Source organism: Pinus tabuliformis, chromosome 3_1 (genome assembly GCF_031772625.1).
Source record: "Pinus tabuliformis cultivar Carrire ecotype Pingquan chromosome 3_1, CPIR1, whole genome shotgun sequence".
Lineage (NCBI taxonomy): Eukaryota > Viridiplantae > Streptophyta > Pinopsida > Pinales > Pinaceae > Pinus > Pinus tabuliformis.
This window is the reverse complement of record NC_142301.1, coordinates 885,398,211-885,470,299: the sequence shown is the minus strand read 5'-3', so window position 1 is coordinate 885,470,299 and position 72,089 is coordinate 885,398,211.

Genomic DNA, 72,089 nt, shown 5'->3' with positions numbered 1-72,089 from the left:
GGAGAACTTCCACATCACAACTTCACAATAGTGAAATGTTCTAATCTTTCAATTGCTGACCTCCGATGTGATGACCTCCTTCCACTTAGCCCTTTCCGCAATTTTCAGCATGTGATGACCTACCACTTAGCCTTGAGGTGCTAGAGCATTTTTTTATCCTGTTGGGGGCTATTTTTTCTTTGTTAAGTGCTTAACAACCTTGATTCTTTAAGTTCTTCTTGACCATGCGCTAGCCCAATATTAGAGCCCCCTTATCGGAAGTTTCCAATTTCTAATTGTTATAAAGTGTCGACATCCTCAACCTCCGATATGGGATCTTCAATATGACGTCATCACTCCTCATGGCACCTCATGAGTGGTGACATGTGTCACCCATATTTGTCCCCTTAGGCCCCCTCAAAAATCCAAAACTGCCTACCATGTGTCCTTCCATACCGCCACGTCATGCTGACATCAAATGCCATTGTAGCTTTATCAGAACCAATCATATGCAGCCATGTGTGCTGCTAGAGGAGAGAGAAAATGGCTCGCCCACCTTTGGTTTTGTGATGAAATCCTTTATTAATCCTTTATGGGCGTTCCTAACGGTTTTTAACACTATCGGTGCTTTACCCATGTCGCAACTTTTAACATGTTCTCATGTTTAGAAGTTCTGATTCTCCTATAGCTGATATGCCTAGTGCTTCGATGTGCTGATCTACTCTAAGCTCTGATGTTACGACCATCGATCTCCAATGTCTATATACCTCCGATATGTGCTGCACCGATATGCTTGATGCTCTGATGTTGTGATGCGCTGGTATACCAGACCTCTAATATGCGATCGCCGATATGGTTGATGCTCTAATCCTATGATCATTGATATCTTTGGACCTTTGATATACGATCGCTGATATGATGACCTCCGATCGTCGATGCGCTGATGTGTCGATCTTTGATATCTGAGACCTTTGTTATTCAAGTCTTCTTTAGGACTTCAAGTCCCTGATCATTGACAAGGCACAACTTTTGATCCAGGAGTCCATTTTTGGACTTCCACATATCGTTGGAAACCTCTTCCATAGCACTTTCCAATAGAGTGGGTTCAATGTATTCTTTAAGCCCATATGATACCTCTAAGATGGCTCCAATATCTCTGACATTATTCTGCTCCTTGACTCTTCGGACAATTGGAATCACAACCACCAAGGTTATCCTATGCATGAAGCCTGAAGCTACCATGGACTTCCTCCTGCTCCATCACTGTAATTATCAGTTTATGACTTCTCCAATAATCCTTCTACTGTGATGATTCTCTACATGAAGCCTATAGGTATCATGAGATTCCTCTTGGGCCATCACTGTCAACATCTGTTATGACAAGCATCCAATCTAGTTTGGTTTACATTAATGCCAACACTCAAGCTAATAGTTAGGCAATGCTCTTTCCAATGATTAGGCAATGCCAATTTCCCAACACATTTCCCTAGCATGACTGTTGACATCAATGCCAACACACTTGCATATGCCTTCACTAAGCCATTGGCCATCTAGACAATGCCAACTGTCCAACAATCTCGCCCTTTGGCATTGATGGCAACACTCCATCCTTCTCTTCATGTGATGGCCAAACCTCATGTTGCTTCCACACATCTCATTGCATGAGACACCAATGGCCCTCTTTCTTCTGCACAGGCCATCACATCTTCTCCACAACTTCTATCCCCCTTTGACATCAATGACAAGGGGCTACACGCTGCCTTTCTCTCCCCATGCAATCACTTGGCTATCAAGACCATAGTCTAGTTGTTGAGATGTTCATTCTTCTTTGCAGACATCTCTACGAGGACTACTGTTGTTGTTGCTCCATAAACTAGGAATATTTGTTGTGTTCCCCCTGAACATATACTTCCTCTGATTTGAATGCCTCCAATTCTAGACACCTTATGGTTGTTGTCTGAGAACTCTCTCCACTAATGCATCTTTTGTATCAAAAAGATTGATACCAATTAAACTGCTCATGGTATTGCTATTGCTGCAAATACCAATTATTGATGATGCATTTTGGCTTGAAATTCTTCATTGTTGTTGTTTCTTCTGAGACTGTGCTCACATTATTTGAGCATCTCCACTTCTCCCCTTGAGATCATACTCATACAATAGGGAATAATTTTCAATTAATACCAATTGCTCCAAAGGAAATGATACAAATGGAACAATGTACCAGGAAAACTCTAATATTTCTTTCTCAAAAAGAAATGTCCATTTGCATGCAAGATTACTCAACATGAGCCCAACACAACCAATTGACATAGTGATACCAATTGAGGGTTAAGGGACATGAAAAACTTACACCAATTGTGTTTCATGAACACAAGACTACTATGCATAATCAAACTCACAACTTAAATGAAATAAGGGTATTTCACCAAAGATGCAAACCTTTCATTTGCTCAGCAATCTCCCTTTCTGAGGCTACCCATTGTAGCCTGCTACTACTTATCAAAGTAGCTCCCCCTGAGCCAATGCTCCTTGATCTTCCGCAACAAATTTCTTGCCCCTACATGGGGGATTGATCTTGTGGACCTAACTTAACTATGAGCTTCCTGTCATTCCACACTTCCACTGTAGCCCATCTTCTTCCCACAACATAAGATATTGTTGTGCACTCCTCATGTTGGTTGAAATCCTCCTTTTCAATGATGATAGTTTCAAAATAAAACAATTTATTCTTGTAATTAGTAATAAAATACATCCATACCTTCATTAATCAGATACACCTTTCTGTTTGTTATTTTTCGCTTCCTACATCTGACTTATTTGGCCTCCCTTGAGGCCATTCTCTTCCTTTACTGAAGAGAAACATAGGATCTACTCCCCCTGAGCAGATCATCCCCCTTCTTCCTCCAGACCTTCAATGGCCAAGTCCTGACAGAAGAATTTCTCTCTAGATTCTTATTTGTCCCTGTTTGGGCTTCTTCTCGGCTGCACATGGGTAGAGGAAATTTTTCTTTCACCTCCTCTTTCTTCACCCAAATTATTTTGATGTCTTTTTGCCTTACAGAGAGGTCCATCACACGGGTAAGAGGATCATTCTTCTTATTTCTTCCTCCTCTTTTCATCTTTCCCTTTTGACACAGAGCATTGAAGACAAGTCTTTATTTTTCAACTCCATTGTTTGTGATTGTCTTCAAAACATGAGCTGCTACATTCACATGCATACGGTGAGGAGCATGCCATTTCTTCTTATTTCTGCAGCCAACTCTCTTGTGCCCAAGATTTCCACAGTTGTAGCATTCAACATGGCTTAAGACCGGGGCAGAGGAGTTACATTTCTTGACAACATTCTTTCCAAAACTCCTATCATGGCCAACATGCCTTCTCCTAGCTTTTTTGTGCATTCTTGGGTTGCTTCTACCCAACACATCTTGTTTCCTTGCATGCCATCTGGAGTCTATGGATTTATGTCCAGACTTATTGCAAGAAAAAAAATATCCATGAAAAGGATTTTGATGAAATAGGTTACCTTTTCTTTGTAGGCTTTGTTGTTGAGAAGGAGGGGTCCTTTGCTAGCTCTTCATGTGCCTTCTATGACAGCTTCCATCGCTATCATGCAATATTCCTTTCAACTGCCTCGACCTCTTCTGTTACACTATTGGCTATTGCTGCTTAGCCTTCTGCTACACTACCGACTGTTTCTTCTTAGCATTATATTGCTGCCTTTTCTTCTCTCATTTTTACTGCTTTCCATGTTGTTGTTGAGCATGTCCAACAAACTTTCTTTCTTTGTTGTTGTTGGAATATTGAACTCCCTTTACATGGGAAGTTGACCCTTCAACATTCACAATCTTGGAGCTTCATTTTTCCTTGAAACCCACACCAGTGTTGATGAGAGGGGATATTTTCTTGCCAAGCTACTCATCCAAGACTTTCTTGCTCCCTTTAAGCTTTTGATATTGAGACAAATCTATTTTTTTCTTTTCTAAGTCATGTCTCAATGATACTACCTCATTTTGTAGTCTCCCACGGTAAGCTTCCTTCTCACCTAGCTGATTGGTTAACTTTCTATTCAGTCCACTAGCCTCTTCTTGTTGAGCATTTAGATCAACTAATGTTTTTCTCAACCTTTCATTATCAATCTCATAAATTCTCAGTTGCTCCTCTTGCTTGGGATTTGCCTCTGATAGGTCTTTGATCTCTTTTAGAGCTGAGATCAACCTATTTCTAGAAAATATTTTCATCTAGATCCTTTTCTTCGCTACCAGAGGTGCTAGCTAAGTTACCACAGAGATCTAAAGTCATATTTGTGTCCATGGAGTCTTCCATAGGTCTAAGGGTTATCCCTTCATCATCACTACCTGGGGTATTCTCATTTTCTCCTATGGATGAGCACACTGAGAATCTTTCTTATTCCTCTACAGATTCCTCTTTTTCTATTGCTACTAAAGTGGATCTATCTTCATTATAATTACTAGATGCATATTTATCTCTATCTTCTAATGATACACATGTACATCTAGATAATGAAGAACCTATCTCTTTGTACTTATCACACAACAATAGCTTACCTTCTGAGCAACAAGATATCCCTTTTGATGCTTCTTCATGATGCAGGAGCATCCTGCTTCCCAAAATACATGTATATATGATAGACCTAGGGGTCTTGTGTTTTCAAGGGAGTTGGTTCCCTAAGTATTTAATTAATGTAATTTTCAATATTTTGAGTGATTTAGAATAAGATTTAATTAAATATTGTGAGGAATATTTGTAAATGTTCTCGAATGTAGGAGGACATGAGAGATTTAGGCTAGTTGAGATCTCATAAAGATTTTAGGGATCTAGAGGTCTAATATAGGATTTTAGTTGAGTAAAGAATGGAACTGGGAGAAGCTTTAGGAGAGATTGAGATATTGTTGGATATGAACTGAAATTAGTTTAGATTTCTCTTTGTATATATTTGTAAGCTTTTGAATCATTCGGGAGGTTGGCCCAGGGCTGTAAATTGGGCCTTACGAATATGACTATTAGCCTATGTAAATATATTTTGTTATATAATGAAAAACTACAAAAATATAGTGTGTGAGAGAGTGACGAAATGGGCTTTTGATCTCTTTGTGGTGCGAGTAATTCCGTTTTGAAAGGTTCACTCTACCTGTTAATTAGTGAATTCACAATTCATTTCTGAGTGAGTTATAACGGAGTGTAAATGCATCAAAAACCATGAATTGCAGTAGCAAGATGATGGCTCTGTAATTCTAAAGTTTTCCCTTTGCAGAATTAATATTTGGAAGTTTGTTAAGGAATTTGTGTGCAGGGTGCATAGGAGTCGAAATCCTTATTGTAAGAGTGGATGCAATGAAGCCTGGAGTTAATTGCAGTCATATTATTGAGGACAGGTGGAGAACAACTATACTTTCTTGAAGGCAGAAGCCGTGGTTTTCCTAAATTTCTCGAGAGTTCTAAATGGAAGCTGAAGGTGGAATGGACAGATGAGATCAGAGCGCAAAATCACAGTTGCGATGGGAAGCCACAGTCACGTGTAGTGGTCATATAAAGAGGCGAAGGTCAATAAAGGTAAGGTGAAGTGTTTAAATATTTAAAAGCGCTTCTACAAGAATTTCAATTTGGGTTTTGAACCAAAGTTCCTAGGTTTGGCTTTGATGATTAGGATGCGTGGAAATTGAGAATTTCCCTTATAAATCCTGGAATTGAGTAGATACAGTCTTGGGTCTGCAACAATTTTGGTTTTGCAGCCATATGGCTACATCATTTGGTATCAGAGCCTGACATTTGTGAAACTTGTGAGAACATTGCGTGCAGTAATTGTTGAGCAGTGATGCATGCGAAGATGCATGCGTAAAGGCTTGTGTAGAAGGGAAGAGCTGCCTATAGTGCAGACTTGTGGAAGAATTTGGATCCAGTTGTTGCAGTTGAAAGTTGAGTGTGCAATTCAAGAAATTTCGAGGAGCGCATGAGAATTTGATAACAGGCTATTCTTTAAAGTCCTACAAACACCTTCCCACCCATTTTAAAGTGCTAACCAGACTCAAGTCTTATTGAAGTCATTTAAATAAAGCTATGTATCACCCGAAGTGTTATGCAGGGGAGCCTATGGAGCTGAGATTGCGAGGGTGAGATTGGCACTGTGAGAACCGTGAGATAGAGGAAACACAGAGCCAAGTGTTGGGGTGTTGAAGCATGTGCTAGAAACTGTTAGTGGAATTCTTGTTTGTGGTTGTTGTGGAGCATTGAGAACCTCTGAGATCAATGGAAGTGAGAGCAGATCGGTAACAGAAAAGTGAATTCATGTGAAACCCTACCAGAGCCTGTGTTGGAGTTTCTATTCCATTGGAGATTGTCGCATGTATTGATTGCAACAGATAAAATATCACAAATCGCTAATTCACCTCATGGGAAGATCGTTGGAGGCTCGAGGAGAAGCAAAGACTCTGAAACATTGTGTGTTGCTAGTGCAAAACTCACAATAGTGCGTGCTTGCAAGTACGCAATGTAACTAGTGTTTGAATACATATTCATACCTTGAGATCCTTGTGTGATTTTGCTATTGCAACTGATACTACATTAAATAAATTGTGAATGGAGTTTTATGCATGAAGACTTATAGGGACGCTACAAATGGAGTTTGATCGTGGAGATCTTGGCCTGGATCATGTAGCGGGGAGCAGTGAAAGCACAGTGGAAGTCTACGATTCTTTTTAAAGAGTCTAGATCTATTATACATGTGCGTGGAACAACGTAAGAAGTTGATCTATCTCTCCGAGCTCAGTTTATTTCTCTCTGCGGTAATTCTCAGTTTATTTGTCTCTGTCGGTATATTATCCACCCAATTAAATATTTTGTAATAGCATTTGATTACAGTCGTGGTTAATATTGAGAAACAATAGCTGTATATTGAAAGAGTACGTAGTGGAAGCATGGTAGTTCAGAACCTGAGAGATTTGTTGATGTGACAGTGGATCATGGCAGTAAGCTATGACACAAGAGAAGTTTGCAGAAGACAAGCCAGCCAAGAAGTAGATTGATTAAAGAGGTATGAAAGTTTGTTTGATGATTAGCAGCAATTGAATGAGTGAAAAGTTTAGCACAAGACTACAACAGTAAGACTGTGGGAAGAACTTTTGGAAGTTCTTGGAGTGTGGTAAAACCTTGAATAATTCCAACATAGGTTGGATAAGGAGGACAAGTGAATGTTCTCAAAAGAGAGTGAAATACTGCAGAAGCCAGAAGGAGCAAGGTGTTGCTCAGAGAGTGGTTCCAGAGGTAGAGAACCATAAGATACCAAGAGACCAGGCTTAGAGGGAAGCTTGCATTCATATAAAGGTAGGTTTTCAGACTTACAAAGGAGAGACTTGAGTGCAGTTAAGTGGACAAGGGGAGTTCACAAGTGAAGAGGTGAAGATAGGGACTATGGAAAGTCACTACCAAGGTTCATAGAAAAGCCATAACAGAAACAGAGGAAAGGATTTTAAGGAAAATGTCATGATGGAGAAATGGAGTCAAGAGGAGCTTGACAAGGAGATTACTGAGTTAAAAGAACAACTCGATGTGTTAATGATGCTGCTAGAGGAAAACCAAAGACAAGGTTAGGTCTTGAGGAAAAAGATAGTGAAGTGGCCTAAGTTACAGAGAAGGCTACAACAAAGGAAAGTGAAGTGGCTGGTGGAAAAACTCAGAGAAGTTGAGTTAGAAATGGAAGTTTCCATTTGTGAAGCAGAGCAAGGTGAATCTCTGGGTGAAGATGAAGAATGGAGATCTGAGAAAGATCTCATGAACTATTGGGATAGTTCAAGGAAACATGAGGAAATGTGGACAAAGGTAGCAGAAAAGGCTATAAAGCCTTATATTTTTGAATCTAATAATTTTGATATGTTTGTAGGTTTTGCAGAGGATTGGGAATATTTTGGAGCTATCATAAAAATTGATGAAAGTCTGGATGAAAAGGAGGATGAAGAGTACCTCTCAGAAGATAAAAATTCTGAAGAAAAGTATGATGGAGGATGCCTCTTGAATGAGGAAAACATTGACTTGTTGCAGCAGAAAGAACTTATTGATGAACTGATATTTGGAGCTGTTACAAAACAGGGACAATTTCTTGTGGAAGAAGGAGATGAAGTTCAACCTGAATAGTTGATATGTGAAACATCAGTTGGGGCTGTTAAGCCTTATATTTTTCAAACTAATAAATGTTGTATGAATACAGGGATTATAAGTGCCAAGGAAGGACAATTCTCAAATACTGTTACAGAGCATGGAGTTGATGAAGTATTGATTTTTGAAAGCGTAAGGAGAGAACAAAAACTTATTTATGTGGAGATGACTGAAACAAAATTGTCTATGGAGGACAATTAGATTGAAGAACAATCACTGAGCAATAATGACTATATAAAGGATGAAGCTGGAAATGAAGAACATTGTGATAAAGTGCTTGCTAAATGTGAAGAGGAGATTGAATTGCTGGAGAATTTGCTAGGAGAACATGGCAATAGAAAAGAAATGGTTACAACAGTACTTGACAGTAGAAGAGAGTCTCTAAAAGTCATGGAGACAGAAGAGTTTTTTAATTTACAAATCAATAGTTTGTTTGTAGGTACAATGGATAGAATGAATGAGTATGATGTTGTGATCGAAGATATTGAACAGAGGTTGTTTGGAGATGAGATAAAAGTTTAGAAGCAACAAGAAGGTAAGGATGTAAGGGTGGTAGTAAGGATCCAACAACTCCAAAGTGAAGATAACCAACATAAGATTAAAGGAAAACTTGAAGAAGAGACTATGTTAGCTGAAAACATAGTGAAGGATCATCATTCCATCATGATGATAGGCACAGTGGAGATAACCATGGAAGATGTTGAAGCAATCAAGAAAGAAGAAGAAGAACCAAACTCTCATCAAAAGATCAATGAATGGGAGGAAGAATTGGAGCTACTGAAGAAATGGTTGAAAGCACCAATAGAAAAGAAAGAGCTTGATGAAGACAGCAAAGGATCTGCAGCAGAGGAAGAGAAAGAAGTCCAACAAGGAAATGAGTTGGACATAGAATTTGAATTGATGATGGAACCAATGAGAAAGTGTCTCAAAGGGAGAATACAACAGCAAGAAAGAAAAGAAGCAGTAAGTAAGAAAAATACAACAACAGACTGTGAGAGCATAGCTAGTGGGGCAATACAGCATAAAGTATGGAGACCTGGAGAACAACAATAGAACAACAGAAAGGAAGAGAGGTAGTCAAAGATAGACTACAAAACAAATTTTGGGATCTAGGAGGAGTTGAAGACAAAAGTTCATGATCAGGAGATCATGGAAACTTTTTCTACCTTGGGAGTCTGATGCAGGAGCATCCTGCTTCCAAAAATACTTGTATATATGATAGACCTAGGGGTCTTGTGTTTTCAAGGGAGTTGGTTCCCTAAGTATTTAATTAATGTAGTTTTCAATGTTTTCAGTGATTTAGAATAGGATTTAATTAAATATTGTGAGGAATATTTGTAAATGTTCTCGAATGTAGGAGGACATGAGAGATTTAGGCTAGTTGAGATATCATAAGGATTTTAGGGATCTAGAGGTATAATATAGGATTTTGGTTGAGTAAAGAATGGAACTGGGAGAAGCTTTAGGAGAGATTGAGAGATTGTTGGATCTGAACTGAAGTTAGTTCAGATTTCTCTTTGTATATATTTGTAAGCTTTTGAATCATTCGGGAGGTTGGCCCAGGGCTGTAAATTGGGCCCTACAAATATGACTATTAGCCTATGTAAATATACTCTGTTATATAATGAAAAAAATACAAAAATACAGTGTGCGAGAGAGTGACAAGATGGGCTTTTGATCTCCGTGTGGTGTGAGTAATTCTGTTTTGAAAGGTTCGCTCTACTTTTTAATTAGTGAATTCACAATCTCCGAGTGAGTTATAACGGAGTGTAAATGCATCAAAACCTGTGAAATGCAATAGTAAGATGATGGCTCTATAATTATGAAGTTTTCCCTTTGTGGAATCGATATTTGCAAGTTTGTTAAGGAATCTGTGTGTAAAGTGCATAGGAGTCGAAATTATTATTGTAAGAGTGGATGAAATGAAGCCTGGAGTTAATTGTAGTCATATTATTGAGAATTGGTGGAGAACAACTATAATTTCCTGAAGGCGGAAGCCGTGGTTTTCCTAAATTTCCCGAGAGTTCTGAATGGAAGCTGAAGGTGGAATGGACAGATGAGATCAGAGCATAGAATCGCAGCTACGATGGGAAGCTGTGGTCACGTGTAGTCGTCATATAAAGAGGCAAAGATCAATAAAGGTAAGGTGAAGTGTTTAAATATTTAAAAGCGCTTGTAGAAGAATTTCAATTTAGGTTTTGAACCGAAGTTCCTAGGTTTGTCTTTGATGATTAGGATGCGTGGAAATTGATAATTTCCTTTATAAATCCTGGAATTGAGTAGATACAGTCTTGGGTCTGCAACAATTTTGGTTTTACGGCCATATGGCAGCATCACTTCATCACCACCAAGAGTGTGATGAGAAGCAACTTCTCCATGTCCTAGTTCATTGCTAGAGCAACATGGCTCCTCAACCTCTTCTTGAGCCACATGGCTATCTCCACCATACAAACATTGCAGTTTGTCCAACAATTCCTTTATTGACTCACAATGCCTCACTTTATCAGCATCTGACTTAGATATCCCCTTCATGATAATCTTCTGGGATTCTTCATTCTGCTCACTCTTTTCTTCATTCAATACAGAGAGCCACATATCAACATCCAAGGTCATTAAATATGTTACCATTCTAACCTTCTAGATTTCATACCAGAGCTCATGACCCGATCTGTATAAAAATGGAACTCCTTCTGTTGTTAGCCAAGGTCGTTTATACATTATTCCCTTTTTATATACCTTCTAGAGATTAAGCTATTCCTGAAGGAATGTGGCTCTGACACCAATTGTTGGAAACAACGATAATACTGAGAGGGAGGGTGAATTAGTATTAAGGCTAATTTTAAACTTTTCTGCCTATTTAATTTTCTTATTCAAGCTTGGCACCCATCCATATAATCAGCAATCTGTAATATGGCAACAACATGAAATCAACATACAAGCATACACACCATGAGTATCATACACATGAGACATAAGGTTTTTACGTGGAAACCCTTTCGGGAAAAAAAACCACCAAAGCTTGTTGTTGTTAATGATGTAAATAAGAGCACCTACTCTATTACATCAATATGTTTTATGAGCACCCACTCACAGGAAGCACCAACTCCCTTTGATTGTTTTCTAGCACCAATTAACATGAAGCACCAACTGCCTCTTTTTGTAGACACCTGTCTAGCTTACCAGAAGCACCATGTGAAGCACCGACCCCACGGATTTTTTGCAAGCACCATCTTGCAGCTTCTTGGATTTTTGCAAGCCAAATTGCAAAAGGCACCAACCCCCAAGCCTTCTCAAGCACCCACTAGAGATGGAAGCACCAACTTCCTATATGCATGAATCAACTCACACTCAAATAGGAACTGAATGTTCTCTGTAAATGTCAGCCACTCTGCCTGATCTTAGCTTTGTTTGTTGCTGACTTTGCTTACTCTACAACAACCCACTGATATGCTCAATAACAGTCGCTCATCACTGTCCACGCAACTCTCTGATCTCTGATCTTCATCAGGAGTCACTCAGATCTTGGCCTCTTTCTCTCCACAACACAAGCTTTGCTCTTGGTCTTCTTTATTTGCACAGGCACCTTTGGCCTACCTCGCAACACAGGAACTATTGGTCATTCTCACACAACACAAGAAAATTCGGCCTTGCTCACACAACACAAGAAACTTCAACCTTTCTCACAACACACATGCAACTTCTACCTTGCTTACACAACGCATATGAAACTTTCGGCCTTACAAATAGTTGCACAACTCTCTAGGTCTCTTACCTGTGCATAGGCACTCTCAGCCTTTCTATGTAGAACTGGCTCTCACTCAGCCTTACACAACAATGCACAAACACATAGCTTTTCCACTTAGCTCTCTTACAACTATGTTGCTTCCCCTACATTTCTCATCTGAGCTCCTGGGTTTTGTTCCTCTGTTGCGCCGCTGATAGATGTTGCCACTATGTCCTGCATTCAAACTACGCCAGTGTACCTCGGCATGGCCCTTCCATTCTACTGATGCGTCTGAATTGGTCTCTGCACTACATTAACCATGAGAATGGGCACCTGATAGTTTCTCCAAATTGAGAATGAATTCTCAGTCCACCTGCTCACACCAACTAGGCACAATCCTCTCTGTGTGCAATTCTCCCATCACCGAGGCTCTCCATGATTATTCATGGTTTCACATGGCTTGGCTATACTTCGGCATGGATTCTCAACCGTTCTCAGGCATGGCCTTCCTTGTTGATGTTGTATCTCCTGTCTATTTCTTGTCACAGTGAAGAAATAGTGATCGGCCTTGTAGTCCTTTATCACCTAATTGCATGGAGCTCCATGCTGAGAAATTAATTCTCAGATGACCTCAAGGTAGACCCAACACTCTTTCCTAAAGATCATGATCCTTGCTGCCTTGACCCAACAATCTTTAACAACTGCCATTTACTCCTAAGACCAACTCCTCTGCCTTTGCATTCAATCTCACAACTACTAACCCATATGCCTTTACCTCTTTGTACTATGCTATTAGAGAACTTTCGCATCGCAACTTCACAGTGGTGCAATGTTCTAATATTTCGATTGCTGACCTTTGATGTGACGAACTCCTTTCTCTTAGCCCTTCTTGCATTTCTCACCATAGGACCGAGGGTCTTCACATGTTGCTTAGACTTAAGGCGTTAGAGCATTTTTGATCATGTTGGGGGCTATTTTTCCTTTGTTAAATGCTTAACGCCCTTGGTTCTTTAAGTTCTTCTTAACCATGCACCAGCCCAACATCAGAGCCACCTTATTGGAAGTTTCCAATTGCTAACTGTTATAAAGTGTCGACATCCTCAACCTTTGATTTGCGATCTCCGATATGACATCATCACTCCATGTGGCACCTCATGAGTGGTGACACGTGTCACCCAGATTTTCCCCTTAAGCCCCCTCAAAATGCCAAAATAGCCTGCCACATGTCCTTTCGTACCGCCATGTCATGGTGATGCCAAATGTCACTGTAGCTTTATCAGAACCAATCATATGTAGCCATGTGTCCTACTAGGGGAGAGAGAAAAGGGCTCGCCCACCTTTGGTTTTGCGATGAAATACTTTGTTAATCCTTTATGGGCATTCCCAACGGTTTTTAACATTATAGGTGTTTTACCTTTGTCACAACTTTTAAAAGGTTCTCACATTTAGAAGTTCTGATTCTCCAATCGTCAATATGCCTGATGCTCCGATGTGTTGATCTCCTCCAAGCTTCGATGTTGCGACCGCCGATCTCCGATGTCTCTGGACCTCTGATATGTCGCGCTGATATGCTTGATGCTTTGATGTTGTGATGCGCTCGTATGCTCGACCTCCGATATGTGATCACCGATATGGATGATGCTTTGATGTTGCGATCGCCGATATGGCTGATGCTCTGATGTTGCAATCGTTGATATCTCTAGACCTTCGATATGTGATCATTGATATGGTTGATGCTCTGATGTTGCAATCGTCGATATCTCTAGACCTTTGATATGCGATCGAAGATATGCTGACCTCTAATTGCCGATGTGCCGATGTGTTGATCTCTGATATCCAGACCTTCGATGTTCCAGTCTTCTTTAGGATTTCAAGTCCCTGATCATCGACAAGCCATAACTTTTGATCTAAGAGTCCAGTTTTGGACTTTCGCATATTGTTGGGAATCTCTTCCAGAGCACTTTCCAATGGAGAGGGTCCGATATAGCTGTTGAGCCCATCTTCTACCTCTAAGATGGCTCCAAGAGCTTTGAAATCACTTTGCTCCTTGACTCTCCGAACAGCTGGAATCACAACCACCAAGGTGATCCTTTGCATGAAGCCTGCAACTACCATGGACTTCCTCCTGGTCCATCACTGTAATCATCAGTTTATGGCTTCTCTAATAAGCCTGCTACTATGATGATTCTCTACATGAAGCCTGCAGCTACCATGAGATTCCTCCTAAGCCATCACTGCCAACATCTGCTGCAACAAGAATCCAAGCTAGTCTGGTTGACATCAATGCCAACACTCCAGCCAACAGTTAGGCAATGCTCCTGCCAATAATTAGGCAATGCTAACTGCCCAACACATTTCCCCAGCATGGTTGTTGACATCAATGCCAACACACTTGCAAATGCCTTCACGAGGCCACTGGCCATCCAGACAATGCCAACTATCCAACAATATCATTGATGAATCATGCTTGTATGCATAATGTTACAAAATTACAATGCACATGTATGAATCTATGATTTAATTTGTTACTTGTCTCATCATGAGAATTTGTCACACACACACACACACATATCATGTCTTATATGTCTTGTTCCGAGGTTATATTATATATAACATGTCATATGGATCTTGTTCTGAGGGATCTTTGTGACTCGTGTTGGATTCTCATATCTCCATATCTTGTGTGTCTGTGTCAGGTAACTTAACTATGAATTAATCATCGTAGTATTTATAAAATACTTATTCTACCTAATAAAATAATTACAACCATATACTCATTCTAATAATAATAATAAAACAACTTTACTCTATACTAAATACACTCAATCACCAACTTAAAAATTAAGATAAAGAAGCGAAAACAAATCCCATCACAGTATCTCGATGGAATCCGCACCTTATTCTAAAGAAGTGAAGAGAAGTCCCATCTTGAAATACTTTTGAAGATTAACTGAAACTCGTGGAAGTGAGTGAGAATTGGTATCTCCCTATTAAACAAAGATGAGGTTGTTTCATTAGCATGGTCGTGTTAGGAACCCACGCTGCAAAACTTTGAAACGCTAAACATTTTAGCGCGTAAGTCAAGCATTGATTGTGTGAACCAACTAGCTCTCAATTTAACAGAACAAATTGACAGTGTATATCTACTTAGTCATCATCTTTGATGAAATAGGTTTAACAGAAAATCATCATTTTTAAATAATTATCGATTTGATTATAGTATTGAATGGTTGATTTTAATTAGTTAAAAATAATAATCGATTATTAAATTATATGATAATAATATTTTTAATTTTAATTAATTTAAATGGTTATTATTATAATATTATTATTATTTTTATATTAATATTAATGATGATGGTTACATGTTCATTATAAAAACATAGAAAAATATTTGGTTTGTTTTAAATTTTTTATTTGTTTTTTTTACCACGATTGATATATTTTCGAGGGAAGTTTTTATAAACCTTAAATTTTTTATATCACAAAAATGATAATTTTTTGAATTCATTTTTTAGGGATTGTCTAGTGCAATTTTCACGATGAATCTTGTAAGTTTGTTATTATTTTTGCAATGTTGATTTTATTTTTTGTGGTACTTATAATAGAAAGATACTTATGATATACTAGATTGAGGTAAATGACATCTTTGTAGTATCTTAATTTTCTATAAGGGTGAAAACATAAAATTGTTGGACCTTTTACATATAAGACAATATCTATAAAGCATGTTGTGATTTTGAAATTATAGAATTCAAATATGTTTGCACAAGCTAGGTTCAAGTACTAGTAGATCATTTGAGATGCATTCTAGATCAAAGTAATGTCTAGTAATGTCTTGTTGTACTGTACAACAACCCTCCATTTCATAAAATTTTTCTTTAAAAAATCATAATAGGAAATGGGTCTCTTTTAAACTTAGATGTGTGAATAAATTGCTATTAACTCATCATTAGAAAAACTCTCATCAAAAGGTCCAATGGAAATGATATATTTTAAAAATAAACCTTTTTGAATAGAAATAAAGTCGGTCTTGTAAATAATTATAAAGTTCTTTATTATTGCGATAAAGCGATCACAAGATCGCATATCGCAATAATAAGAAAAACATATATAAAAATCCCATTGACTCACTCCGATCCGAAAAGCAAATAACTATCGGATATCAGGAAAGGAGAATCGAAAGTATAATAAAATACCATCCCTTATTTCTTCGATGTGATATCGCTATCGGCAATCGGGGGTAGCAACCCAACGCATGTTTAAGACACATTCAAATCCTTCGATGCAATAAGGCGTATCGCCATCGGTGATCGGCGATTTTGCAATGACATAAGTAATATGACCCGAACCCATCCTCGATTGCGATGCATTAAATCAAGGCGCATGTTTCGAAACATATTAAAAGGCTTGCATGCATTGTATCACCTTTTGGCGATCAAAAGATATTTTGGACTATTATCAAAGCCTTCCCGTTCACGTTACCAATCACCGATTGCAATTTACTTCTGATTATCCGCCAAAAAATCTAAGCCACGCTTGAATGGATCATTCATCATATAAACGATATGATGGGTATTTAAAAACTCCTTTACCATGATTGACAGGTTAAACGGCCAATTAATGAAGCAGTTATGCCGAGATTTTCCTTTAGATTGTATCTGCCGCAGTTTCACTATAATCCTTTATTATCCGCTAATCGATATAATTCTTTTATATTGGCTCATATTAGCTATTCTCCGTATCACGTTGGTTTCATTCATTGTGAAAAACTCCGCCGAAATAACAAATTTGAACAAATGGGAAAGAAATCCAAGAGATCCATAGCAGCAGTGGTTCCTACAGCAACAATGCAGCCAACCAATGATCCAAGACCAAGTAAAAAGGGTTTAATCTCAGACACTACATGTCGTGGCCTTGGAAATATAAGTTGGCAAAGTATCTACAATTTAATTGATGCAGAGGAGCCTGAGGAAGTATCAGAAGAAGCTACTGTTGACTCAACTAATAAATCATAAGCTTCCTTGAAAGATTTAGCCGATTCATATTTGCACAGGATAGCAGCACGGGAGAAAATTCTTCCATACACTGATGTAGTCAGATGGGTGGTAGAAGAAATTCCGGTTTCAAATAGAACGTTTTGCATAGTTGACGGAAGGATTTTTGGTTCATTTTAGCCTGATGACTTAAGGAAGATGTATCACTTGCCCGAACCTGAAAAGAAATACAACAAAGCCTTTCTGGAAAAGTTCACAAATGAGAATGAGACTGAATCGGCCCCAATTAAGCAATGGAGACAGAATCCCGCAAAGCACAAACATGAATCATCGGGTAAGTACTCCGTGGATTCATTATCATCTCCTTACTGTTATGCTAGGGCAATGATGTGTAGAATGTGGGGAATGCATGACTCTGCAAAGTTCACTATTGAAATGGTTCCTTTAATGGAAGCGGCAGTTAATAGTTATGTGATGGATTGGGCAAACATATTGTCTGATAAATTAGCCACTGCAATTCTTGACTTTAGATCAAATTCACGTAAAACCACCAGGACCATTCCCCCTTTTTATTACAGTGCTTATATTATGGATATTCTTTGCTTTAATTCTGAATACCCAGTACTCGGGTGGAGATGGACTTCACAAGACCCTAAGCCAATCCACATTTATCATCAAATGTTATGGAAGGCACACTATAAAGACCACTTGTACCAAATCTGTAATGGTTTCATGTTACCTATCTATTATGCCATTTTTGATAAGCCTGCCTCAAGGATTTCCGAGGAAGCAGGGGTTGACTTGACTGCTGTAGGGAATTGGTTTAGGGAAGACAAGTTCACATATATAAGGATTTATGGTAGCCTTGCAAGACCCCATGTCCTTCCTCTGTATGTACCTGATAAGTTGTTAGCTCGAGAGTTGGCCTACCAAATAACAACAGCAGGAACATCCAAAACTCTTAGGAATTCTAAAAAGTAGGTGTGGCCTACATTTCCTTTGAGATGTGGTGTTTACACCCTACATGCTTATAAACATGTGGAAAAGGAGGCAGGAAAAATAAACATGCTCAATCTTGCAACCATCCCTAATAGGTAATACGATCCAAGGAAAGTTTCCTATAATGTGCTTGAACAAGCCAAAATTACAAAGTTTGGTCATGAAAAAGATGAATTTGACGACCTGTTTTCTTCAGCAGAATCATTATTTTAGGTAAAAACATTGGCCAAAATGAAATATAAAGATGAAGGGCTGGTAGAATTCAATAGGCTCAAAGAACAGAGGTTGCAAACTCTACCTCTGGACTTATTAGCTACTACCCCAACAACCCAGTCAAGCGAGCCTAAACAACAAATTATTGACAAACCTCCTGCTATAGAGAAGATTCCCGAGAAAGGAAAGCAGCCAGAACAGGAGATAGAGAAGGATAAAGAAAAGAAACAGGACAGTGAACATATTGATATAGATACTCAGATTGATCCTAAACTCCTCAAAGAATGGCAACAATTTGACTCCATTATAAGCAATCCTGAGACTTCACAAGGTTTCAACACACCTCAAGTTACAGTCGGTCAAGAGATATCGACAACTACGGTTCCAATTGAAGGGACCAACGACCTACCCACCGGCAAAGATGTAGAAATAATTCATAAGGATCCATCTGATCAAATTGTTTTGCAGATAGAATACATACCACCATTAGATGTCTTTTACAGTCCCAAACACAAGGCTGTAGTGAAAAGACAAAGGAAAAGGAGAAGACTTGGTCAATCTTCCCTTTTACCAGCACAAATAGAGATGGCTAATGTGGTGTGGAAAGAAGAATTTAATCCTTCCGATGACCTTACAAAACTTTCTCAGTATGCCAGAGCCTATTCGGTAGCCACTATGGATAAAGCCTCGGAAGTAAGCAATCTACTTAAGGAAAGAGACCAAACAATTGTTTCATTGCAGTCACAGGTGTCTGAAAGACAACAAAAAATAGAACAGTTAGAACAACAACTATCAACACAGCAGCAGATAAACAATCAATTAAATGAGCAATTGCTCAAGGAGAAGCAGATGATAGACCTAAGCGTAGTATAGAAACAAAAAGAATTATCCGAAGCATTGGCCAAGTTGAAGACAATGAATGAACAAATGAGTAAGACGAAAGATGAGCAAATCGCTCAACTGTCACACTAAGTAGAAAATTTCAAAAGTCTTCCTTAACCAGTAGATTTCAAGTCCGAAGCTCTCCAGATCAATAAAGCGTTGATTACACAGCTAAAATTGATATGTCATAATATTTCCCTGGTTGAGCCCCTCTGTGAGATTACTTCATCAATAATTGGCAAATCAATCTATGCCAGGTAGGATTTGGAACAGGCCGATGTGACTTTGACCAACTTTCTTACTTGGCAAGAAACCAGTGAAGGGCAGGCCGCGAATCTGCCTAAAATTCTAGAGCCACACAAAGAAATCTTTTTCCTAGAATGGCAGTCAAAATTGATGAAAGCAGAAAGAGAAACCTCAAGATGCAGAATATCAACCAGTAATTTAATTGAGTTAATCAGTGATACTCTTTATCTGTCTAACTTGATTTCACAGTGCACTCCAGATAAATTGCCATCAGCCAAAGCATTGGAATAAACATGCAATCAAGAATTGGAGAAAAATGGAAGATTAATCGCTGGCATCCAAAGTTTAACTTGGGATACCTTTTGGTTTTTCTTAATTAAACCATACAGTCAAAGGGCAGCACTCAAATTTTTAACCGATGCAATCAGTTACATGATCCCCGAAATCCATGATGCCACATACTCAGCCCAACTGCATTCTCGTTTGAGTCACCCTCCAGAATTGCAACCAATGCTTGCTATCTGCCAGCTCAAGCCAAAGGAGGATCATCCAAAATAGTGAATCATGCTGCCGACTGCAAACAAGCCTATTTCAAGGAGATTCTCATGATTTAGTTGTACCACCTAATAGCACTTTTATTTCGTAATTAGTTAGCCTAGATAGTATTTATAGACCCTTTCATTGTCTTTAGAGGGGGTCCTCAGTTTTTGTATAAACTCAAATCAATAAGTCACACTATTGTGCTTTTGATATTTTTTTTTTATGAAGACTGGGCCAATATTCTGAATTTTAACAAAGAAAGCCTTGATGAGATGTGCACTATTACCTTGTTGTGGAAGTGTTTCTAACTTAGAAGAAGGAATTTGAATGCGCTTGATATCGGGAGTGATCCAAATAACATATGGTACTATTATCTGTGCTCTTGCTTCATTCTTTCATGTAAATCGGCATTTATTTAATCTTGTTATCATTGGATATATATATATGTGTTTTGACAACAGTCCTTATGCTTATCACTATTGAATGTTTAAGGAGTGTTATCCTTTCAATCATATTTATGTCAATGATATATATGAAGAATAGTGTAATAATGTTTTCATGATTACTTTGTTCAACTACTTGAACAAAGTAATTATCATATGAATAAATGTCTTTGTTTACCAATAGAGTCATCTATATGCCTGTTCGTAGATAAAGATCATCAAAAGTTACACTAAAACAGAAATTTCCCGGGATAGATTAGTTGTTTATAATTTTACTTTTTAGATTAAATCATTCATCCATTATCATTATATTAGAGAATCAACCACTTATCCATCCTATTTATCAATCATTGGGAAACTGGTCCCATTATTTCCAGTCGGAGCCACCACACCAAACGGAAAAGGAGCTGCCTTTAAGGTCCGGACCGGGTGGTTTTCCCCGATGTTGTTGCAACGATTTTCGAGGCATCAACATTTTTGGTGCTAGAAGGAGGGCATGAACTGTGAATGGCGAGCCAACCCAAACCTATAACCCATTCCGAGTGTAAATCTCCCTCCACCTCACCTCAGACCTCCTGTTTGCATGCTGGAACACCAGTATTCAAACGAGAAGAAGAGGAGTCAACTACCACTGCTCAAACCCATCATACTTCAGAATGATTAAGTCCTGAGTTCCCTGAAGTTCAGTATCTTATCCATAAACTTCAAGGCTTTTCGATATCACCACAGAAATCTGAGGTATCTCAAGGCAGTGAGACTTCGCAATTCAATCCACCTCACCCTCTCACCAGACTTCAAAGCGGAAAGCTCGGTATTGAACCTACTGAGTTGCCTTTACCCAAAAGGAAAAGGGTAAAAAGGATTACTGAAGGATCTGACAGTGAGACTTTCTCATCATCATCCTCCATTTCATCTTCTCCAGTGCGAAGTCAACCATCCACTCCTCCATTACACATTGTTGTACCTCAGGGATCAGGAACTTCACTACCTCAAACCTCAATATCAACTCCTTCCCAAACATCTGGAATTTCATCGGCAATATCATCTACTATTAATCTTACAATGGCTCAGAATCCATGGAACAATCCTGGTGTGGTCACTATGCCTCCACCATTACATCCATTGCCAGCACATCCTGAAAAATGGTTGCCAAAATTTAATCCAGATGCAGGAATACAAGCTGACGAACATATTAACAATTTCATGTTATCAGTTAATTTAAAAGGAGTGACAGAGGAAGACGTTGTTTTTAGGCTTTTCCCTTATACCTTACAAGGATCAATTGGGTCTTGTTATTTCTCCCTGCCCTCTGGATCCATTACTAGTTGGAACATTTTCCAAGAACAGTTTCTGACTAAGTATGGCGATGATAGATCTTTAGCAACATTAATTAATGATCTCTCAAATCTTAGGATAGAATCTAAAGAACCTATAAAGGATTTCAATTCACGATTTAATAAAATCTTGAATAAGATTCCAACTGCCTTTAAACCAAGTGAGCAAATCAGAAGCGAATGGTATATAACAGCCCTACCTTCAAATATAGCTATTTTTGTAGATAGAGCTGCAAAACCAACTTTAGCTAAAAACATGAAAGAGGCGCTTGCTGTAGAGAAACGCATTATCACTTTAGAAAAGAAAGCTGCTCTTGAAGATAGAAAATCCAAAAAAGTTTCTTTTAAAGATGATTCAAAGAAGAAAACCCATAAAGATCCATGTGATATGGAGGGTCTACAAAAATTTCTCAAGGCTATGTCAAATGAAATGGTAGAAATCAAGAAGCAAGTAGCTGAAACTTCAACAAAAAGGCCATTTAGAAATTTTAAAAAACCTGAATCAAAACCACCAAATACTATATCCAATACAAACTCAAATCCTGAAGAGGAAGAAGAGGATGAAACAATTTTGTCATCCGAGGAACCAGAAGAAGAGGAGACTGTTGAATGCCATGGGATGTGGGACTTTATTTTACCTAACTTCGATACAGAAAATGAACAAGAAGCTTTTCCTGTGACTACCAGAAGTAAGGGTACTTCTAAACCTGTTCAGACAACTTCAAAGAAAGAAATGCACGTACCATTGCTACCAAAGAAAAGGTTCCCACAAAGAAAGCTGCAGCAATACCATCCCAAAATCAACCATCATCTTCAAACCTACCTTCAACATCTAAGACATTAGTAGTTACAGATTCTATGGACTACAATATTATTGAAGACATGAAGAAGACTAAGGAAAATATTACTATGTTTGAGCTTAGTAAACTCAAACATCAACAGAAATTACTTCTTAAGGAGTTAAATGTTGTACCTTCTTCACCTCTTCCTAATGCTGTATTGTCCAAAGCTGCTAATGATTCAGGCCAACCACCTCCTGGTAGAGTAGAAGCTACTGATGCTGTTTTAATTGGGGATAGATCAAATTCTCATACTCCTCCTTTCCTCTTAACCTATGAAATCTATAATAGAAATCTATACAACTGTTTGATTGACTCAGGGGCTTCCTCTAATATAATGCCAGCTTCAGTTTGTTCAAAACTGAACATTGAACCCCAGAAATCTGCAATTCATATTGTACAGTTGGATAGAATTAAGGTCCAGGTTTTAGGGGAAATCAACTCAATGACTATCAGGTTATCAATTGATCCAAGAGTGGTTAAGAGAATTGATATTTTAATCGCTGATATACCTGAATTCTATGGTTTGATTCTGAGTAGAGACTGGTCTGAGAAACTCCATGGTTATATTTCCACCGATTCGTCTCATATGTGGCTTCCTTATAAAGGCAAGCCAGATCAGATCAAGATCGATCGGGAGAAACACATGACCCATACTGTTACCGAATTCGAACAAGAAAATCAACCAATAGCATTCAATAACAATATTTTGGGGAATTTTTCATTCGAATCATTCTTTGGCAATTTCACTGCTCAACCATCTCCTTTCTCAGTTAATAATTTCACATCTCAAATCGAAATTTTTTCACAAACAGATAGATCAAGATGTGTTAATGTTACTGACGAAACTGTAAATAAAATTGTTGATAATTCTTTATTTTGGTCATTATACTTTGATGGGTCTAAATCTAGTGAAGGTGCAGGAGCAGGATGTATTTTAGTTAGTCTTGAGGGAGAAAAGACCATGTTATCATGCAGATTAGAATTTGAATGCACAAACAATACAGCTGAATATGAGGCCTTAGTTCAAGGATTATACAAAGAAATTGGCCTTAAAGTTCAATATTTGAAAGTGTTCGGTGATTCTGAAATCATTATAAAACAAGTTAGAAATGCAATTCATTGCCTTTCTAGTCATCTCAAACACTATCAGTCTTTGGTGCAGGAACTCATATCTCAATTTTTAGCATTCAATATTTCCCCTATCCCTAGGTCCCATAATGTAGCAGCAGACCTACTAGCTAATGTTGCTTCCAAACTCCTACCATCCGAAGATTACAGCCCAGATAGATTTTCAGTAGAATTAATTTTTAGACCATCAATTCTCGATAATGTCACCAATTGGCGAGTTTTCAATCATGATGAAGACATTTTAAATTTCTTGACTTCTGACAAGTCCTATGATGATCAAATCATTGATGAAACTGATCATGACCTTCAAATGAAGGAAAAGCAAGAAGAAAACTCAATACCTAAACCAGTGGTCAAGCTTGAAGATCATTATGATATTAAAGACAGGTTTAAACAAGTGACCAATTCAAAGCTCCAGAGTTCCACTTTAAGATTTGCATTGATAAATCTAGGTACTGAGGAAAACCCTCAAAACATCAATTTGGGATTAGGACTTTCTTCAGAAGAAATAACAACATTCATTAAATTGTTGCGGAAAAACAAATATGTCTTCACTTGGAAATATGATGATTTGAAAATATACAATGCACCGATCATTCAACATACTATTCCAATGCTTTCTGAACAAAAGCCAGTGCAACAGAAGTTAAGGAAGATTCATCCTAACCTAGAGAGTCAAATAAAGGCTGAACTAAATAAACTCTTGAAGGCTAAGATAATTTTTCCTGTCAGACATTCAAACTGGGTGTCCAATATGGTGCCAGTAAGAAAGAAAAATGGCGACATTAGGATTTGTATCGATTTTAGAAATCTTAACAAGGCAAGCCAAAAGGATAACTTCCCTTTACCTACCATGGAACAGACACTCCATTGGTAGCTGGTTCTGAGTTAATGTCCTTTTCAGATGGTTTTTTAGGATATAACCAAATTTTGGTCCATCCTGATGACAGGCTTAAAACTACCTTTAGAACTAAGTGGGGAACTTATGCTTACCAAAAAATGCCTTTTGGACTTATCAATGCAGGAGCTACATTCCAAAGAGCAATGGACATAGCATTCAAAGGATTGATCAATAAATCAGTAGTTGTCTATTTAGATGATATTACTATATTTTCCAAGAAAAGATCAAATCATTTACATGATTTGAAACAAATCTTTGAACGCTGCAGAAGGTATGGTATCTCGCTTAATCCAAAGAAGTCCTTTTTTGCTCTTAATCAAGGAAAGCTTTTGGGCTTCATTGTTTCAAAGGATGGTATTTATATTGATCCAGATAGAATTAAAGAGATTTCTGATATTCCATTCCCTCATAATAAAAAATCCATGCAGTCATTTTTGGGTCAAATTAACTTTGTCAAAAGATTTGTTCCAGATTTTTCCCAGATTATTTTACCATTGCAAACGATGATTAAGAAAAATTCGGTGTTTAAATGGGGACCTGCAGAAAAAGAGGCATTTGATTCTATCAAACAATCAATCATTAATGCCCTTGCTTTAAGCACTCCCAATTTTTCAAGTCATTTCATGCTATATACCCTCGCATCCGCCTCGTCTTATGCAGCAGTGCTGACTCAGATTAATGATCAAAACTTGGAAGCACCAATCTCATTTTACAGCTCAAATCTTCAAGGTGCTGAACTTAATTACTCGGAAGTTGAAAAACAAGCCTTTGCTGTGTACAAAGCCATTAAACACTACAGACCCTTTCTCTTAAAAGCTCACACAAAAGTTATAGTTCCTTTTTCAGCAGTAAGACAATTACTAGTTCAAAGGGAATTAGGAGAAAAGAGAGCAAATTGGGTCACATCATTACAAGAATATGACTTAGAAATCAAGCCAGCAAAGATTGTCAAAGGCCAAGGTTTTTGTAGGTTGCTAGCAGGAGCATCCAATATTCAAGAACCTGAAGGTACAGAAGATACTGAAGAAATCAATCAGATAAGTATCACAGACCCTGAATCACAATATGCAGATCCAATTTTCTATTTAAAAAATGGGTACGCTCCTTCTAATATTTCTTATAAATAAAAACGTGCCATTAGATTTAAAGCAAAAAGCTTCATAATTGTGAATGATGTATTGTTTAGGCGAAATTATGATTCAATTTTATTAAGATGTTTAGAAAAACTTGAAGCACAAAAGGTTTTGCAGGAACTACATGACGAACCAGTAGGAGGACATTTTGGAGCTGATACAACAGCTCAAAAAATCATTCATGCTAGATATTATTGGCCCACCTTGTTCAGAGATACTCATGAATACATAAGGAAATGCCAAAGTTGTCAAACCACTAGTGGAAGACAAAGAAAGCCAGCTTTCCCTTTGTAACCACTGAACATTGAACAACCTTTTGAGCAATGGGGATTGGATATCATTGGGGAAATCACTCCACATTCATCTAAATAGCATAAGTATATCCTTACTACCACTGATTACTTTACTAAGTGGGTTGAAGCAATTCTTTTGAAGACAACGAACTCTGAGGCAATCATGGAATTCATAGATCAATTCATTATTACCAAGTTTGGTGTGTTATAGACATTTTTGTGCCTTACAGCTCTAAGCATGAAATGTCCATAATCCAAGGGATCATAAGTCCCTAAAAGTGTTGTCCCTACCCCTAGAGGAACAAGGTCAACCAATTACAGCTTCTCCCAGAAGTTCTCCACCAAAAATTGCTCAGAATCAGTCAAATCAGGATCATTTCAGCTGCTCCACTAGCTAGCTGCGTTGCATAGCACCCCAATACACTAGCTAGGTGCGTTGCAACGCACCTAAATGCACTACCAGGGTGCGCTGAGCGGGAAATGACAAATGGCAGTGTCATTCCGCGAGGTGGACAGACAATGGAAGCTTCCACAATCTTCCCCAATGACACTTGCCTCACTGAGTTCGACCAAGGATGAGTAAGAGGCTCTCAGTCTCCAAGTGGAAGCAAGAATTGACAGAGAGAAGCCACAAGTCAAATCATAAGCTGACTCATCCTCTTTGCATACATCTATATATGGATCCCTCATCCCAGAGATCCAGAGGCTGGAATTTTGGTACTTTGCAGAGAATTGCTGTTGGTTTTGAGATAGAGATCAGTGCATTGGGTGATTTATGCTTTGTTGGAGGTGAAGAGGGGATTCCTTTGCTGGGGGGTTGATGCTGGATCAAGAATCATCGGTTGTAACTCCTCCTGGACCTTCTTGTTATATCAATAAAACTATTTGAGTTTCTCCTACATGCTTGTGTATCAATGATGTTTTGTTATATTTGCATGTTTAGCTTAAATCTGATCCTAAGCTATTTATGAATGTAAATCCATGTCTTTGTGTAGTTTTCCTCTTCTGTGATCTTGCAGGAACTTGGTGAAGCTGGGCAAGTAAGGGAGCAGGTAGCTGGAAGCTGTCAAAGAGGAGAGAGATTGGATCAAAGGACTAGCGCAAGACACATGTTGGTTCATCCTATTCCTCTTCGTTTACAGTTCATAAAGAAGAATAGGAAAGTAGTTTTCCTTGTTTGTTGCTAAGGTACTGTCACACCTTAGTGGGATAGGGGCGTTCTGAGTAGACAATTTTCCCGTCAACAAAATGGCGACTCCGCTGGGGATCGTGTCTAGTTAGTTTGTTTGTGTTTCTCTTGTTGTTTGTTTCATAAACACAGAAGTAGCAATCGAACTGCATTTGCCATTATCAAATGCAAAGTAGACACCTGCTACTTCAATCCATTCACTGGATTTGTTTATGATTTGAACAGCTGATTCACAAATGATCTGATTACCCTTTGTGATAGCTCTTAGACCTCCTTTAAATCCACCCTCTGATTGTGAATTACTAATTGCTTTTACTCGGCCAAAATCCATAGATTAAACTGCAAACCGTGACCCAGAACCCGGATAGAAGTCTCGTTTCTGCCCCAGCGCAGGCACTGTGAAGAGACTCTGCATTTCAACGCAGTTCCCGAGAGGGCTACCTGCACTGCAATTCAGTTTCTCTGTGTAACAAGTGCGCTGATCAGCCTAGCCCTGTGCAGCTGAGGTTCTTTGCTTCATTTTTTCAGTTTTATCTCTGATTTTGCAGCCTGTGATCAGTGTGTGTCTGTTTTAAAACCCCTTTTCTTTGCCTTAATTCCGCCTCCTTTGTACAAAAAGACTGTAGATGTTCTTTGTGTGTTTGTTACATCATTTACAGTTTTCCATTGAAAGAGTAGAATAGTCATACTGTTGTCCTTGGATTTAGATCTGTCGTAAGTGTTGATTTTGATCTTAGGAGAAAGTTTATTTGCTGTTGACAGTCGATTATGCTTTTACTTTTACCTTTGGTTTGAATTTGTCTCTTTCTAGTGTCGAAACAAGTGTTTATTTCAAAATCATAAAGTGTCGTAATCTTCTCTACCTTTTGATTTCGAAAAGAAGCTTGTTTGTGTTTTTCACTTGAAAGCAAATTCAGATTTGTACATCAACTTTCTTTTTAGGCATCAATATTAAGAAAGTGAAAACAAATACATGCATGTGTGCATTTGCATATTGATAGTCTATTTGGCTTGATTTAGGAAAAGTGCATATACAGTGTGCTCTTTGCTCTTTGAGAAAATATTGTGTCTTTCTTTTCCCCTTGTAGCTAGGATTTTCATTGCTGAAAAGAGATAAAAGCTTGCTTATCATCTTTAGATTGCATTTTAGGAATTACATCTACATCTCGTGGTGATCCCAAAAGGCAAACTTCTAAGAAAGATCAACTTAAAATAAATTGAATGAATCTAACAACGCATTGGAACTTAATGCACAACATTTAGAGGTCTAGGCTAGATACGTATTCCGGCGTCGTAAAGCCTGGTAACTGTTGTCCTCATTGATGGTTGGGTGATTCCTCCACTTTGAGACGATAAGTGCCAGTACGGACTTGTTCTCCCACGTACCGTCGAGTATATATTGGGAGACCCCTATAGGTTTAAAACCTTTTATCCATAGGAAGCCATGTCGGCCACCCTACTGATCGCAATGCACCGAACACAGCATTCGGGAAGATTGACTGCCGTACCGTAAAAAGTATTCTGCAGTTTTGCGATTGGTTTGGTACTCCCTCTACCTAGATCTCCAGAGCAGTCCCTTTCGTTCCTTTTCAGACTCCTTAACGGAAAAGGTCCATCTGAGCACTTGTCACTTCAGGCTCATTAAAAATCAAAGGAGACTAGAGTCATCTTTTGTTTTTTCTCGAATCTTTAAAATTGAAAAAACAAGTTGTGTCCAAGGGTCTTAAAATTTATTTTAAACGGAATATTCATACCCTTTTCCTACGTTGATCTTAGGTTGAGAAAATGGAGTCTACCAACCAAGGAATTCCCCTTGGTGGAAATCCTAGTCCCTTCTCCTCTTGGGGAGATGTTGGTGCACCCCATATGGCCACATTGTCGCTTCCAGGACTGACAATTGGCTTGCCGGTCTGGCTCTTCTCAACCAATGTCGTTCAGAACACCACTATTCCTGAACAATCGAATCAGCAACCAGACGAGTCCAGAGTTGCCCACCAACCTTCTACTTCCTCTAATTCTTCCTCTCCCCCTTCCTCTTCGCTTGATGGGGCTGGCAAAGCCAAAAGTCAAGTTCCTAAGGAGAAGAAGGAGAAGAAGAAGAAAGAGAAGAAGAAGAAGGAGCCAAAGGCGAATGGGGGAAAACGAGTGTCGTCTAACGAAAATCCACACACTGCACCGACCAGGCCTAAATCGCCATGTGTCATTTGCAGAGGAGACCACTTTCACAGAGATTGTCCTTGCATCCCTCAGATACTAAGGGACTGGTCTCCTCGTTTGCACAATCCGGTGTCATCAACCTCTGATGATCATGTTGAAAGCACACCATCAACTAGCGAAAGTGAAGCCCCAGGACAAAAAGGGAAAGCTAGATTTCCTTGTAAACTGTGCGAAGGCAATCATGCCGTCCACCGTTGTCCCTTCTTAAACGAAGCAAAGAGAGTTTTGGATGATCGTCCGGTTTCACCGTTACGACTTCCTCCTGGATATAAAAAACTCTTGCCGAGTCCGTCGCTAGTTGAGAATCCAGTTGGCCCGCTCAAGTGGTCGGCTGAAGCGCCTATCATCGAAGATAAACCATCTGAATCCATACCAGACGAAAGTCAAAGGGTCGAGGCGGCAGTTGACTCGGTATTGCCTTCAGAGGTTTTACCTTCGGATGATACAATCATTGAAGAGAACAAGGATGACACCGTCCAAATTCTCTTCATCAACACAGACTCCGACGAACATGGGGGCAATCTACCCATTCCCTTACCGCAGGAGGGAAGTTCGTCAGAGCCATACCCGACCGTCTATTCGGTCCCACCTCCAAGCAACCTAGTTGTCTCCTTCGACTGGAATCAACTAGGCAGACCCCGTTTACCAGCAAGCATACCATTCTGAATTATCGTTCAAATATATAGAATGGTCATGGCTGGTACCATCATAGATGAGGGGGCTTCTGTGAGTATCCTTTCCTCTATTGCTTGGAAAGCGCTTGGTTCACCATCGCTGTTGCCTGAGATGAGAAATCTGACAGGCTTTGATAAAGGAACCAGTCGACCTTTAGGGATCCTTCCCGATGTGCCCATAACATTGAGAGGGAAGACAGTTCGCATGAACGTCATGGTAGTTCAAGGACCCTTGGATTATAATCTACTCCTTGGACGAGACTATATTTATTGCATGGGAGCCATCGTCTCCTCACTCTTTAGAGTAATGTGTTTTCCGCACGAAGGAAGAGTGGTCAAGCTCGTAGACCAGCTTTCATTTCCCGGATCACGCATAGCAAATAGTCATATACCATCCCTAAATGGTCTCTTCACACAAGAAATGTCTCAATCCCCAGTCCGTCCTCCCGATGAGCGTGAGTAATTCGGAGGGATATGATTGAAACCCAGGGGGCATGCATCCTGGTCTGCTTCGGCAGGAAAACTTCGGGTACAGAGTAGGTTTCCGCAGGAGAATATGACTAGTCTGTACCCCGTCCGTGATTGGAAGAGGGGTTATTCTAGAATAAGATTCTCTTGTCAAAGTTATGTGAGTTGGCAGACGGAGTCACTCACCCTTGTTTATCTCAGTAGACATCGCCGAAGAAGTGTTTTGTTTGCACCGTAAATAGAACAATCTTTGGGTAACCTGTAAGAGGTAGGCCTCTCTCGGTAAAACAAATGTTTTGGCGGAAAGAAGTAGAGGTAACCTTGAAACTCTGTTTTATACCTGGGGGCATGCAAACCTTTTGGAGTGTAAGCAAAGAGCAATTATTTATCTGTTTTTTGGATTAGTTGTTTCCTAACTTGCATAAAGAAAGGATGTGGGGCAAAAATCTAAAAGTTGCCATTTTTATATGAGACATTCTTATCATATGACTGGCTTAATCGAGCAGTTTTAGCACATAGTTCAAGCTCGTTAAAAAATAAACATAAGACATGAGCAAGTGTTTCCACCCGCATTTAAGCTCGTTAATAAATGAACTATTCCCCGGTAAATAACCACCGTGAATGAAGATTTCAGCCATTAAAGCCTTGGTCGTGTTTGCACCGTCACCTCCACTTTTCCATTGGCCGATCATTCGCCTCCATTTGATTGTTTACCCATTTTGAGGAACAGCTGCGAAGAGTGATTTCACTAGCCATCCTTGTGACACTGTCGTGATTGGAAAATTCCAACCATTACCTGGAATCAGCTGCTACCCATTTTATCACTCGTTCCTCAAAAGACGAGTCTTCTTTAAGCTCTTTTCAACTGACTCGTAAAATATGAAAAGATTGCCGAGTTTTGGCCTTCCAGCTCGTTAAAGCGACCAGAAGTGCTATCCCTCCTCTAGATTTTAATCTTTTTGGACCTGAGGGATTATTGCACAAAAAGATCGAGCGCTTGTTTTGTTCAACTCGTTAAAACTATCGAAAATTCATCCCTTCTGTATTGTTTTATACTTTTTCGGACTTAAGGGATTAGATGATGAAAAAGGAATTTTGGAGTTACCTTTACGTACCTTTCCAGACTCTCTAAAAATGAAAAGGACCGAGTTATCTTTGTCGTTAAACTTGTTAAAAAGATTAATAGCGACAAACTTGTCTTTAGACGAGAACGAGTTTCACTATCGCTAGGCTCGTTAAAACATAGCGATGGGTTTGCTCGAAGGGCAAATTATAGAACAAGCATATGTTATCCTCCTCAAGCTTGACAAAATTAAAGAGGTATTGGTCAGCAATGACTGGGGAAAAATTGGGAAGAAAACTCAAAGAAACTTTATTGGTAGCAAGTCGTTGTTGAACATGACACTTCCACTCCGTGCCAGAGTTGGGTTGGGTTGTTTCATTCACCGGTCACATCACCATGGTCATGCCATACCATCCACATTTGGGGTAAATGCTACCGATCCATCACATAAGTGTCGCCGACATGTTCAAGATAAGTCATCCAAAGAAGTCACCCGTGTTCCATCCACTACCATACATTATACTTCATTCCTTCATGACCGCCATCCTGAACCATATATCATCAGATCGTTTTCACCTCCATCAAAATCATTTGCTCCGTTCCGTTTCATTGATGTGGGATTCATTAAGGCCCTCCTTTGACGGGTCGCTTCTTGTCGACACCAGCTCATTATCCAAGAAGTTGATCTAGGAACACCCCATTCAGTACTTTGAAGCTTGCATGCCTCAATGGCAAGTTTCTCACTTCCGACGACAGGTATACATCAATGACCTTCGACCGAAAGATTTTGCGTGGTGTTCGACGCCAAGTCCTTTATTCACACCACGTGAATTGTACTGTAGTACCTTGAGGGTCATCATCATTATCGGTGATTCCTCTCGCGCTTGTTAACAGTTTACATCATCGACTGGTAATCAAGCGATGTCTTTCCATGTTCAACTTCAAAACATTTCTCACATGGATCGACTTGTACTTCGAGTGAAGATCGGACGAGATTGAAGACCCCGGATCTAGTTTCATCCATCCGGGCTGCGATATATATTCAGGAAAAATAAAGACATTGACATGTACAGCATTGCAGCACAGATAATCATCCTACCAAAAGGATGATGACTTCATCAAAATCATCAATCTACCATCAGACGATTGTCTGTCCTGTGTACATAAAAATGAATTTATAAAGCTGAGCATGGGAATGCCCGCCTCATCTAGATCATGAAAACAATATGAAGATAATGTATTGTATTGTATCTTATTACAGGTCTCCTCCCAGCATTGAAAGAACTTCGGATCCTCCTAATAAAGCATTTCACCCGATAAACGACCTCATACTTTAGGGGGCAACTGTTATAGAAACTTTTGTGCCTTACAGCTCTAAGCATGAAATGTCCATAATCCAAGGGATCCTAAGTCCCTAAAAGTGTTGTTCCTACCCCTAGAGGAACAAGGTCAACCAATTACAGCTTCTCCCAGAAGTTCTCCACCAGAAACTGCTCAGAATCAGTCAAATCAGGATCATTTCAGCTGCTCCACTAGCTAGCTGCGTTCCATAGCACCCCAGTACACTAGCTAGGTGCGTTGCAACGCACCTAAATGCACTACCAGGGTGCACTGAGCGGGAAATGACAAATGGCAGTGTCATTCCGTGAGGTGGACAAACAATGGAAGCTTCCAGAATCTTCCCCAATGACACTTGCCTCACTGAGTTCGACCAAGGATGAGTAAGAGGCTCTCAGTCTCCAAATGGAAGCAAGAACTGACAGAGAGAAGCCACAAGTCAAATCATAAGCTGACTCATCCTCTTTGCATACATCTATATATGGATCCCTCATCCCAGAGATCCAGAGGCTGGAATTTTGGTACTTTGCAGAGAATTGCTGTTGGTTTTGAGATAGAGATCAGTGCATTGGGTGATTTATGCTTTGTTGGAGGTGAAGAGGGGATTCCTTTGCTGGGGGGTTGATGCTGGATCAGGAATCATCGGTTGTAACTCCTCCTGGACCTTCTTGTTATATCAATAAAACTATTTGAGTTTCTCCTACATGCTTGTGTATCAATGATGTTTTGTTATATTTGCATGTTTAGCTTAAATCTGATCCTAAGCTATTTATGAATGTAAATCCATGTCTTTGTGTAGTTTTCCTCTTCTGTGATCTTGCAGGAACTTGGTGAAGCTGGGCAAGTAAGGGAGCAGGTAGCTGGAAGCTGTCAAAGAGGAGAGAGATTGGATCAAAGGACTAGCGCAAGACACAGGTTGGTTCATCCTATTCCTCTTCGTTTACAGTTCATAAAGAAGAATAGGAAAGTAGTTTTCCTTGTTTGTTGCTAAGGTACTGTCACACCTTAGTGGGATAGGGGCGTTCTGAGTAGACACTTTTCCCGTCAACATGGTGTCCCAAATGCTCTTGTTTTTGATAATTCATCCTATTTCTCTGGAAATTCTATGTTTGAGTTTGCTATTAAAAGGGGATTTAAATTGAAGTATTCTGCAAATTACTACCCTCAGGGTAATGGTTTAGCTGAATCCACCAATAAAAACCTGATCAAAATTATTAAGAGGATTATTAAGCAGAATCATAAAAACTGGCATAAATCTTTGATATTTGCACTATGGGCTGACAAAATAACATAGAAGGCCTCCATAGGAACTTCTCCATTTAATCTAGTATATGGAAAGGAAGTTGTCATACCAGCAAACTTACTACTTCCATCTCTAGCTTTAGTGCAGTTTATTGAAGAAAGTCCCTCATCTTCTATTCAACTAAGACATGATCAAATCTTGAAATTAGAAGAAGAAAGGGAAAAAGCCAGAATCATACATGAAAAACATCAACAAATTATCAAGTCATCGTTCGACACAACTTCAACCAGTTCAAAACAATTACAAGTCGGTGATCTAGTTTTGAAATGGGACAAAGCCCATGAAGATAAAGGGAAACACACTAAGTTCCAGAAAATGTGGCTTGGACCATTTCAAATCAGCGAAAAGATAGGCCCTTCCACATTCGTATTGCAAGATCTATCAGGAAAGAAAGATCCTCTTCCTGTTAACGGCCTTATCTTGAAAAAATTCTTCAATTAAGGAAGTAACCCCTTCTCCCTTGTAAATATTCAATTTTCAACAAATTTGTGTACATAGTTTATTTGTTAGAATCTTAAGAAAATAAAGTTGTATGAAGCCTTCCATTGGTTTTTACTATATTGAAAAGTTACTCAAAAGAAATAGTTTTGATATTTACTTTTGAGAAATGGAAGCCTTAAATGAAAGAAAAATTTCTACGGAATTAAGTATGTTTAGATCCTGAAAACCTCATTTTATTTTTGTGAAATCTTCTCAAGATTTAGAAGTACTGTAAATCATTTTAATGTTTTCAAGCAGCCTGAAAACGATTATCAATACAAAATAGAAACTGATTCAATCTTAACATCTTCAACTCTTACCCTGTCATCCATCTTCTCTTAAGGAGAAAATTGTTCATCCCATTTGTCAAAGTTTATAATTACTCAGAGTGTAATTCTAAAATATGTATGATATAAAAGATAAGAGGTCTTATTACAAGCCTGCTTACCATGATCATTAGGGGAATAGTTCAACTGACATTACCAATACTGCATACCAAACAGGGTAATGGCTTATAATTATAAGACAAGGGTCTCATCACGAGTTAGCTTGTTCAGTTAAATTACAACTAGTGAATGGCATCGTCTAAACAGCTGGCCACCAAACCAGGGAAATGGCTTTTTATCTTACAAAATAAAGGAAAAAGAAAGTAATACAAAATATGGAGACATATTTTTGAATTCATTCTTTTTTATTATACTCTGAAATGGATGGAATAATGAATGATCAAATGGTTAAAAGGTATCCCTATCGAGACTATAGATGTTTGCTGGCAACAGAGGCTTTACCTATGACAGAGGAGTCATTATAAAGCTAAGTTGGAAAAGTTTTTTATTTTATTATTATCAACCAATTAAGGCTATTTTAAAACATAGAATGTATTTAATTTTAACAAGAGAAGAAAATAGCATAAATAGCTATTATTATATTCAGGATTTATGATTACCTAGTTATATTAGAATTCTTCTATTAGATGAGATTTCCAGATTAAGAAAGTTTAAGTATTTTAACATTTCTTAGAGATAATTGTTTCTCCCAGTGAATCGCCAATTGTTGTGCTGTACAACAACCCCCCATTTCATAAAAATTTTCTTTAAAAAATCATAATAGGAAATGGGTCCCTTTTAAACTTAGATGTGTGAATAAATTGGTATTAACTCATCATTAGAAAAACCCTCATCAAAAGGTCCAATGGAAATGATATATTTTAAAAATAAACCTTTTTGAATAGAAATAAAGTCGGTCTTGTAAATAATTATAAAGTTCTTTATTATTGCGATAAAGCGATCGCAAGATCACATATCGCAATAATAAGGAAAACATATATAAAAGACCCATTGACTCACTCCGATCCGAAAAGCAAATAACTATCGGATATCAGGAAAGGAGAATCGCAAGTATAATAAAAGACCATCCCTTATTTCTCTGATGCGATATCGCTATCGGCAATCGGGGGTAGCAACCCAATGCATGTTTAAGACACATTCAAATCCTCCGATGCGATAAGGCATATCGCCATCGGCGATCGGCGATTTTGCAATGGCATAAGTAATATGACCCGAACCCATCCCTGATTGCGATGCATTAAATCAAGGTGCGTGTTTCGAAACATATTTAAAAGGCTTGCATGCATTGTATCACCTTTTGGAAATCAAAAGATATTTTGGACTATTATCAAAGCCTTCCGGTTCACGTTACTAATCACCGATTGTGATTTACTTCTGATTATCCGCCAAAAAATATAAGCCACACTTGAATGGATCATTCATCATATAAACGATATCATGGGTATTTAAAAACTCCTTTACCATGATTGACAGGTTAAATGACCAATTAATGAAGCAGTTATGCTGAGATTTTACTTTAGATTGTATCTGCGGTAGTTTCACTATAATCCTTTATTATCCGTTAATCGATATAATTCTTTCATATTGGCTCATATTAGCTATTCTCTGTATCACGTTGGTTTCATTCCTTGCGCAAAACTCTGCCGAAATAACAAATTTGAAACAAATGGGAAAGAAATCCAAGAGATCCATAGCAGCAACGACTTCTACAGCAACAGTGCAGCCAACCAATGATCCAGGACCAAATAAAAAAGTTTTAATCTCAGACACTACGTGTCTCGACCTTGGAAATACAAGTTGGCAAAGTATCTACAATTTAATTGAAGCAGAGGAGCCTGAGGAAGTATCAAAAGAAGTTATCACTGACTCAACTAATAAATCAGAAGCTTCCCTGAAAGATTTAGCCGATTTATATTTGCACAGGATAGCAGCACGGGAGAAAATTCTTCCATACACTGATGTAGTCAGATGGGTGGTAGAAGAAATTCCGGTTTCAAATAAACGTTTTGCACAGTTGACGGAAGGATTTTTGGTTCATTTTAGCTCGATGACTTAAGGAAAATGTATCACTTTCCCGAACCTGAAAAGAAATACAACAAAGCCTTTCTGGAAAAGTTCACAGAGGAGAACGAGACTGAATCGGCCCCAATTAAGTAATGGAGACAGAATCCCGCAAAGCACAAACATGAATCATCGGGTAAGTACTCCGTGGATTCATTATCATCTCCTTACTGTTATGCTGGGGCAATGATGTGTAGAATGTGGGGAATGCATGACTCTACAAAGTTCACTATTGAAATGGTTCCTTTAATGGAAGTTGCAGTTAATAGTTATGTGATGGATTGGGCAAACATATTGTCTGATAAATTAGCCACTGCAATTCTTGACTTTAGATCAAATTCACGTAAAACCACCAGGACCATTCCCCCCTTTTATTACAGTGCTTAGATTATGGATATTCTTTGCTTTAATTTTGAATACCCGGTACTCGGGTGGAGATGGACTTGACAAGACCCTAAGCCAATCCACATTTATCATCAAATGTTATGGAAGGCGCACTATAAAGACCACTTGTACCAAATCTGTAATGGTTTCATGTTACCTATATATTATGCCATTTTTGATAAGCCTGCCCCAAGGATTTCCGAGGACGCAGGGATTGACTTGACTGTTGTAGGGAATTGGTTTGGGGAAGACAATTTCACATATATAAGGGTTTATGGTAGCCTTGCAAGACCCCATGTCCTTAGCTCGAGAGTTGGCCTACCAAATAACAACAGCAGGAACATCCAAAACTCTTAGGAATTCTAAAAAGCAGGCGTGACCTACATTTCCTTTGAGACGCGGTGTTTACACCCTACATGATTATAAACATGCGGAAAAGGAGGCAGGAAAAACAAACATGTTCAATATTGCAACCATCCCTAACAGGCAATACGATCCAATGAAAGTTTCCTATAATGTGCTTGAACAAGCCAAACTTACAAAGTCTGATCATGAAAAAGATGAATTTGACGACCTGTTTTCTTCAGCAGAATCATTATTTCAGGTGAAAACATTGGCCAAAATGAAATATAAAGATGAAGGGTTGGTAGAATTCAATAGGCTCAGAGAACAGAGGTTGCAAACTCTACCTCTAGACTTATTAGCTACTACCCCAACAACCCAATCAAGCAAGCCTGAACAACAAATTATTGACAAACCTCCTGCTATAGAGAAGATTCCCGAGAAAGGAAAGCAGCCAGAACATGAGACAGAGCAGGATAAAGAAAAGAAACAGGGCAGTGAACATATTGATATAGATACTCAGATTGATCCCAAACTCCTCAAAGAATGGCAACAATTTGACTCCATTATAAGCAATCCCGAGACTTCACAAGGTTTCAACACACCTCAAGTAACAGTCGGTCAAGAGACATCGACAACTACGGTTCCAATTGAAGGGACTAGTGGCCTACCCACCAGTAAAGATGTAGAAATAATTCCTAAGGATCCATCCGATCAAATTGTTTTGCAGATAGAAGACATACCACCATTAGATGTCTTTTACAGTCCCAAACACAGGGCTGTAGTGAAAAGACAAAGGAAAAGGAGAAGACTTGATCAATCTTCCCTTTTACCAGCACAAACAGAGATGGCTAATGTGGTGTGGAAAGAAGAATTTAATCCTTTCGATGACCTTACAAAACTTTCTCAGTATGCCGGAGCCTATTCGGCAGCCACTATGGATAAAGCCTCAGAAGTAAGCAATCTACTTAAGGAAAGAGACCAAACAATTGTTTCATTGCAGTCATAGGTGTCCGAAAGACAACAAAAAATAGAACAGTTAGAAAAAAAACTATTAACACAACAGCAGATAAACAACCAATTAAATGAGCAATTGCTCAAGGAGAAGCAGAGGATAGACCTAAGCGCAGTACAGAAACAAAAAGAATTATCCGAAGCATTGGCCAAGTTGAAGACAATGAATGAACAAATGAGTAAGACGAAAGATGAGCAAATCGCTCAACTGTCACACCAAGTAGAAAAGTTCAAAAGTCTTCCTCAACCAACAGATTTCAGGTCCGAAGCTCTCTAGATCAATAAAGCATTGATTACACAGCTAAAATTGCTATGTCATAATATTTCCCTGGTTGAGCCCCTCTGTGAGATTACTTCATCAATAATTGACAAATCAGTCGACGCCAGGTAGGATTTGGAACAGGCCGATGAGACTTGTCCAACTTTCTTGCTTGGCAAGAAACCAGTGAAGGGCAGGCCGCGAATCTGCCTAAAATTCTGGAGTCACGCAAAGAAATCATTTTCCTAGAATGGAAGTCACAATTGATGAAAGTAGAAAGAGAAACCTCAAGATGCAGATTATCAACCAGTAATTTAATTGAGTTAATCAATGATACTATTTATCTGTCTAACTTGATTTCACAATGCACTCCAGGTAAATTTCCATCAGCCAAAGCATTGGAACAAACATGAAATCAAGAATTGGAGAAAAATGGAAGATTAATCGCCAGTATCCAAAGTTTAACTTGAGATACCTTTTGGATTTCTTAATTAAACCATACAATCAAAGGGTAGCACTCAAATGTTTAACCGATGCAATCGGTTACATGATCCCCAAAATCCATGATGCCACATACTCAGCTCAACTACATTCTCGTCTGAGTCACCCTCCAGAATTGCAACCAATGCTTGCTATCTACAAGCTCAAGCCAAAGGAGGATCATCCGAAACATTGAATCATGCTGCCGACTGCAAACAAGCCTATTTCAAGGATATTCTCATGATTTATTTGTACCACCTAATAGCACTTTTATTTCGTAATTAGTTAGCCTAGATAGTATTTATAGACCCTTTCATTGTATTTAGAGGGGGTCCTCAGTTTTTGTATAAACTCAAATCAGTAAGTCACACTATTGTGCTTCTGATATTTTTTTTATAAAGACCGGGCCAGTATTCTAAATTTTAACGAAGAAAGCTATGATGAGATGTGCACTATTGCCTTGTTGTGGAAGTGTTTCTAAGTTAGAAGAAGGAATTTGAATGCGATTGATATCGAGAGTGATCCAAATAACATATGGTACTATTATATATGCTCTTGCTTCATTCTTTCATATAAATCGACATTTATTTAATCTTGCTATCATTGGATATATATATGTGTTTTAACAGAAGTCCTTATGATTATCACTATTGAATGTTTAAGGAGTGTTATCCTTTCAATCATATTTATGTCAATGATATATATGAAGAATAGTGTAATAATGTTTTCATGATTACTTTGTTCAACTACTTGAACAAAGTAATTATCATATGAATAAATGTCTTTTTTTATCAATAGAGTCATCTATATGCCTGTTCATAGATAGATATCATCAAAAGTTACACTAAAACAAAAATTTCCCGGGATAGATTAGTTGTTTATAATTTTACTTTTTAGATTAAATCATTCATCCATTTTTATTATATTAGAGAATCAACCACTTATCCATCCTATTTATCAATCATTGGGAAATTGGTCCCATTATTTCCAGTCGGAGCCACCACACCAAATGGAAAATGAGCTGCCCTTAAGGTCTAGACCGGGTGGTTTTCCCCGATGTTGTTGCAGCAATTTTCGAGGCATCAACATGTCTGCATGTATTACTTCACTGAAACACATATGCATTTTGATTAAATAAACTTGTTTTTACTTCACCAAAAATATATGCTTGTTTTGCTTACATAAGAAAAAACAACTTCTTCCATAATGCTTATATGATATGGGAATATAAAAAAATAGACACATTCTTAATAACTCAAAATGGCACCATGAAAAAATTGCTATATGTTTTTAATGTGTTACTGGAATGAGATTTTGGTGTGGTTTGAATCCATAATATATTTAAAATTTTATCTATCCCAATGTGTACCAAACCTACGATGACAATGGGTAAATCTATGACATCAAGGAGACTGTTGGTTATTTGGGGTGTGCTTAGGTTTGCCTCTTGGTTGTTAATCAAGGATATTGTTGTATCTCGGGACTCTAAATCGGTCACCGAGTGGGCTTAGAGTCTCGTGGCTTTTGGTCCTCCCTCTCTTCATCATTGGAAGCAACAAATCATATCCTTGTTGTCATATTTTAACAACATTTCCTTCTCTCATATATTTAGGGTTCAGAATTCGATGGTTGAATCCCTCTCAAAATATGGAAGAACTATTGCTTTGGGAGAAGTTTGTTTCTTCTTCTATGTCGACAGTCTTTGTTGTGGCTCTGGCCAGTTCAAGTTCTAAGCTTTCTAAGTGGCTCTTTTTTCTTTTCTATTTGGCAAAATTCACATACGTTTTGGCTTGTTCCTTACTATGGCTCATTTTCTTATTTTGTTCCATCAGGTTTTGACTTCAGTTGTGTTTTAATTAGCCCTGCGTTATAATTTTTTTTCAAAAGGATTCTAGTTTAGAGATGTTTGGTGATTTTTTTTTGTATTTCACTTTGTTGTGTGCAACTTTTGTTTCTTTCTGCATCTCTATTTCCTATTGGTATCTATGCCATCGAGATCCATTAGTTTGATGGACATTGAGATTTCTTTTGTTTTTAATGAAAGTATTCAATTTTTTCTTGTATAAAAATAAAAATAAAAGTAAAAATAAAAAAAATCTATGCCAATGATGGTAGGAAGTCAATGATGATAAATATGGTAGTGTTGGGACCACTATAGGTGTGTTCTCATAAGAAAAAACATATTATTTATTTACCTTGGGACTTATGACTAGATGTGTAATGTGATGTTTAAAGAGCATCTTCGCTCCCTCGCCCTTGGTATCTCATGTGTGAGATACCAATATTGTATAGTGCCAACATTAACAAATATATTGGAGGTGCCTTGGAAAAGTTTCTTTAGCAAGTAGGGCTTCTCATAGTTTATTTTTCTCTCTATGTCTTGAAATGGTGTAAGGATAAGAATATTTTGATACCTAACTAACCTAATCATGCCTCTATGAAACTCGAATTTGCATCTTGACAATGCCTTTGCCAAAATGTCTGCATCCCACTCCTCTGTAGTAATGTATTCCAACAACATGATTCTCCTTTGTACACAATCTCATAGATGGTGATACCAAATGTTTATATGCTTGGACCGATCATGAAAAACTAGATTCTCAGAGAGTTTGATTCAACTTTGATTGTCATATTAAATCACTGTAGGATCCATATACTAACCAAATAATGTCCCAACAAGGATCTTCCTCATCCAGATAGCCTCACAAATTGCTTGACTAACATCCATGTACACTGCTTGTGCCGAAATGAGTGACTCTGATCTCTGCTTCTTGTTGTACCAAGAAATTGCTGCTGACCCAATACTGAAGATTACCCTTGATGTGATCTTTCTATCAGATGGACTCCCTGCCCAATCTGCATCTGTGAAGCCTTGAAGCTTTAGTCCCTTTGTCTCTCTATACCAAAGAACAAATTGAGTGGTTCCTCTGAGGTATCTCAACACATGTTTAACTGCTTTCCAATAAAGTTTTTTGGCTTAACCATGGCTTGACGAAGATGGTTAATTGCAAAACACATGTCTGGCCGTGTGTTCACCAAATACATAAGTGAACCCACAAGTTGTCTATAAATAGTAGTCTCCACTACTTCACTCGAATTAACATCTTCTTTCCTCCAGTAACATGCTAGAGGAGTCTCCATGTGTTTGTTGCTCTCCATGTGGAACTTCTTCAGTATCTCATTGGCGTACTTTCCCTGAGAGACAAACAATTCCTCATCTCCTTGACATACTTCCATACCAAGAAAGTAATGCATGAGCCCCAGGTCTCCATCTCAAATTCTCTTGCAAGATCCTCTTTGTAATATTTTATCAACTTCTCATCACTTGTTAGAATCAAATCATCAACATATAATACTATAATCAACAATTCACCTTCAACCACAATATGGTAAAGGTTCACATTTGTTTCACTTTTGATGAAGCCTAACCTAGTGAAATCACTTTCAATTTTGGTGTATAGCACTCGCTTGAGTCTGCACACATGCGATTCTCTGTTGAAGGTCTCAAATCCTTTCAGTTGCTCAATATACACCTCTTCTTCAATCATTTCATTGAGGAATGTTGTCTTTACATCCATCTGATGTATCTTCCTTCCCATCTATGATGACAATGCTATAATAGATATGATTGATGAGTACCTTGCTACTAGAGAAAAGGTCTCCTTGTAATCAATTCCCTCCACCTGAGAGAACCGTATGGCCACAAATCTGGCCTTATGTTTCTCCACACTCCCATATGCTACTTGCTTTACCTTGTAAAGCCATCTGGAACTCACCACTAACTTGTTTGGTCGTCTTGGGAGCACTTCTCAAACACCGTTTCTAATAATGGAGTCATACTCCTCAACCACAACATCAAACCATATTGGTTTCTGCATCGCTTCCTCAGAGCCATGTGGCCAGTGTATCGATCTGGTGACCTCGTCTTCCTCCACTGTGATGTGGATGCTCCCACATTCTCTCTATCATCATGCATCAATATGTCAGCCTCTCTGGTGCGCTTTCTTCCATCTTTTGAAGTCTCTGCATGACTGGGTGCTTCCATTCTCTACTCCTCTGCATGTGGCTGCTCCACATCATCCCGAGGTTCCTCCTTTGGAGCTAAAATCTCCTCATCTGCATGTAATTGAAGCTCCATCTCAAGGGAACCTCTCATGGCCTTATCTTCATCGAACTTCACATCTCTACAAACCATTGTCATCCTGCTAGATGACAGGTACACCCGATAGTTGTGAGGTGTATCAGTGTACCCCACAAATATGCCCAACTCAGTTGTTGGCTCTAGCTTTTTTCATGCATCCTTGGTAACATGATAGTAGACTGATGAACCAAAGATCCTGAAGTGTGCCACATCTGGTTTCTTACCTGAAAAAGCTTCTTCTAGTGTACTCATCCTGAGAATTTGATGAGGGATTTTGTTCTGCAAATAAACAATTGTGTTGCATGCTTCAGCCCACAAGTGCAATGGTAGGCCCTGATCATGTAACATTTCCCGTGTCGCTCCCATAATAATTTGTTTCTTCCTTTCAACCACCCCATTCTATTGTGGGTTATGAGGTGCTATTAACTCCCGCCGAATGTCTTCTGATGCACATAAGTTCTTGAATTCATTCAACACATATTCTCCATCGTTATCGCTTCTGAGAGCTTTAACTTTCCTACCAGTATCTTTCTTGACAAGTGATTTAAATTCACAAAATTTAGTGAACGCATGATATTTCTTTTGCATGAAGAAAATCTAGCACTTACAAGAAAAATCATCAACAAATATTACATAATACCTGTGCTTGGTCATGGATGTTGTTAAGAAAGGTCCACACACATCTGAGTGAACTTGATTAAGGATCACTTACGCTCAACTAACTTTATCATGAAAGGAAGATTTGGTGTACTTCCCCAATGTACACCCTTTGCATGTGTCTCTCTGCTCTAGTGTACCCTTGGGAAGTCCTGTAGAAATTCGTTGCATGATATTCAATTTCCGTGGTGCAAGTCACCCAATCTTCTATGCCACAACTCACTGATATCTTGGCTCTGCACCTTCTCTTCTTTTGTGCTCAAAGCAACACAGTATTCTACATCCAATTTGTAGAGGTTCTTCACTCGAACATTGATCCTCTTCACTTGTCCTGAGGCTATGTGATGAAGGAAAGCCTTTCCCTTAATAAATATCACATCGTAGCCATGGTCCTCCAACATGGAAATTGAAACCAAATTCTTCTTCAAACCTGGAACATACATGGCATCTTTTAATGTGAGAGGAGTACCAGACTCCGTCTGAAATGTAACAGTATTGATGTCGGTCATGCTATACCTCCCATCATCTCCCATCTTGATGTTCATCTAGAGGTCCTTCTCGTCCAAGTCATTGAAGAACTATTTGTTGTTAGTCATATGGAATGAGGCTTCACTATCTAGGAACCACACACTACCCAATCACTGATGTCACCATGCAAGCTATGAGGGTGAAATCTAGTTCAAATTATGAAGCAAGAGCTTCACTTGTTGGTCCTCTGGAGGGCTTCTTACTGGCCTTCTTGTGTGGACACTTTGTGGCATAGTGTCCTAGCTTGTGACAGTGAAAGAATTTAATCTTCAACATATCCTTCTTCTTGCCGCCCTGATTGGAATATAATTTGTAATGGGATTAATTCCCCTTCCCTTTCTTCACCTTTTTAGCTAAGGCATAGTTCTCCTCATCATCATGCTTGGATGAAGATCCATCTTTGGTGTTTCGTCGAATCTCTTCTTGTACCAAGTCAGACCATAATCACTCCCACTCTGGTAACTTTTCCATCCCATTAACTGAGTCCAGGTAGTTGTGCCAGCTCTTGGGAATTCCTATAAGTTCTAGGCTCACTTGATCATCTTCAACAACTGTAACACCAACACTTCCAAGCTCATCCAAACATTGGGTGAACTTGGTCAAGTACTTCGATATGGTATCGCCCTTCTCCATCTTGATCTTTCTGAGCTTGTCCTTCAGTGCTAGCTTCCTATGGTCACTGCTGTTTTGAAATAGGTTTTTCAAGGCCTTCCACATTGCAAATGGAGTTCGCTTACCATGTAGGTTCGAGACAATATGATCTTGAACTTCTTCTAAGATAATCCTTCTCGCCTTTGTCACACACTTTCTCCACTTTGTCAGATCTTAAGCATCAGTTGTTGGAGGCTTAGGAATATCATTGTTTATGAATTTCTTACACCCATTATCTTCCAACACTGCCTCCATCCTGTCCTTCCAAGCAATATAGTTCGAACAACCCTCAAGGGAATATTCAAGCCTCAATTTGTAGAACGACATCCTGCTAGCTCTAAAGTATGATGCTACAAATTCGATTTCTCCTGTAAAAGACAAACTCGTATTCTCCTCTTCTATAGTAATTTCAACTTCGATACCATGTAGAAATTCCTTGTAGATTCAAACTACAGATTGTAATATGCTAAAACAATTTACTTGAATCTACTATACTCATCAGTGGAAACAATAATTGATCGATGAAATGACGAAGCAGAGATAGGAATAATTCAATCATACATAACACAATAATTTTCTAGGGAAATCCACAGCTAAAAACCCCTATTATTTGCATATTGCATTAATAAGAAAATTTGAGAAGATTACAATGCTTTGCTCAAGCCCGAGCAAACTTTGCACTATCACTATCTATCTCACTACTTCACAAACAAGATCGAGCCAATACTTAGCCAAATATGTTGCCTCCCAAGATCCTATTTCCTTGTGCAGTTTCCTAGGGAAATAACCCATATTTAATTGAGAAATTCCTCATCCATAATTGTGCAATCCATCATCGGCCTTCCTTTGATTGCATGCACCACCTATACAATTCGGATGATTATACAACTAATAGTACATTGTCCCTGAACTCCAATCTCAAATGGGTCTTTCTCTAATCTAACATGCATGAGTTAATTATGAGTAAATCTTTAGTTTATTGATTGAAAAGTGCTGGTTACACGTCACTACTGTAGGTTACACCCCACTACTAGATCTCCCACTAATTCCTGCATCAGTTGGAACTAGTTTAACTGAATTTAATGTAGTTAAGTTGAATTAAATAATTACAACTCAAAGAACTCAACTTGGACCCCTAAAATCTAGGAACCAATCTACGTGACTCTAGATAGACTCTCAACTCGAATTATATTTAGGAGCCAACTAAGTCAAATTAACTTAGTTAACTATTAGAAGTTACTATGAGAATTAGAATTAGAATTTAATTCCTAATTTAATTCAAGGACAAAATTAAATTAGGATTTTCTTGTTGCTATTTTCAACATAAGTTATTCTACATGGACTACAAAAAGGAAAATGATTAAGAATCAAAACCATCACAAGATCTAGAAGTAGAAGAGACTACTCCAAACATACCTTGTCACACATTGATTGTCATCGATACTCAAGAAACCCTCTAGATAAAAGGATATATCAAAAAGAAAAAGGTAACAATCTTTTATTATTTTTGGTAGTACCTATAAATTCATTAATTGCAAATTAGTGAAACTTCTCAATTGCTTTTAATATCAAGCACTAGAGTTTCAAGTAATGATTGTAGATGGAGGTACCATATATTTTTAAGTCAAGAGTCATAATATTAATCTCAATAGTGGGGAGACTTTATTGTCTTGTCCCACGATTGTGATCCAAATGGATGGTGTTGATGTTGTATTATGGGTCCAACAGTTACAATCATATGGGAATAATAGATTTTAATTTTTAGAAACTTTTCATGAGATTTTCCTAACAAGGAAAATAAATTGAACTCAGGGGTATCTAATGGAAACCCTATAAAGTGATAAGATCTAAAAACATGAACAATTTACTCAAAACAAGACACAATGGTTTAATTACACAATTTTTCTAATTAGATGTTCAATCATCTAGAACCTCTTCTGTAGTGGATCTACACAAATTTATCAACAAGCATTCTGAGGTATTTGAATAGATGCCTAAGGATCTTCTACCTAATCAATATTGTCACTAGTTATTCATTTGCAACCAAGTGTACCACCTAACATTATACCTTACAAATGGTTGAGATTAAGCATATAGAGCAAGAAATGTTAGAAGCTAGCATCATTGAACCTACCCAAAGTGCTTTCTCTTCACTGGTGGTGGTGGTTCAAAAAAAAATGTGTTCATGTCATATGTGTCTAGATTCTAGATAGCTTAACAAAATGACTATTAAATATAAGTTATAGATAGCTTAACAAAATGACTATTAAATATAAGTTTTCTTAACTTTTCATTGATGAATTACTAGCTAAATTGTCTTTACAAAGTTCAATCTTCATGTGGATATCATCGAATTAGAATGAGGCAAGAAGGCATACCCAAAATAGCCTTTAAAACACATGAATTTTCGATTATGTGTTTTTGGCAATGCCAATTGGCCTTACTAATGCACCTTCAACTTTCCAAAGCTTAATGAGTTTTGTTTTCAAACTCTTCTTGAAAAAACCTTTGTTAGTATTTTTTGATGATATGCTAATCTAGATCAAATCTAGGGAAGAGCATGTGGAACATGTTGACATGGTGATAGAACTAGTGGAAGAGAAACAACTATATGCAAAGCATTACAATTGTGCCTCTAGAGTTCAAGGATTGGAATACTTTAGAGATATTATATCTAATGAATGCTTCAAAGTGGATCTTGAGAAAATCAAAGCTATGGTAGAATGACTAATTCTCAAATCCTTAATGAATTCTAGAGAATTCTTAGGATTGACAAGCTATTACCACAATTGATGAGAAATATGGTCAAATAGTAGCACCTATAATAGAATTACTAAAAAGGAGGAATTTTCTTGGACTTAAGAAACAACCAGAGATTTCAAAAAACTTAATGAGGCTATGTGTACAACTCCTATCATGGCCATACATGACTTCACAAAAATATTTATTGTGGAGTGTAATGCCTTAGGGCATGGTGTTGGTGTAATTTTAAAGCAAGAAGGAAGACCTATTTCCTTTGAAAAAAACTAGCATAAAGAAAAGAACTTACTCATACCCATTTATGGAAAGGAAATGTTGGCCAAATTACATACGGTTAAGAAATGACACCCTTACATAATAAGAAGGCACTTCAAAGTAAAAATAAATCATGAAATTTTGGAATACTTCTTGAAAAATTTATTATCTTCATAAAAGCAATGAAAAGTGGGTTACAAGGATGATAGGTTATGTATTTGAAATTATCTACAAAAAATGAAAACAAAATATGTTGGCATATGCACATTCAAGGAAAAAATAAGACATAAGGGGCTTACTTCTGCTATTTTGATTTCATAATCTAAGTGGGTGGAAGAAGCAAGGATAAAACTGAAGCAATATCATTCAACTACCAAATGTCATTTATAGGAACCCCTGGAGGTTATGGATTTGCTCAAAACCGTTATTAGTAACACAAAACCTCTAATTAAGTCTCCTAATCCTGCTAAAACATTGGAATAAATGTATGATAGCAACAAGTTACCTTATGGGTATGATTTAGTGAGTGTTTGTGGAAAAGGCATGAGGGGGTGACATTAATTTGTCAAAATGCGTGTTATATAGGGTCAAAAAGGAGGAAGACTCACTAAAAAACCAAGTCAATTTCGAGCCCTGAAGGAGAGGTCAACAAAGTGACACACAAATCCCATTTCCCACTTCCATTTATTGACCAAGTCTTAGATACCTTAGCAAGGAATAAATAGTTTTCATTTCTCGATGGATATAGTGGTTATAAGTGAATCCAAATTGCACTTAAGAACCAAGACAAGACCACATTCACATGTTCATTAGGAACATTTGCCTACCATGTTTTACCATTTGGATTGTGTCATGCTCTAGCCACTTTTCAAAGAATTTTCATAGGTATATTTTCTAATTTGATTCATTCTTTTGTAGTAATATATATGTGTGTGTGATTTTACAATGTATGATGATGAACTTAAAGAAGCATTAGCTAACTTGGAAAAGACATTGATAAGGTACAAGGAAACTAAGGTTGGCCTCAATAATGTAAAATGTGCAATGATGTTGACCAATGGCATTGTTTTGGGGGCATCTTGTCTTTGCTAAAGGTATCCAACAAAAATAGAGGTCATATTGAATTTTCCAACACCTTGTTCGCAAAAAGATGTATGAATATTCTTTGGACATGATGGTTATTATAGACATTTCATTGAAAACTTTTAACAATGATAATATATATATATATATATATATATATATATATATATATATATATATATATATATATATATATATATATATATATTATTTATTTTTTATGGTAAAACTAATGTGGGAAAATTACTAAAATAAATATTTTGTGTTTAAATTATTGTGTGTTATTAGTGTTTGTGTTATAATGTTCTTTAAAAGTAATTTTAATGGGATTCTTTCTACTCATCAAAGTGTTTTCTAACTGGGTTTCTTCAAATTTAGTTTTAGTATAATGAGCTTAGCAATTCAAAGTGCAAAAACAACAAAAACCTTCATTTCTCCAAAAGCTTTTTAATATGATCATTTTTACATTATTTTTAAGTTACACAAATCCATTGCAGATAAAACCACATATACATATAGTTTTCACTATACAAATTCCAAAAATATAATAATATTTTTATTATTTTCAATTCATTTTTAATTTTACTTGTAAATTTCTAAATAAAAATTTAAAGATAAAAATATTTAAAAAAAATAATAATAAATAAATAAATAAATAAAGATAAAAAGAGTAGAAACATTTATCAATTATTAATGTAACTACATACAACAAGGGAAAAAAAATATTTATTTAAATTTAAAATTTATTTGTCAATATATAAATTAATTTGTCTTTTTCTAATTTGAAATATTTAAATTATGCTAAGTTCATGGTCAAATTTACAATTTCATTTTTTTTAAATCTAATTTCATTAAATTTGAAAAGGAAAACTGTGAAAACTTAAAACAATGTTTTTCATTTCACACCGATTGTTGTATTGATGACTTCGAGCGTTGCAAAGAAAAAAATTCTAATTATTGAGAGTAGTATGCATACAATAGTATTTTTGTGAAATCTATGGTTATAACAGTGGGCGTATAGGTGCGAGTTAAGAGTGAGAATTATACCATTTCATACTCTACTTAAGTTGAATTTGGTATGATTATATAATTTTTTATGAGAATATTTCTTATTAAAGTGATATGTTTTTTGTTTTTTTTGTTTTGTTTGTTTTTTTGTTTTTGTTTTGTTTTTCGTTTTTTGTTTTGTTTTGTTTTTGTTTTTGTTTTTGTTTTTGTTTTTTGTTTTCGTTTTTTGTTTTGTTTTGTTTTTTTTTTTTTTTTTAAGGGAAAAAATCATAATTTTCATTATATTAATATTGAAAATTACATGTTGTATCATTTTATAAAGTATTATGTGTGAGAGATGGACCAAACCATCTATCTTAGCATATCAGTTCATAGTTCATCAATAATTAACAAAACTAACATAAGTATATACATGTATGAACAATGTATAGGACTGTTTGATGCAAAACTAGTCAACAAAAATGTATCTATCGATGATCAAGATGTTTGATCAGTTGGCTCTGCTACCCCTGTATGCTCGATGAAAGGCTTGTGGTTATACTAGTAGCTTTCCTGGTCCATTTGTTCCAGTATTAACCATTGGTTGTTGGGCTGTTGCCTGGCTTCCTTGGAAAGACCACCAGAAATCTAGTTCCTTTCCCTGTAGATGTGCGGGCAAACAATTAAATCAAATTGTGATTTTAATGTAGTAATTTCTTCCAGTAAGCCTTTGAGTGTGTGCTCGTAACCAATCGATGACAATTTTTGAGTCTCCAAAGATCTGTATCCAGTTGCAATTCTTCTCAAGTGAAAACAGGAGGAGTAATTTGAGATTGTTTAGTTCAACATAATTGTTTGTGCCATGGCCAAAACCCATCTTAAGTTTGTAATAATGGTTGTCTATGAGGTATAATATAACTCCTCCCCCACAACCATTTTCCTATGCAGATCCATCAAAATATGCCCATGGAATGGATTTATCAATGGCTTCAGGAGTAATGTTCCAAGCCTGGGATTTGGGTTCCTCTTTAGGGATCAATTGGAAAAGGAACTCTATATTGGTGTGAATGATGTTCCAATGGATGATAGAGTCCTGAAAAATAATTGTGTTCCTTGCTAGCCATATGATCCAACAGAATAACAGAGGGAGGTTGCAGATTTTCTATGATTCTGAGGAGCGCCACCACAATTTCCATGCAGTTATGATATTTTTCCCTTTCCATTTGTTAGTAATATCAAGGGATGTAAATTTGATTCCATACTTGCTGAGTCACGGGACACAATAGGAGGAGATGATCGATAGATTCAAATTGTTCCTTACAGAGGCTGCAGCGAGAAGGCCATAAAAAAATTCATTGTGTAGGTTGTCATTAGTAGGTGCCTTTTTGGTTAATAGGCACCACATGAACATTCTTGATTTGGGAAGCACCTTTAATTTCCATAGGGGTCGCCACCACCACTCAACTACCTTTGATTCATGCTCAGATACAATGAAGGAGTAGCCTTCCTTGGGGGTGTATCGACCATGGGGAGAAACAAACCATACTAATTCATCCTCAAGTTTTGTGATTATGACATGGGATTCTTCTAGAGCTCCAATATATATGTTTCAATCATTTCTCTAATTTTCAGGGAGCATGAGATTTTGTGACGATTTCCAAGCCTGTGAAATCCAAGTTGTATTTCCTTCATTGACAATCTGGGATAGATATTTTATGCCTACTAATTCAAGGAACTGCCTGGGTTCGATTGGTAAGAGGTGGGCATTCCCGCAGTCAGATCAAGCATCTTGGCCAATACAAACTTGTTCGCCTAACCCGATGCACCATGCCAATCCTTTTTTTATGACTGATATGGAATGTGTGATTTCTCTCCAAATGGTGGAGACCCTAGGTCTATTCCTGATCGGGCTTCGAATCCATTCAAGTATCGATTGGGGATGGATGTACTTGTGATATACCACCTCTTTCCATAAAATGGTGGTTGGCATTATTTTTCATCCCATTTTAGTAGCGAGTGCTTTTGTGAAACTGTTTAAATCCTTTAATCCCCAACTACCCCACTTTTAGGCTTTGCTATACAATCCAATTTGACCCAAGCAAAAGTCCTGCCATCATGATTTCTTCTCCATAAGAATCTGCGACATATTTGTTGTATTCTACAGGTGATACCTTTAGGGATCCAAGCCAGTGCCATCTAGTAAAATGGTATGGCTTCTAATACAGAATTAATGAGCACTAACATGTTTGCTCATGATAGCCATTGTTGTTGCCATATGTTGATGTGACGTTCGATTTTAGCTATCATCCAAGTCTAATCAGCAATACGATAATTATTTGGCTTCAGTCTGTAACCCAGATACTTGATTCCATCCTCCAGGTCCAAATGTTTGTATTGAAATTGATGCAGAGCATATCTTCTTTTGTTGAGAGAGAAATTGAATATCATAATGGAGGACTTGTTATGATTCGCAGTTATCCCAATAGCTTTGCAAAAAAGGGTTAGTATTTGCATGAATTTGGTGGTGTCTCTAATCAATCCATCAAGAAATATGAGGACATCATCAACAAATAATAGATGTGATATATAGATAGCATCAGTAATTTTAACCCCATGAATATCCCTAATTGATCTAGCAGTGGAAATAAGCCTACTTAATCCTTCCATGATTAGAAGAAAGAGTAGGGAAGATAAAGGGAATCCTTGTCCGAGACCCCTATCAACATTAAAGAAGTTTGAAGCAGCTCCATTGATGAGAATGTTGTAGGAATCAGATGTGATACAACACATGATCCAATTTGAATGAGTCGGGAAATCCAATGTGGGTAAGGATAAGCTATAGGTAGGTCCAGTTGGTACAATCAAAAGCTTTGGACAAGTCAATTTTGAGTATGATGCTTTTGAGGCTTTTGAGTTTGATGGATATGAGGCCTTCTTGAGCAACACCTATGGCTTCATGTATCTTTCTGTGGTTGAGGAAAGAAAATTTTTCTTTGGAGATGTGGTGGGATAAAATAGGTTTGATATGATTGGCAATGATTTTGGAGGTGATTTTGTAGATACAATTGCATAAGGGGATAGGTCGATAATCATTAAAAGTTAGGGGTTGTCTGATTTGGGAATGAGAGAAATAAAAGTAGAGTTAAAGGCCTCATACATCTTTCCTGATAGTCTACAATATTCAATCACCAGGAGTAGGTCCTTGCCAGTTAACTCAAAGAAGGTGAGAAAGAATTCAATGGGCCAGCCATCCGGTCCTAGGCTTTTATCTTTTTTGAACATTTTCAGCACAACTTCTATTTCTCCCATAGTGACAGGTTTTTTCAAGTTCTCCAAGTCCTCATCATCCACAAATGGAGGCATTGTTCTGGAAATGCGGAGAACCTCTGATATAGTTGCTTCTCGAGGGGATCTGAATAAATGACTAAAGTGTCTGATACCCAAGTCTACAAGTTGACTGAAGGATGTGGGCTCCCTTCCTGTTTGATCTTTTAATGTCCATGTTGTATTGTTTATCTTTCTCCTCCTCGTACATTGCTGAAAAAACTTTATATTTTCGTTCCCTGCTTGGAGCCATATGGCTCTGCGTTTTAGTCTCCATGCTTCCTCTTTTTATCTTAATAGTCTAATCTTCTTTGTTTCTAACCTTGTTAAATGATTTTTATGTTCCACAAATTAGAATCCAAAGTTGTCTGAATCTGTCAGTGCAACGAGTTCAGCTTCAATCCTTAACAAAGTTGCTTTGTCCCTTTTCTTCTTGTCCTTGGCCCACTCCATTGTTCTGTGTTTAAGGCAAGACAAATTATTTGCAATGACAGTGGCAGGTGGGGAGTTGGTATCTTGACAAAAGTGAATCCATGTCTCCTTAACAATTTTGTGGAAGTCATCCTCCTTAATCCAGGCAGAGTTGAATTTAAATGAGGATTTGGGCTTGTAGGAGGAGGTCAGAATTTCTAAAAATATGGGGGAGTGGTCTGATATACCCCCAGAGCCTACCCACTATCTAATTATGTCTAGACGTTCCACCAGTTGTGCCTTTATGAGAAAGCAATCCAGTCTCCTGGCAAGTGAATCTTCCCCAATCTGTGAATTACATCAAGTGGGTTGTATTCTGGACATGTATATATTCAAGAAGTTGTGATGATATAGTAGATTCTCAAAATATTTCATGAGAGGGTCAGTCTGAGTGTGATTTCCCCAGGATTCAACATGACCCAGGGAGAAATTCAGATCTCCACCAATGATAATGTTATCATTATTCATAATGGAAGTAGACATTAGGTCTTCCCAAAAAACTTCGCGGTTATGGAAAGGACTGTATATATTAATCATATGAAAAGGGATACCGAGTTCTACATATATGACATCTTCTCCCAGGACTCCATCCCCCCCAGTAATTTTCCAGTTTCATTTTTCTGTTGTTGAAACCAATAGCACATCCTACAGATCGCCCTCTCACATCTAGGTAATGAAAGGTCCAACCAGGAAAGATAGATTTCAGGAAGTTGTTGATAGTATTACCATCTCCCAGGGTCTCTTGTAGATATATAACATCCAACCTTTCAACTTCAAACAACCACTTGAGAGCCAGGTTTTTGTCAGGCTGGCCAGACCCCTACAACCGAAAGATAAGCACTTCATGAAGTAACCATGTCAGGGTCGTCTTTTGCTCTAAGGACTCGGTCAATGGAGATTTTTTTCCATATGCCACCTCAATTCTAGCCTGATGGATAGCTTTTGATATGTTGGAGTGTCCACCTCTGGTAGTTCTCGGAGGCTTCGTGGGAGCGTGTTCTCTAATTCCATAGGGGGAAATATTTAGGGAAAACATAGGATCGAAGATTATATCTATGGCCAGAGTTTATGTCCGATGAATCAGAGCCTACAAAGGTTTGCAGTATGGAAACCCCTTCCTTGGTAGATGGGATGGGGGCAGAGACGCATGGGGGAGCCGAGGCCACATGAGAAGGGATCAAGTTCAAGTTGAGTAGCCTTGCCTGCGTTCTTCTGCCTTCTTGATGGATTGGTAACAATGTAAAATTTGAAAGGGGAACTATAAACTCAAAACGGGAACTCTGGCCAAGGAACCCCGAAAAAACCTCAAAAACGGTGCTAAAAATGAAAAGTGTGTATACTGGAACGATGGTTTTTTTTTAGGGTAAATTTTGAACATGTTTTAAAAATGGCAGTGAAAACAATTTTTTTGTGCAAAAAACACCCTGAAAATGAAAAGTGTTGATACTAGAATGATGGTTTTTTTTAGGGTCAATTTTCAACATTTTAAAAAAATGGCAGTAAAACCAAATTTTTATGTGCAAAAAAAAAACTGTTTTTGAGGAAAAAACACACTAATGTTTTTGGTAGAATAACATTTTTATTTCCTAAGTATAAATTCAACATGTTTTAGTAATGATGATAAAGATAAAATAATGGGATTTGAAACACATTAAAATTCTATTAGTTTTCATCCATGTTGTTAAACATATAATAACATCACACTAAAGATCGCTAAAATTCTAATTGTTTTCAACCATAACATTAAAGATACAAAAAAAATTGGAAACTTTTTAACCATAAAATTAAAAACCATGACATTATGAACAAATTACATGACTAAATTAATCAAAATGTCATTATTTGTAGATTGAATGAAACATACATTATATCTCTAATTTATTGTTGCATTTTAGATATTCTAAACAATAAAAATCATCATAATTAAAGCATATAATCCAACAACATAAAAATGACTCATAACTTCTGATTTAACACGATATGGAAATCAAAATTTTTATTTCAAGATACGATGCAAAAATCAGTTATATAAATTGTCTTAGACAATTATCGAAAATCACTCATATTTTCTTGCACACCATCAGAATTCACATCTTCAGATGAATGACTGAATGTAGACGAAGATGTTCCATATTATTCTCTTTCATCAACTAGTGCCCCATCTGAGTCCACATGCATGCCCACCATTTCAGGTTTCAAAATTCTTCTGGATCTACAACTGGTTTCAATAGACTCCCATCTCAACACCATTCCTTCTGGTAACAACCTTTTTAAAATCTCTATCATATTGAAGCGAAGAGTTCCTCTCTTTGTTAAATTGAAGTCATAAACAAGTATGTCAACATCGTCTAATTTTAAGAGGTTTGTGCGGTGACGATTTATATTTGTACCCTTTCTTTTTCTCTTTCTGCCTTTTTTTTTATCAACTACCATATCTGGTTTATACACACCATTGAATGGGTGTGTATTTGTGGCATACCAATGTACTTCAACACCTGTAACATCTTCATTTTTTGTAAATAACTTTATAACCTTAGCAACCCAGAATGGATAGCCATTGGGATCTCCATCTGCTAGCACTACGATCATGGAACCCTCCTTAATATCCTGTACTGAACCCCTATAAAGGTATTCCATGGCTTCATGTTGTGCACAAGATCTTCTGGAACCAATATACATCTCTCTTTCCTCTGCTCGTGAAGAATTTATAATACCTTGAGATTGTTGCTATTCAACAATGTTTCTTTCCTCATGTTCATTTGACACATTTTGTGGCCAAATAAATGGATTTTTCAAAGGTATATCTTCATTTGTTGTTCTTGAAATGATATCACTTTGATTATTGAAAAATGACTCCCACCAAACTGAATCAACAATGTCAAAGTAATCATATGTATATCTAATACATTTTTTAATTTCTTCTAGGCAATCAGAATAATTTATATCTCTATTTTGTCTGCGTGCATTATGAACTTCACCAACTGATTGTAATAACAATATTTTGATGCAAATATTGGATGATCTGGAATGAACTTCAAAAATTCCAAACCTGATGATGGTGCCCATTCTGCAGTAGTTGAATATTTCTTTCCCCATATTAGTGTTTCCCATCAATTTTTTTGATACGAAATTGATGTTGGAAGGTAATTTCATTAAGTTGTTCAATGCATTTCTCCCCACCATGCGATCCCAGAATAAACCTTCGCATGTCAACAGTTTCTTCCAACACATCAAAAGTAGGCTCTGGCATGTATGATTTCTTAATACATTCACTTAATGATGGCAAGCTCCCAACTTCCTTCCTCCTCAATGTGACTGAAAAACGACTGAACATCTGATCAATATGGTCATGAGTGTGCCCAACAAGAAGGAAACCAACCTTTACCTTCTGAAAAATTCTCAATTCAACAAGCATGTTTAGATATCCAAAAACAACCTGATTTTGTTTTCACTGCAAGTGTTGTCCAATTGTAGATACAAAAATTCAGGAAGATTACCAGACCAATGAGAAAGCACATCATGAATTATGGTTATTGTCAGATTTGCATCATTATGAAAATTTGGAGCTGTGAAGTACACCCTTGGCAACATTTTCCCATTGAAGACCATCCAATCAACCAAGTGATATTGAATAAAATTTTCCTCCTGTAAATTTTTGGGTGTGCGAACAAAATGTAGTAAAAGTGTTTCCTTTCGGTCCATACCATCAATTATCAAATGCAAATATGTATTCAGATTATCATAACACTTCTTTCGATGCTCGTACAACCTTTTCCTTTCACTTGTTTGTTGTTCGCGATGCTCTTGAAGTTCTTTGACAATGGAATCTACACAACATAAAAGAAAGTCATTAAGAAATATGTTTTCATAGTTGATGACTATACAATTTTAAAAGTTAAAGTTATGAATGCTTACCTGTTTCTGACCCTTCACATTTATCCCTTTTTGATTTAAGAGAAGCACATTTATTGCAAATCCCCATCCTTGTCTTCTTAGGAATACAAAGATTGTTGAATTCTTTCTTCCATACCTTCACAAAATATTGATATGTAATAAACTGACCATTTCCCTCAGAACTTTATGCATATTCTTTATACAAGTTGTAGATTTCTCGTCTTGAAAAATTATCTAGAATATGTATTGTCTCTCTATTTGGCATACACTCTCCATGCTTTGAAAAGAAATCTTTCATCCATGACATTGCAGTATTTGATAATGGCCCAAACTATCGTTTATGACGTACTTCTGAATAAAATGTGGGATCCTTTTCCAAATTTTCTTGGATTCTTGAGAGATGAAAATTACCCATCGAATGAAACATTTTGAAAGCCTTTCTACAGATAAATAAAGACCCAATATGATAATCATAACCTGACAATGTAGATTGCATGCACCCAACTAAATATGAATTTTGCATGCTTTTATTCATTAACAAATATCTCTTCCTTTTCTCTAACAAAAATTTGAAATCCATATGTTTCAAGCAATATTTTTGACAACATTCACTTGAAATGAGAGCACTGATAGAACTTCTTCTCGTTAGATATTCTGCTCTACCCCTTGTATAACTAGAACATCTTGGATTGATACGAAAAGGTCTGCTCCTAATCCTTGATACAATATTTCCTGACAACATCTCCATTATTGGATCATCATTTGTATAAGCATTTTCATCATCATTTTGAGGAATGTTATCCTCACTATGATCAGCTGTGCTTTTGAAATATTGACTTGGAGGATATTCTCCATCTTCCCCTTCTTCAGTGCTACTATCATAGTCCTTAGGATTAGGACTAAATGGAAAATTTGAATGGATGTTTATTGGATATTCTTCCTCATGTGCATTGTCAGTTTTGCTCTCATAGTCCATAGAAATAGGACTACGTCGAAAATGTGATGATTTACTTACCGAAAATTCTACATCCTGTCCTTTGTCACTACTACTCTCATAGTCCTTAGGATTAGGACTAAGTGCTTCATCCTGGACTTCGTTACTACTGCTCTCATAGTCCTTAGGATTAGGACTAAGTGGAAATTGTGACTCTTTATTTATTTGAAAATCTTCATCATGTTCTTCATCATTGTTACTCTCATAGTCGATAGGATTAGGATTAAGTGGACAACGTGACACCATTCATTTGAAATTCTTCATGATGTTCTTCATCACTGCTACTTTCATAGTCCATAGGATTAGGACTAAGTGGACACTGTGACACTCTATTCATTTGAAATTCTTCATCATGCTCTTCATCATTGCTGCTCTCATAGTCCATAGGCTTACTACTAAGTGGACACCGTGACACTTCATTCTTTTGAAATTCTTCATCATGTTCTTCATCACTGCTGCTTTCATAGTCCATAGGATTAGGACTAAGTGGACACTGTGACACTCTATTTAGTTGAAATTATTCATCATGCTCTTCATCACTGTTGCTCTCATAGTCCATAGGATTAGGACTAAGTGGACACTGTGACACTCCATTCTTTTGAAATTCTTCATCATGCTCTTCATCATTGCTGCTCTCATATTCCATAGGATTAGGACTAAGTGGACACTGTGACACTCCATTCTTTTGAAATTCATCATCATGCTCTTCATCACTGTTTCTCTCATAGTCCATAGGATTAGGACTAAGTGGACACCGTGACACTCCATTCTTTTGAAATTCGTCATCATGCTCTTCATCATTGCTGCTCTCATAGTCCATAGGATTAGGACTAAGTGGACACCGTGACACTCCATTCTTTTGAAATTCTTCATCATGCTCTTCATCACTATTGCTCTCATAATCCATAGGATTAGGACTAAGTGGAAACCGTGACTCTTTATTTATTTGAAATTCTTCATCTCGTCTTTCATCAGTGCTGCTCTCATAGTCCTTAGGATTAGGACTAAGTGGAAGAATTGACTCTCTATTCATAGTGGAAGAATTTCCGTTATATTCATCAATATGAATAGAGTTTTTATGTGACGAAGATGTTGATGCTTCACAAAGAGAAAATTCACAATCAGAAGAATCCATGCCTTTCAAATAGAAGAGGTTGAATGATACAAACGCAGACCCTCCTAATGATGATATATAGCTTAAAGAATGAAAATTTCCCTCCAAAAATTTTGTTTCATGTATTTCCCTCCATTATTTTCTTCTACAATTTATTGAAAAAATTTAACTAAATTTATTTATTTATTTTTTTATGAAATAAATCTTTAAAATTAAAATTGTAAACTAAATTTTTTACCTAAATTAATTTATTACTTCAACTATATAATATTTACTAAACAATTGAATGCTTATTTATTTATTTATTTTATTTTTATTATACGTTCTAAAACAAATTAATCCCACATTCACCATGCTATAAAACAATTCTGTAATGTTCGCTTTATCATAGTTTTCTATATCGCCATAACAAAATTAACATGTTAAAATTTGAAAAAAAATTAATCCTACATTAACCGTACAGTAAATCAATTCTGTAATTTTCCCTATATAATAAATTTCATTATCACTATTCCTCACATCACATTAAGGTTTTCTGAGGTTCGTTAAAAGACTTGGAGCAAATTTGTGGAGCAGCTACATTGCTATCAACAACATATTCAATAGAGGATTATCGCATTTGAAAGGTTAGTTAATTTTTATGTTGTGAAAATTTTAAAATTAAATAAGTTTAATGAAATTTAATTTTTTTTAGAAATTAAAATTTTTTGTGGGACAGATTTACCCACTACATCCGCAGTGGGCGTGGTGGGCCCATGAGTGAGGGGCGGGGGGGTTGGCTGCCCAACACCCCACCCCACCCCAGCGGGCCAACGGTCGGCCGGGGCAGCGGGCCATTGGGCCATCAGGGTGGGGCAGGGGGGTTGGCGGCAAGCCCCCCACCCCACTGCGGTGGCCCAACGACCTGTTGGGGTGGAAGGATGTTGGTCTGCTGGGGTGGGGTGGAGGGCTAGAGGCCAGCCTTCGCCCCACCCTGGCGGCCCAGCGACTGACCGGGGTGGCAGGATGTTGGGTCGCCAGGTGGGGCGAGGGGGTTGACACCCAGCCCACCGCCTCACCCTGACATTCTAACAACCCGCCGCCCTGCCCCGCCGTTGGGCTGCCAGGGTGGGGGTGGGGAGGGGGGTGTTTGTTGACCCTCTAGGGTGGGGTAGGGGGGCTGGGCCCAAATGTCGACCCGGATAGCCAACCGATTTCCAGGGTGGGGCGGCAGGGCATTGTATTTTTTAAATTTCTTATTTTTAAATTGTTATGTTTTACAAAATTAATTATCATTTATCGTTTTGTTTGTTAATTTAAGCTATTATTTTTTTGTAATTTACTGATTTATATGTGTCTCTTTTTCAGGAAAATGGCATCCAAGAAGATTTCTATGAATCTTTCTAGACCAAAGACTATTAAAGGTGGATATTCAAAAAACATTGTTGAATGAACCAAAGCTGAGCTGATAGTTACAAATATTTCAAGTGCCTCAAACGATAAGAACATGATTTCATACTAGAAGAAATCAAAAGAAGTGAAAGTGAAAGAAACATAAAACCAAGATGTACAGATATATCTATATGTTGAAATACCTAATGATAATGGAATTTATGAGGTGTTGGGAAAGTTCATAGACATGTGTTCAATACCGGACAGTGAAGTTGTTGACATACTTACAAAACTGCCCAAGTCACATGAAATGATTAAATACCAGTTATCATTTTCATTGTATGACACGAGAGAGGTATCTACAAAGTTGTGTAAACAAATCGTAAATGAGATGACACAAAAATATTGTAAGTATTGTTATTTATATTTGTGTTTTTCGTTCTTGTAACTGCCTCATTATATTTTTATAACTTTGTTTTTATTGACATATGATATTTTGTTTGGCAGAATTTTGTTGAAAGTTGTTCAATTATGTTGGGAGGCATTCATTTTATAGAGCATGATATTATGAAAGTTGCCAGTAGTTTCTACTCAGTGTCAGAAGAAGATATGGCAAACAAGCAAAATGTAGTAATTCATAATGCTACAAAACTACATCCAAAGGATCAGAAAAAAATACCTCTAGTGAATAAATCTAGCAAAGGTAGACAAGTTACTTTTGAAGATGAGGAAGTTGAAACTAACGCTGAAGAATATGTTGTTGTTATTGAGGATGACAATGGAACTGATGTTAGAAAGGAGAAGAGTTGTAAAAGACCAAAACTAACAATGCCCAAGAATAAATATGTTCTAGTTAATGATGAGAATGTTATGAGGAAGAAAAGTAAAGTTGAACATTCTGAAGTAGTCATTACCAACAGTCAAGATCCTAGTGAAACTTCAAAAGAAAGCAGAGAAATCATTACACCAGGAGCTGATTTAGAGGATGGTGTTATTAAAACAAAACAAAATGCCATTCGATAGAACTTGACAAAGAGAATCTTAATTGAGGGTGGTCGTACATTTCAACTTAATGTGAGACAAATTTGTAAGGCAAGTGAAGGACAATGTAAATATCAAATCTGAAATCCACACCACCTGCATGTTCACAACTTGAAGACATTGATCAGGTACAATCCATATGCTCATGTGGTTAATTATGTGCTTCTTGTTAATCTAGTTCAAGTTCCCAACAAAGAAGCATTTGAAAAGTCAAAATGTTTTGAATACAATTATTATGTGCTTGGGGGGGACCATTCTGTAGAAGTTCAAAGACAATTGATGGAGGAATATCCCAATAACGCATGTTTTGAAACAATGAAATGTATCATTTATTATGGTTTATCAGATAAAGAAGCAAAGTTAGTGGCATGAGATCATAATTCAAATAATGAATATAGTATGTCTATGACTTTCATCCAAAGTGTTAGATTTATTCGTAGTGAATTTGAAGAGAAATGTAGTGGGGATAAGATAAATGTTACTGTAGATTTCCGAAAGGAATGTTGTATGGAAATAGGTTATCAAATTGAGGAGAAAATCAATTCAAAAGGTGACAGAGTAAATACTGATTTATTCATAGCAATTGATAACATTTTCCAGTTGGAATTTAGAACTTGAGAGATATGGGAATTGATTAATGAGATTTTTAGCATGTGGGAGAACATTGACATTAAAAACCAGAAGGTCAAAAGGTCTAAACCATTGATATGTAGCAACAGTGAATCAAGTCCTGAAATGAAGCAACTTCCAGAAGATATGATTATCACACCTTGGAGATCATTGCAAGGAGTGAGGGATGAAAAACTTGTCAAAGCAATATTATCTCGTGTGAGGTCAGGGGAATTATCATTGGAGGAAATGTTTGAGGAATTTCAAAAGTAAGTTTGTTGAATTTTTTTTTACTTATTTCTAGATTATAATTTTCTTTTGAATATAACATATTGTTCTTGGTAGTATTTGTTATACATATCATTATATTAACTTTTTTTACTTTATCTATGCAGTCACAAAGTTTACATCAAAATACAAGAACAAATGGTTAAATTGTTGAATGAATATAGTTGGGATGATGTTGTACGCAACTATGCAGATTCAAGTTCTACATCAACACTACTTTTTTATCTTGCATTTAAAAAGGTATGTTGATTTATACATTCATTTTTATTCATCTGTATACTGTTTTTATTTTATAACTTACACATATATTTGTTTATTTTATTAAAGATGAGGAAGGATGCAAATGGAGCACCAAATAGTTTCTGAACCCTTATTGAAAAAATTAAGATCGAAATACTAAAGAAGCAACGTCTTAAGAATGTTGAACTTGATCCAACTCTTACTCATTTCATTTGGAATGGGCTTGACACTATTCAATATCAAGTAATACAAGGCGACTATGAAGACATTGCTAAACTCATACCTAAAAGGGATTATGCCCTAGTTATTGCAGATATTCCATATGGTTTTAATATTTCAAACATTGACTATGATAGTGACCCTTATACTTATCAATCTCTTAGTAAAGTGGTTGCGGGATTTCTAGAAGTCACATCATCACCATTATGGAGATTTGTGACATTTCATTTAGACACACAATTGGCAATGTTATTGTCAAACTTCAAGGGGAAAACAAACTCAAGGATGCAACTTACATGGTAAGACGCTGAAAATGTATATTTGATTAATGTTAGAAAACTCATTTGTGTACAAATTAATTGAACTTTTACTATTTCATGTTACAAAAAAAAAGTCAAATCTTCTTAATTGTGAAGATCAACCATTTATAAACAATTGTGAGTTCATCCATATTGATAGTTGGGCAAAAGATGATAGTTATATGTCAATGATTTTTAATCAGGTAGATGGAAAGAGTCATAGCCAAGTACTGGCTTATGATGTTGTTGTGAGAAAACTAACATATGAAGACAAAGAAGCAAAAGGAGATATAGTTAAAATTTAGCAAAAACCACATATATTGATTAACTATCTTATAGACATATGGTCAAATGAAGGAGATTGGGTTTTGGATTTATTTTTTGGCTCGGGTAAGTTTTATTATATGGAATTGAATTTCAATGTATTATTTCTTAATTTATATGTCATTGTACTAATTTACTTCATTATTTCTTTTGTTGTTGACAATTAGGTACAACACTAGCATGTTGCCTTCAAAAAGGAAGAAATTGCATTGCTATTGAAAAAGATCCAATACAGTGCAATTTTATTCAACAAAGAATTAATGCTCTTCAATTTCTTCCAAATGCAATGCACGAAATTGGGTTGAAGAAATGGGACTTTAGTGAATCACGTGTGGCAAAAAAGGCAAAGGAACCCCAACCACTATTACATGGAATGATTGGAAAGACATACATTGGGAGATTCACAGACATCAAAGATCCATTAGAAGAGGAAAATGAGCAAAATGAAGCATAAAATATTATGGAAGAAGACAATGATGAAACTCTAGAGGATGAAGAGTTTGGATTACGTGATATTGTTGATTAAGTTTAAGTTATGCTTGGAAATCAAGCTCATTTTTTGTAACTATTAATTAGTTATACTTGTAATGTTTTGACTTTGACATTTTATGAGAAGAATAAACATTCAATTAATGTTGTTATGTGTTCAATATTTGTATTATGTGATTTTAGCAATAATTTTTATGTTAATCATTATTTTTTGAAAAAAACAATAACTATTATTATTTTTTTGACATGAAATTCACAAAAAAAACTATTATTTAACCATTTTTAGTTAAAATTTTCATATAAAAATTATGATTTTGACATGTCATTTCTAGCAAAAAATTACAAAAATTTATCAAAGTGTGTAATTTTTTAGTTATATTTATGTTGAAAACGATTATTTTTATGTCAATTGTTAAAAATTATTGTTTTTAGAGACAATTATTTTATGTGCATTGAAAAATTAATTAACGATGTATAAATATGTAGAATATCGAAACTTCAAAATATCGACCTTCTTCTTTAAATATGCAAAACAATAAAAACCTCACTACAAAAAAAAAATAAAAACAAGAAAATATGAAGAAGAAGACCACTTCAAAAATTGTTAAATTTAGGAAATATTTATTTACATTTCATACATCAGAAAATTTAAAGTCAAAAAATAGGTCTTTTAAAAAAATGGCCTGATGCATAATCACCACTTTTTTAAATCAGCATGCAAATCACTAACATTCTAAAACGTAATGTACATAAAACAATTTAAAGTGCAAAAAACTATGCTCTAAAAAAATATGTGTGTTTTGCATCGCCCCTTTTAAAAACCGGGTCACTTTTTTATTATCTCTACAAAACGGGTAACAATATCAATTCCCGTTTCAAAGTTTACATTGTTTGGTGGTCATGTATGTTTGAGTGGACACACCTACATCATCTAGTGTTTGTGTTCCAGTATTTTCTTTCCTTTTTAATGATTCCTTGTTCACCATGTTGATCAATGGGCAATCCTTATAGAGATGTCCCACCTCATGGAATCTTCTGCATCGGAAGGGGACCCCTTCATAGTCTAGGATATGCCATCTAATATGTCCACGGTACTGGAGGAGGAAGATTTCCACTAGACCTTCCCTGGTGTCCAGATGAACCAGAATTCTAGCAATGACAACATTCCCCATTTCCATGAAGGACTTGTCATGGTCTAAATAAACCCCCAGATCGTCTCTGATACATCTCAATAAATCCTCAGACTAGAAGTGGAGAGGTAAACCTAGAATTCTAACCCATATAGGACTTGCCCCCAATTTTTCGTTGTTAGGGTCAAAAGGCATCCAACGTTTTAGGAGAACCAAAGTCATATCAATATGCCAAAAATTTGGAGAGGATCCAATTCGCTTGTTGAGGGAAAGTGAAAATGAGGACAAACCACCCTCTTTTCATAGTGAGGACTACTGGTAGTTGATCAAGGGTATTTCCCCATATTTCCGTCACCCATCTCTTAAGTCTTGTCATGGAATAATTACCTCCTCTGACCGTACCGACCAACACCGAGATCTCTGTATCAACTACCTGTGCCATGCTAATGCCTTGGCCAAAAACTAGTAATCATTTGCGCTCCCTGACCTTTATGCATTTAGATTCCCTCCCCACCCCTCTGGATTTTTGGAGTGATCTGCAGATGCTTGGCGTATCTCCTTAGGGTGAGCTTCATCAAAGTCGGAAGCCCTAGCTTCTTCTTGTTCCGTATGTTGTTGAGGGATGCCTTCAAAAAAACCCAAGTTTTTTATGTTACGTTGCGGCCGAGGGGTTTGGTTTCCAGGGTTTGCATCCACTGATATATTGAGTCCCAATCTCTCAAGGCCTAATGTTCCTGCTTCAGGTCCAGGAAAATCAAAAGGCACCGCGGATGTCTAACCTGGTCTTGAGGGCAATTTGGGGAGCTACTCAAGCTCCCATATATGTAGCTCTGACGGAGACGAGATCGTTAGTTCCAGATGGGGTTGATATTCCATTAGTATGAGGTCGATACATGTGCCAATTGAAGAGGTAGGGTGAGAAAACCCTAAGGTATTGAGGTAGGTCACGTCATCTTCCATATTAGTAATATAGGGCTCAACTGGTCATTCAGTACCTGGGATCTCGCCGGTGAGTGCACAGAGAGTTGTTGAGGTGGATCCTCGGACCAGATCAACACATGATCCATTGATTCTATGGAGTAGTCAACAAGTTCCTCATCCATCTCAACGGGGTTGCTACAAATGGTCACGAAAGAGTTCTGACGTTGTTGAGTTGTCGCCTGCCTTCAGAGTCACCGACCCAAATAGTTGCCCCATCCTTTGCGTTTCCCAATAGGTTTATTGATTTCTCCACCATGTTTTACCTATGTCCGCAGGAAATGGAGGCTGTAGACCCTAAATGTGCCCTAGACTGTCGTAAACCCTCGTGTAGTTGCGAAACTTCAGAGCCCTAGTCATCCTCCCTACCACAAACCGTAGACCTCGACCGCAGACCGCAGATCACAAAGCCCGATTGTAGACCCATTCTTATGTTACCTTAGGTGTACTGTTTAGATGTTTGATTCCCCTTACAATTTCTCACCCTGATCGGGGGGGTATTTTCAATTCATTTTCATATATGCACCATATGTTTTTTTTATTTAAATATTAAATAGATTTTTTTTGGCTTAAAATACTTTATATTACTTTATGAAATCATAGATACATCATATATTTGAGCCGAGAGGCTCATTCTACAACCCATTATGATGTGTAACCCTGTCCGTCCATCATCAAAGCTGAAATTTTGCTCAAGTCGACCAAAATAAAATTTAAAAAAAATCTAAAATAAATAAAAATTAAATAACTATACAAAACATTTAAATAATGTCGGCTCATAAAAAAATTTGCATGTGAAGAAATTAGATCCCTCTCAGCTCATGTTAGATCCGTATTTAAGATGGATTTATGCTAATAACTAATGTTCAAAGAGAGGAACAAAATCTCGACCTCCAACTCTGCTATAAACTGACAACACTAGACTTCTTGTTTAAGAATTGATGGGTTTTATGCACTCTCCTTGTCTGGCCTTCGGGTCTCCTATAAAAATTCACAATTCCAGAGTTGGTTTCATCTATCTGTTTTTGGTCCTTTTTGAAAAGGAGGGATTGGACCGTGGACACAACACACCTTCCAACTTTCCAAGTGTAACAAATGCTTTAGTCCATAAACTTAACATTCTCTTTGTTCTTTACTCCTCGCATATTAAATGTTAAGTTCTACATTACTCCTAATTCTAGTCTCAGTTGAGACTCGAAGAGTTATTACACTCAATGCCTCCAATATTGACACAGTCACAAACTCACATAGGACACAACTAGGCTCTAGAAAATGAACTTCGAGTAATAAATTTTTTTATCCAACGATATTTTATGGAACCTTTAAACGTAACATCGACAACCACGCTTTTGATTTTTGGAAAAAAAATACTTCTGCTGAATATTTCCTGTATATGACATTTTTCGTTTTTCATATTCATTAGTTTTCTCTGAAACTCACCTACCTTTGAGACACGAAAAATTATTCTTTAAGAGGTCTCAAATTTCAAAAGTTCACCACAGTCCATGCTCACGTTCTTAGACAACTTTTGACTTAGCATTGCTTGGTATGGTTGTTGATATCTTTAATAAAAGAGTCCTCAATTAGTTGTAAAAATTATCATAAGTCTGCCCTCGCTGTCAAAATAAGAAATTCCCAAGCACTGTCAAAAATCATGCTTATCAAAGGTTAGCAACGTTAGTTCAAACCTTTTACAATGAGGATGATACTTCTATCTGCTTTACTATTGTAACAAATTGTTTATTCCTCCCATGTTGTAGATGACACCTAGCAAATTTTTAGAGAGATCACATGCACAAGGTTTAGTACTAGAAAACCATTAAAAGCATTAGTTTATGTTTTGAGGGTTGCATTAACAATATACATAATCATTGTTGCTTTAAACACAAGCCATCATAGATTCTAGCTACAAGATCAAATGTGTCATGATTGGGCTTAGCCAACAAATCGTTTGTGATGGGCAGTTGTTCTTAGACAACTAGTTACTTCCATTTAGTATTTTCCTCTTGATGCAGGTTTCCCACATCTAATATGGTTAGAGGGATGCATAACACCATCTCATCCAGTGATGGTTGAGGATCCTCATCATCCTAACTATGTGGTGTTCTTTAGTGTTTTTCACATATTAAAATTTAAATACATAATCAAAACAATTAACCCCAAAAGCTGAAATGCCTTGTAAAATCTTAAAAGTGTGGTTGTATGCTATCTCGAAGCACATATGCTAACTCTAAATTGAAAAGTACACATTGACTTTGTATAGAGACGAACCTATCATCTTTAATAGATAGTGTTGTCAAATAAGACAATAATTTTGGTCTCGCAGTTAATTAATTTTTTTTGGTTGGAATCTAATATTTTTTTTTTTTTTTAATTTTTTAATTTTTTAAAATTTAAATGTGGGAGTGTTTAAATAAATATTTTGATGGTAGAACTATTTTGATGGCGGAAATACACTGAGTACCATTTATAATTTTTGGGCATCCAATATTTTTAAACTTGAAAACTGTAATCAAGATTTTCAAAAAATTCTGCTAAATTTTCATAAAACATATTAGCATTTCTATTGTTTTCGTTAGCAAAATTGTGGCCTTTTAGACTGAGAGTTAATAAATTATAACTTTACTGGTATACATCAACCAACCGAGGCCAAAATATTATATTATTAAATTATGAGTTTTAACTAATTAAAAAATAATAAATATTTATGGAAATAAATTATATTAATATTATTATTTTTAATTAATTTAAATAATATTTATAAGAAGAGCTTCGGCGTAAATCACATATGGAAAGACCTTTGTCGACGCGTTTCGAGCTAGCAAGTGTGGCTCATCGTCAGGACAAGTTGAAGAAACAGATCCAGCTTTGCGTGTTAAATAGTCTGAGCAAGGCCTCCAACAACTATCTAGATTAACGGCTAGCTTTGACTTGGGAACTTAGTGTTGCCAAGGTTGCCTAGTTCCATCATCGGAAACTCAGGGAAGCTATTGAGATCGAAAGAAGGCCTAACAATCTCAATAGAGATGACGGCTGGAAGATCAGTAGATGTTGGATCCCTGCCCTTTCATCTTAGTCTCCCCCCCACCCTCTTTCATCTTTTTCGCTTTCGTCGTTCCCCTGGAGCCTTCCTATCTCCTAGGGTTTATCCTTTTTGGCTCTAGACTCTTTCCAGTCCTTCTCCTGTTTATTTTGTGTCGCTCCTTTTTCCCTGATTGATATTGGTATCTATTATCATAACTAATATTTATTTACTTATTATTATTATTATTATTATTTATTTATTTATCTTATATATATCTATATATATATATATATATATATATATATATATATATATATATATATATATATATTTTAATTAATTATTTATTTATCTATTAACGAATATATATTATTATTATTATTTATTTATTTGCTTATTTTTATTGTTGAGTCGCTCCCTTTTCCCTAATTATTATTGTTATTTATAGTCATAACAAATATTTATTTACTTATTTTTATTATTATTATTTATTTATTTTATTAGTTCTTCGTAACTAATTTTTACATATATTATTATTATTTTTATATATATTTTATTATATATTTTAATTAATTAATTAATTTATCTATTTATGAATATATATTATTATTATTATTATCTATTTTATTATTTTCTCGTAACTAATTTTTATATATTGTTTATTTATTAACGAATATATATTAGTATTATTATCATTTTTATTTTCTTATTATTAATTACTTTATTATTTCTTTCGTAACTAATTTATATATATTATTATTATTATTATTATTATATATATATATTTTAGCTATTTATTTATTTATCTAACGAATATATATTATTATTATTTATTTATTTGCTAATTTGGATTATTATTTATTTTATTACATTTACCTTATTTATAAATAAGTTAGGTCTTCAATTTAACTAATTCCCATTTAATAAAATTTTTTAATTATTAAATTATACATTTTAACTAATTATTAACATAAACCCCTTCTAAAATTATTTCATTTATATAATTATATATTTATATATGGGTATGGTCATTAACTATCTTCCTTTAAATAATCAATTTGACTTTTTGATTGTCCCTAAGTCAAAGCTAGCCGTTAATCTAGATAGCTATTGGAGGCCCTGCTTAGACTATTTAACACGCAAAGCTGGATCTGTTTCTTCAACTTGTCCTGACGATGAGCCACACTTGCTGGCTCGAAACGCGTCGACAAAGGTCTTTCTATATGTGATTTACGCCAAAGCTCTTCTTATAACTGTTATGGATCACAGAAGTCTCAATTCAACAATTAAATAATATTTTTTAATTATTTGCATGTCTTTTTTTGACCATGATTTTTAGAATTTTAATTTAATTATTAATAATTATTAAGGATTTAACATATTTTTAGTGGTAGTCACAAATCAAAGGTTGAGATTTATCTTAAAAGTAGTTGGTCATTTTTTCCCTTTTAATTAAATTCATTAATTAAAAAATTGTCATATAAACATGAGTTATGATTTTTTGGACATGTATATTTGTAAGCCATGGTATTGTAACAAACTCTGTTTACAAGTTAGGAATCTCTATGATAAAGTGTGGTGAATCTAGTAGTTATGATTCTTGTTACAAGTTTCTTTAAATGCATATATATTTAACTTGTGTATTAATTATTTGAAAAACAATAATTATTATTATCTAATTTTAAGGTCACGGCCAAGTCAGACACCAAATTGGTGTATGAGGGACAAGGGACCCACCTATGCGTAGTGACATACATACACTACCCCCCTCTGGT